This window comes from Falco cherrug, chromosome 3, assembly GCF_023634085.1.
Source record: "Falco cherrug isolate bFalChe1 chromosome 3, bFalChe1.pri, whole genome shotgun sequence".
NCBI classification, from domain to species: domain Eukaryota; kingdom Metazoa; phylum Chordata; class Aves; order Falconiformes; family Falconidae; genus Falco; species Falco cherrug.
The window spans coordinates 118,038,096-118,108,011 of NC_073699.1; the positions used below are offsets into that span (position 1 = coordinate 118,038,096).

The 69,916-nt window shown below is 49.9% G+C and overlaps 3 protein-coding genes across 9 annotated transcripts in view; 1 reads left to right on the forward strand and 2 right to left on the reverse strand.

Annotated features, from left to right (window-relative positions):
• Positions 1-578: 578 nt before the first annotated feature.
• NFYC (nuclear transcription factor Y subunit gamma) lies at positions 579-37,708 on the reverse strand. 7 transcript variants are annotated; one of them, XM_055705207.1, is made up of 11 exons: positions 37,535-37,708; positions 21,034-21,138; positions 19,101-19,213; positions 15,266-15,337; positions 13,651-13,764; positions 11,187-11,282; positions 7,063-7,236; positions 6,586-6,744; positions 2,819-2,926; positions 2,011-2,070; positions 579-1,478 (listed from the first exon to the last, which is right to left on the reverse strand). In XM_055705207.1, the coding sequence occupies exons 3-11, from the start codon at positions 19,203-19,205 to the stop codon at positions 1,359-1,361; spliced, it is 1,008 nt and encodes a 335-aa protein (XP_055561182.1). In that variant the 5' UTR covers positions 19,206-19,213; positions 21,034-21,138; positions 37,535-37,708; the 3' UTR covers positions 579-1,358. The 7 variants fall into 7 exon arrangements, with proteins under 7 accessions (XP_055561182.1, XP_055561179.1, XP_055561183.1 ...); XM_055705204.1 differs by having other exon boundaries at positions 21,034-21,218; XM_055705208.1 differs by lacking the exon at positions 37,535-37,708 and adding an exon at positions 33,483-33,640.
• Positions 37,709-52,676: 14,968 nt separating this feature from the next.
• RIMS3 (regulating synaptic membrane exocytosis 3) lies at positions 52,677-58,377 on the forward strand. Its single transcript, XM_014281796.3, has 6 exons — positions 52,677-54,106; positions 55,554-55,695; positions 55,825-55,937; positions 57,583-57,684; positions 57,802-57,941; positions 58,165-58,377. The coding sequence occupies exons 1-6, from the start codon at positions 53,887-53,889 to the stop codon at positions 58,375-58,377; spliced, it is 930 nt and encodes a 309-aa protein (XP_014137271.1). The 5' UTR covers positions 52,677-53,886.
• Positions 58,378-66,804: 8,427 nt separating this feature from the next.
• The window catches only part of SMAP2 (small ArfGAP2), a 19,242-nt gene continuing 16,130 nt past the window's right edge, over positions 66,805-69,916 (reverse strand). The window contains exons 6-10 of the mRNA XM_055705201.1: positions 69,793-69,874; positions 69,197-69,297; positions 68,914-69,079; positions 68,330-68,652; positions 66,805-67,943 (exon numbers count right to left, since the gene is read on the reverse strand). Of these exons, the coding sequence (XP_055561176.1) occupies positions 67,818-67,943; positions 68,330-68,652; positions 68,914-69,079; positions 69,197-69,297; positions 69,793-69,874 (798 nt within the window). The 3' untranslated portion in view covers positions 66,805-67,817. The remainder of the gene's footprint in view (positions 67,944-68,329; positions 68,653-68,913; positions 69,080-69,196; positions 69,298-69,792; positions 69,875-69,916) is intronic.

Below are 69,916 nucleotides of genomic sequence, written 5' to 3' on the forward strand. Positions count from 1 at the left end.
ATGGCCAAGCCTCTCCTCGTTGCAAAACCGCGGCAAACGCCACGTTCCTGCCAGCGCAAAGCAAGTGCCAGCGCTGGCCCCGGCGCTGTCTCCCAGCTCTGCCAAGCACTGCACAAAGGCACGGAGCCTCTCCTGGACAAAACGCCAACTATGTCAGACGGCTCGACGTTGGATGCACAAAGGTTCTGTTACAAACTTGCACCCCACTTTTAGCCAAGCCCTAAACCGGGCTTAACACTGCCGGGATCCCTGCGGCGTGTTGCATTAAACCTGACCTCTGGAGTTTGCTCAAACCTGCCCCAAACTCCTCCTGGCCGATTCAGCTGGACATCACGTGGAAGCTGCAGGTACCCACTGTACAGGTACCCACCGCTGAAGGGCTGTGCTCTGTGGAATTAATCCCTGTAGGACATCTTAACCACCCGTGTCACCCGATCCTTGTCCACCCCCTTCTCCAGGCCACCCTTACACCCTGGCGCTAGTTTCACTACTTCAGGTGTACTATTCTCCAGGGATTCAGGACGCTCCTTGCTTGGCAGGTTGACACCAGGCACTGGATCTCAAAGAAAGCACACACATTATCTTAAAAAGGAAATTTATTTCACTTTATGAAGCTTATATTACATGCATTGCCTGAAGCTAGTACAACAGTTAACAGCAGGGCTGGGTTTTGTCCAGACTTCCATTAGTGTTTCTGGAATAAACCAGGCCAAATTAAAGAATCTTTTGCCCTTAGAAAATACAGTCATGATACAAGGAATGTTTTTTTTTGTTTTCACTTTAATTACTCCTCCCCTACTCCCTGCCCTCAAGCTGCATACAGCCAATGCTTACCAAAAAAGGAGGCAGGAGAGGAAAATCTAACACACACATGCCCCCCATACACCCCTACCTAACAAACCACTGAGATGGGAGGACTGAATCTAGCTCTATTCAGAGGAAAAATTACAAACAGAATACCAGGAATAAAGCTCTTACAACAAACCAGATGCAGCACCCTTCAATAATTGTACTAGGTAAAAATATTTTACATGTTGTTCAATGAGATGCTACAACTTCCTTTTGATTAGTTCTCTTTCAGCTTTATGGGTCTGAATAGGCAGCTGAATATACCGAAATCTTGATTTCTAAAAATAAAAATAAAAATATTGCATTATTGTCAGTGTCTGTTGGATATTCTCTCATACCCACCAGAGGAAGGTGTATAGTGCACCAGAGATTGCAGCCTACTATAGGCTTAATATCAAGTACAGATACACAGAAGCAGATGTATTCATCAGACCAGGTTGGTATGGCAAGCGTCAAGCTGGTACGTGTTCGCTTCCACGCAGAGGGAAGACTCGCTACAACGTCCCTGTTCAGTCTCCTGTCACTTGTGTGGCTTGGCCATCTGAGGTTTGGTTGGTGGACTGAATGAACATGGGCTGGGTGATGTCCTGGCCTGCAGGCATGGTCACTTGCTGGATCTGATAAAGTTGCTGGCAGAGACAGGGGAAAGAAACAACTGTCAGTTCTCATCGCAGCCAGCACCAGCTCCCTCTGAGCGCAACGCTGTGCATTAACCCAGAAGTTCAGTGGCAGCATTAACAGCAACTCGCAGGTCAGAGTAAAATCTGCCGTGTCCACCCCCCCGCCAAAAAAACCACCCAGACCACAAATTGCCTCTGGACATTTGCAGTAAATCCTAACAAAGTTACGGGTTTCTGATGCCCAGATGGAGCTCAGGCTACTTACACAGCCATCAATAACTAGATGTTAAGACCTTTATTCCTCAACAGGGAGTGCAGAGTGCAGGGGACTGGACTAATTTGGAGCAAAGGCAGCAGAACACAAAGAATCCACCTGAATTAAGATTGGCACAGCATTCACTTGTTCTGCTCCCGGGTTTGCTAGCAGAAGAGGGGGCTTTATTGTGAGAAGCCAATTTTCCAGAACACGCAAGCCTTCAGGCCAGTCCTTCCAGTCCTTGACTTCAAGGGGACGCAGCACCACCGAACCCCAAGCTCTTACCTGCCCGTCTGTGAACTGGCTGAACTGCTGCTGCCCTTGCTGGACTTCTGTCTGCGTTATCTAGAAGGATAAGAGAAGGATGGTCACTGCCAGCACTTCGCAGAGGGTCAGAACCCCACTAACAACATTCTGCTGCTGCCTTTCAAGAGCTTTTACACTCTTTCAAGCTTCATTATCCCACCACGTGGTAAGACATGGCTTATGCCGCCAGCCCGCAGCCATGCTGGTGCTAACCGTGAGTCAAGAACAAAGGACATGGGGTTCAGTTGTTCCAAACCAAACACAAGCCTGTCCTCTCTGACTTTTCACGAGGAGAAGGCGGCCTCCAGGATCACAGAAAAGCAGCAGCCTTCCTATCCTCTGAAGGCAGAGAAGAATCCCTTAGCGACCAGTCTCAACAAGAACATGAGACAACCTGCTGGCAGCAACGCTGGTCTTGATGTTTCACCTCTGCAATAGCTTTCCTGAGAGGTTGCACGGCTGCTCCTCCCTCACCCAGCCAGAAGGAGCAGAAGTAAAGAGAAGGTTGATGAACCGAAGTTTTACCTGCAATCAGCTCAGAAGCAGCATGGGCTTTATACAGTGACACACACACACACGCGTACATATATGCATGCACCTTTCATGTATAGGTAAAGGAGGCTTCCGCTATGCTCCTTGCTTTATTATTCCGATGAAAGCAACAGGAAGAAAAGAAATGCAGGAATCCTAGCCCAAGAGTTGGTAAATTCGACTGGAATTTGCAGTTTCAGGAGCTAGGGAACAACACTTTACCGGTTCATGTCGGCCCTGCTGTTATAGTGCATACCTGCTGTGCATTGGTTGCAAGCGTCTGGATCTGCCCCTGGACTACCTGGGTGCCTGACACAGGTTGGGCTAAGCGGATATACTGCAGCTGGCCAGCATTCAACTGAACCTGGAGACAAGTGGAGGGGGCAGGGAAAGAAAATTAAACAGGTAACTGTGTAACCTGAAACACACAAACTTGCCTTCTTTATTTCCATAACCGAAGCCGGAGTAATAGATGACACCGGGAAGCTTCAGTTGATTCACAGTTTAGATGAGTAACTACCACAGACCCTGCCAAAGCAAGAATGAAGTCCACAGAACTCCTGTAGGTTCTTGAAGTAAAACCCCGAGGAAGCACAACATTACTCCTTTCTCCAGAACGGGAGTGGTCAGTTAGTAGCTAAAGCGTATTAATTGCTAAATTTCAGAGAGCTTTGAGAATGCTTATTTTTCCGTTTGGTTACAAGCATCAAGTTACTACTTTGATCTATCATTTCACATAAAGAAAATTGTTACGAGCTAGCCACACGTAACGACACTGCCATTAGAGCGTGCCAAAAAATATTAAAGAATATATGGGAAATTTTCACATAAATAAAGCCGGCAGAGATGGCAAAACCCAAGGATATATTTGGAGGCTTACAGTGCAACTCTCTGCCAATATATGTCAACCCCCACCTGGCAAAGGCCGAAAATTAAATATAATTATATTTATATAAATAAATAAATTTATATAAATAAAAGGTCAATACTTCTGTGTATAACATTGAAATGTAAATTTATTTTGTACAGCCTTGAGCTTGCAAGGTTAGATGCTTGGGGGTGTGGGATATGAAGACAACGTCACCATCGTAACCTGCGATGCAAACAGCTAATACTGCTAATACACACCCCAGAAGCAATAAAAAGGTCACAGTATGATTGATACTACTGCTGAATTTTTTCATTATGTGTTATTTAACTTTAGACCATTTAGATTCACCGTCTTAAGGTTAATTATATACAAAAAATGTTTCTGAGTTTTCCTCTTTTTCAAAAGGGGAAAGAAGGACATAGAAAACACTTTAAAAACTGCTCGCTGACACAGGTTCAAGTGCCTAGAACATGGTTTTGGCATCTACACAAACGCTGCTGACTTCACCAGCTGTGTCTATAAGCTCCAATATTATTTCAAGAGCAAATAAACTCCACATGAGCATAAACATTTCAATAAAGAATTTGTTTCTGCACCGAGATCTGCCGACAGATCACGTTTTCCATGCTGGGGGCTGCCTGCTTAGATTGCAACTACACTACTAACTGAATAGGCCAAAGCGATTTAGAAAGAGCGGTCTTCCAGAAATGAGAGTAAGCTCCAAAGAACCTGCCTAATGAAGTCCAGCTAAGACACAGATTAAATTTAACACGGAATTAATGTGGGCAAATGAGTGATTACCATTTAATTGATGTATATGCTTCCAATTTTTCTCCATTTATAAAAATGTAAGTCGGCTTTCCACAGGTCCTAGAGCAAATGGTAAATCGCAGCAGAGAAGTACACGCAGTATCAGGAGCACGTGGAAAACCAGCAGAGCACATTAGTAAGATTTTTTCAACACTCCTGCAATCGCCAGAGGCACTACCAGTTTCGTGAGAGTGTTTCCAACTGTCACATTTGTGTTATGAAAGATTCCTCGCTGAACCCTAACAAATACCAGAGTGAAAAGGAACTACCAGAAGACAGCACTAACCATACCAAGAGAAAAAAGAAACTCAAGGTGAAAAATAAGAAAAGCACAGCAGAAAGAAGAGCAGAACGGACAACAGCACTGAAGACGACAAAGGACTGCAATTCTGTGAAACCAAAAAGTGCTTTCCAGGTTACAGCACTAAAAAGCTCTCGCAGCAAGCTCCATGTTCTATTTTACTTTGCTTGCTGAAAATGAGCAAGGGGAAAGATGCTTCCTTCAGCACAAACTGTGACTCTTCAGCATGCTGTGATTAAGAATCCACTTAATTACAGTCAGAACGGTATCTCTGCTAGGTAGAGAAGTGCAAGTTGTGAGTATTTCATTAAAGCACTGCTCCTAAGTTGCTCTGTTTTGTGGTCTTACAATTATGAGAGACTCAAGTGCTCCCAAAAGCTAAAGATGTCACTCTGGCACTTGGCAGTTTCCATCTCACATCTGCAGCACAAGAAGTTTCTGAGGACCAGTCACAACTACCTGTTCTTAGATGCTCCCAGGCAAGAGGAAGGTAGAAGCATATGCTTGGCCAAAACCAGACGCTAATTAAAAAGTCTCCAGTCTCACATTCCTAGAACACGAGACCACTTGCAACAGGATCAACCTACGTGGAGAACAGTCGCTTTCTGCAGAAGGTTATGGCCTCCTCACAGCTACTTGATAAAGAATTCTTTCTCCTAGCAAATCTCCAAGCCCCCTCCTTGTAGGGAGTTACAGCACTCACTGGAGACAACTGGAAAACAAGTCTGAGCTGTTCTTTTATTGCTGCGCCAAAGGAGGATGCTGCAACATTCAGTACTGTTGCAATGGATTCACTGAGGCTGGAGGTGGAGATCTCCTTCCAAAATGCTTTGAAGAACAAGTATCTTGCAGAGACTTTCATAATGAAAGGCAGAAGAAAAAAAAAAAAAAAAAGTAAAAGAAAGGTACTGGAGAATGCACAGAAGAAAAAAGTTTGTTTGTAGTAGACCACCATATCTGGCAAGCAATTAACTTCCTTTCTGACCAACACCTTAAGCCAAGCAGTTAGGAAGCAGCTGAAGACTTAAGAGATGAAAAGAATTTGGAAGCGAGTTGGAAAAATCTGGCAGCACCCACAATTCAAACCTTTCTCAAGATGCTGTGTCAAAGCATGAACATTTGCCAGAGGTACAGGGGGGAAACTTAGCAAATCTTGAAAAGTGAAACTTGTGTGAAAGATCAGTTTTGCCACAGCTGTGGGTGCAGTTCTTAATAACTGAAATCAAAGACAAAGTGAAATACTTGTCTTGGTCACTTGGTCTGACCTTTGGGTTGCTGGTTAAGTACACAGAACTGGACAGACAGATTCTTTTTCTTTTCTTTAAGAGGTGTGAAATTTTCCAGATGGGAACCAAAAGACCCAACTTTGTTGTGATCCTAAGTCACAGAGTCGGGGCGGGGGGGGGGGGGGGGGGGGGGGGGGGAACCGTGACATTTTTTTGCCCCACATGTTTACCTAGGACACGTGCCAGGATGTTACTGCTGATGCTGGGTACTCAAAATCCCATTCTTAAGGCCACAGCAGGTCTACACTGACGTGAAAGCAAGAAGATTATTTTCTGGTTCTGCAAAACCATTCCTCCAACCAGCTCGAAGTATTTTGCAGAAATACTTCTTATAACATGAAAGTTTATTAATAACTCACAGATGGCACCTTTCCCACTCAGACTGCCAGGTCATGACTTCAGATTGCAGAGGCAAAACCAAGTAAAGGCAAAAGAAGTTAATTATGCTTTATTGAAACCATGCTGAAGTAAAGAACTAAGGTTTATCCAGGAAATATTTTATTTATTGCTTCCTAAGTCTTTCACTCAGGGGAAGGTGTTGGGGGTGGGCAATCAGTCTGCACTAGATGGGTTAGATTTATTTCCCCCTTTGTGTCACACCTGGTTAGTTTTTCTCTCTAAGTGCACGAAACACACCACTCAATCCAAAACCTCCTCTTACAGTTAAAAAAGCATACATATACAGTCTCATGCCAGAACACCAGTGGAGAGTTTGCTCACAAGACTGTTGCACATTTCTACTGGCAAAATCTTACCGGTATTTGCTGGATTTCTCCTGTATTGGTGATGATCTGCTGCATGACTTGCATGGTCTGCCCAGTTCCACTCTGAGCCTGCTGGGTCTGTCCTTGCGGCTGAGCCTGCACTATCTGGACCTGCTGGCCTTCTCCAACCTGCATCGTCACAGGGGTGGTCTGCAATCAAAACGGGGATAAGGACGAAGCAAGGACTGAACACAGGGGAAACAGCCACAAGACACAGACACTGTAATAGACAGACTGCTTCCCAGACCCACTGTTACTTGCTGATGCTTAAACCACCACGAAGGGAACCCAGGACCTAGATAACCCTTGTTACTAAGGCATCTGAACACCTGGTCGTGACCAGAAAACACTTTTCTATGTTGTTATAGACTGTTCTGAGCAGTGAGAACAGGATGTCACAATATACGGGCAAGCAGAGGGTTTCACTGGCTCCACTGAACTGCAAAACCAACGCTGCTCATCCCTCACCTGCCCTTGCTGAGGCTGGGCGATGATGATCTGTCCTGGCTGGATGGTAGTTGTAGACGTGGTGGTCTGTTGGCCTTGCTGTTGGCCCTGAACCTGCACTGCAGCAGGCTGCTGAGCCAGCGTGAAATAATACTGGACGGGCTCCGCTGGGGTCACAGCCTGACGCACCTCCTCCTGCAGCACAGGTAAGAGACAGGTAAACGGGGAGGGAACAGATCAACATCCCCCCCATAAGCATGCTCCATGGGAAAGGATCTTTAAACTGTTACAAATGAGGTATTAACTAAGTAAACCTGAAATGATAAATCAAAAAGAGTTTCCTCATTTATTCAGCTATATAGAAATCAAAACCATTTCTAATACCTTATGTATAATAATGTAGTCACCCATTGCATTACGAGAAGCAAATGGATAAAATTCCCGTAGGTGAAATCTACGCAACTCCTCATCAGTAAATTCCATCCTCACCGGTTATCTTAACACGGAGTGAATTGCAAATGCACCAGGAAGACTTACAAAGCCTCATCTGTCAACAAAACCCTCTCCGTGGCCCAGGTGCCCAAAATGAATCTCAGTCTAGCTCCAATGTTAAACCCCTGGGAATAAAAGTCATGGATTTGACGCATACTGTCATGCCTTTATTTATTTCTCTAAATCCAGCTTTTCCAGAACGGTAACAATTTCATCTTGTGTCATGGCTTAACAGCCTGACTCTGCTGGTAGCAGGAATAACTCTACAGCGTGAAGAAACAAAAGGCTCTGCTCTAGCTCACTGTCAGAAGCACAGGCTGTAACACTGCTGTTCTCTTTTATCTAAGCAAGTCTTTAGGAGAGAAAAGCCCCTTATGATTAACGATATTTTAGGCAAAGAAGTAGATTTTATGAGATTATGTTAAGTGGCAAGCCGTTAACGCTCAAGAATCAAAATTCCCCAGTTCTCTAGAGGAGCAGTTGGATCTTGCACTTTATGGAAGACGCAGCTCACCAGACGTTCACTCCATGGCAGAAGGCGTAAACAATCCTCTCCCAGCCACCTCGAGTTCACAGCTGAGAGTGTAGGATGTTTACACGTGCTACAACATGGTAGATTCTCACTTACATGAGTCTGTCTGCTTGACTCCCCTGCATTAAATGTGACTTGCTCACAGATTACCTTCAGTATATCCAACTGGATAGGAAAAGAAGAATTCACATTAAACGAGATCAACATATGCTGTCTAAATGAGCATCAGGCTTGAGTAAATGAGCCCGTTCGCTTAGATGCTAGTCTCTCGGATGGACAGCAGCTAAGGAAGAGGCTTACTATTGGGAGGTTCCTCAATAGCCTACCAGAAAATTGCCCCCCCAAAGATTAAGCTGTTCACAGTTGGCTGTAATCAAGAAGCAACTTCTAAGCCTGGCTCTCAGAGCAAACATTAGCACTATCCCACGGTACTGCAAACCACTGCAATCAAACACTGCCTACATATGGTAGTTCACTGATTATTCCCACTCACTTCATCAAATCCTTTGGGGGCAGGATTAATAACAAATTTAAAATATATATTCAACAGGGCATGGCTCCTGTCAACCACAAAACTGCATGCATAGAAGAGCTGTGGCTGTTGCTATAAAGCCCCATCTTCAGATACATTATTTCTAGAGCATTCTAAGCCTCAAATCCTAGCTGAATCCTGAAACAATTAAGGCAACTGAGTACTTCTGTAAGTATCTGTTCCAGGTTAAGTTGCATTCGCTACAGGCAAAAATGGTTTTAAATCCAAATCTGCTTGAACGATGTTATACCACATCACTTGCCATCTTTTATTTTCAAGCCATGGCATTAGTTACCAGAGCAACATAACAGTCATAGTTTCGTTCCCAGCTCTTCCACGGAATGAACGCTAACTTGTCAAACAGTCTTTTCTGTGGTAGAGATAAAACACAGATTGTAACCCAGGCCAAAAAGCGCCGGCTGTCAGCCCGTAGGCAGCCACTTTTCAACACCGTTGTATTTTCCACTGCAGAGTCCTAACCTGCATTTGTACCGCGCAGCTCTTTCTCCATTAAACTTCTCTTGCCCTGAGAAGTTATTTCTAGTGATTCAGCAGTTTTCACAGGCAGCGGATGTACCAGCGTGAGACAGATCTCTAAAGCCTGTTTCAAACCAAACCCCAACAGGGTTCCACTGCTGATGCTGTGCAATGCAAAAGACACAGCTCTGGCGCGATCTATCATCACGACACGTTAATCTGGCAACCTATACGCTTCTAACACGCTACTAAAACACTTTGGGTGTTCGTTTGATTATAGAACTTGAATGTTCTGTAATCAGAACATTCTGATGCGAAACAAAAGTCTCCGGCAAGGAAAAGATATGGGCAATGTTCTCCCTCCCAAACATGGAGTACTACTAAAAATAGGACTACAGAGCAGAATAACTGAATGAGGCACCTAAAGGAGAAAGAACTGAGTTTGCAATGCCAGAATTAACCTGTGTTACTCCAGGCTGCAGCCAGCTTACTCAGCTGAATAAACTGAACGTGGGTTTTCTTTCCCCCAGTTAAGCAAAGCACCGAGAGCGGCTGTGCAGGCTGCGACTTTGTCTTTTTCTTTAATACCCAACTAACGATCTTTGGATAAATTGCCTCTGCCGCACTGCTGCAGGGATAAAGCGGGGAACTCGGTGAAGGAGCTGTGCCATGCTCCTACGTGTGACGCTCACTACATGTACAGAAGACAAGAGTTGCCAGCACACATGTAATGAAGCCTTGGGATGCTACTAATTATAACCGCAGCTGACTGCGGCAGCGGAATGGACTCTCCTGCACATATTGTGGCACAGAAAGGTATTCTCCTCATTTACCAGAGTCACGCTGCTTCTGGAAATCAGAACATGAGGTTAAACTCAACTCAGGACATCATCATGAAGGGTGAAGTTTCCTCCCTTTGGCCATCACTTCAGTAGCACAAGGACTTCATGACAAGAAGTAAACCAGCAACTCCCAAAATCCAAGTCCCCAGTGGAAACGCTGGTCTCTACACTCAGAGCAGGTATCTTTTTGCATGTTATCCAGAATTTATATTGGAATACAAAAAAACACATCAAAGAAAAAATTCCAAGTAAAGCATTTGCCAGAAAGATGTTTTACAGCACGCCAGCCTCTCCAGTAGCACTCGCTAGAGAAGCTATTTTAACCTTGGGTTTTTTTCAAAGGCTAACTACATTGCAAACCTTCAACAGGATCAGAAAGCCAGTTGAAGGAATTATTAGAACATTTTTTTGAATTTTTGCATTTACTGTTCAGAAGAAATTGCTCCAGTTGAGTGCTGGGCAGCGATTCCAGGAGTTGCTGAACAAGGTGCAGCACTGTCCAGACGGAGCCGTTCCCTAGGAGAGGTGTACTGATGCTAGCCCAACCATCTAATCAGACAACTTGTAACGAAGAGAGACGTGTAATAACTGAACTGGTGAACTTTCAGGAGCAGAACACCAAGCTTTCAGGAGGAGATGAATTACATCTACCAGGAGCTGTTTCTTTGTACATTTGAAGTGGCAAGATTGAGCTTCAACCCCACCTCACTGCATTTTCAGCATCGCCTCAAACCTGGAGGGAAACAAGGGCTTTGTAAAACACAAGGGCCCCGAAGTTTCAGAGATCTTACACTCAGATGACCGCAGCAGCCTCCTGCTGTAAACATCCGACTGAAAGCTCCTTCTAGCACCTTACAGCTTCCAGTCAAGGATGTTTACAGTAGCAACGACTGCCCCAAAGGATGCAGGAGGTGGTACTTTAGGCGAAGAAGCCTGTTTCTCCCTTTACAAGCCAAAGGATGAGGACTCAGCACACTCCCACATTTTTTTAACACTGGCAACATCTGGCATCAGAACTAGTTAGTAGTTTTTGTCACTTAAGTAAAACCCCAAGTCAGCCTTCTGTAAACTTCCACTCAAGCTCTATTTCCATAAAATGATTAAGAATGATGAACCTGAAAACTACCGTAAACAAATATGTCAAGGAGAGAGGCACAAACCTCATGTTTAAATCTGATTCAGTATTCCTTTATCAACTCCCTTTTAATTAAGAGACTGAAATCACACCCAGGAAAGGACAGACAACAAGGCAATCATTTTTGTGTCTCACCTGCCGCTTTGGAGGTTTCAGTTCATCTCTTGGAACAATATCGATAAGAAAATCAAATTGATCAAACTTTGTAATTGCCATGGCAATGTCATTCCTCTATAACAACAAAGAGAGAAAACCATTCTTCAGAAGTCTGTTTTGTCACTGGATAAATCAAGTTAGAGCTTTTTAATCGAGTCCAGGGAGGGTGTCTTCTCCAGATCCCAAGCGGTCAAGCCAGGTGGTGGCAAACCCTTCTGTTTCAGTCCCAACACTGTCCTGTGCTGCGCGCGGCCTTTGAGATGTGCAGTAAGAAGGTGCTTATCAAACTCAGGCTTTTACACTCATCGACTCACCCACCAGGCCTAATCAGGCTCTCCACAACAGCGCTGCTGTAAATTCACTACAGAGGGCTCACGACAACCGCCATAAGCCTTTTAGCACGTTAAAATGGGGAATTCATCCCAAAATAATTTAAAAATCCCAAAGATATCTGAAAAGAAACTTGGCAGAAAGACCACGATGAGTGCTCCATGTATTAGTAGCAACACATATGCAGAATCCATTGAGTTGGGGATGGGATTAAAAAAAAATAAAAAGAAAAAAAAGTATCACAGGATCTTATGCAGGGCAGGGGAATCCCAAGAGGTGTTGAGAGAACAAGCTTCAGCATGTGGAAGGGCAAAATGGTTAAAAGAAAGCATGAAGATTAAAACATATACTCAGCAAACTGGCCAAACATGTATCAGAAAAAGGATGTGCAAGAGCCAACGAGCTTCAATGGAAAACTGGCAAGGTAAGTTACAGCTTGTAACTTTACTTTTATACCTTGCCTGAAAAAGAAATCTAAAGGATAGCATTAGGTCAAAGCATTAAAGACCTGAACAAACAGTTACCCAGCAATAAGTCATCACTTAAATGTATTTGCTTAAGATGCGAATCAACCCCCAAGATAAAAAAGCTGAATTTCTTAATAAAAAAAAAGGGGGGGGGGAAGTACTCTGTCATTTTTAAATTCTTGCAAGCCATCTTAAAAAGCAGGGCTCATCAAGAAGCTATTAAATGTCTCATTCTCATTAGCTGAAAATAAATTTGTAAAGCATATATATATATATGAACAAGATTTCAGACAAAGATGCCTACACTGCCTAATGAGTAGGTAAAATTTAAAAGACTATCAAATCTCTCATTTCAGGCTAGTTGACATTTCTAAACCTTGTGCTGTCCTGGCATTTAATGGCCAAACAACAATCAAAAAAAAGCATGAGAGACATTTCTTTTGTTCTGCAGGCAGCCTATATTATAAAAGTATCTTCAGCAGGAAGAAAACTTTTACTGAGCAGATGTATCTCATATTTCATTCTTCATGCTGAAGATTGGGTTCAATCCAATTTCCTCAGGAATAAACTTCCCTAAGTCAGACCGCTCCAGTCGAAATTTTCATCCCCAATACTCACTACGCACAGACTGCATTTCTCCAGCTGCACTGCCCATGCGGAGAGCAGCTGTTCCAGGATGGCAGCTGTGGTGGAAGGCAAGGCAGTCAGAAAGAAAACCCGAGCGACATCAAGGTCTTACACATTAGGACCAGGATTTAAGTGTGATCCTGAAATAAACGGATCCATCCAAGCTTGAAAACTGTTAACAGGACGTGCCTGAGCTGTCACTTGTACTGCAGAAGCATCTTGTTCATTGAATGTGCATCAGATACACCCTTCTCTCAGTAACTGCACTGAACCCGGGGTTAAGGGAATAGCATTCGTGCAATTTAGTGGGGACCGAGTGGCTGGATGCCCACTCAATAGGGCAGCTTTGGATTGAGGTCAGACATGTCTCCTTGCTGCTACAGCAATCTCTGCACCACAGAACAGGAGAGCTGACACGGTCTTAAATATCACAATCTCTCACCTCTGATCCGAGGGCCTGAACTGGTGGTTATTATAGTCTCAGGTAGTTCTGGTCAACATAAAAAGACTAAAAGTGAATGCCTTTTGTCTTATTCCCTCCCATAAAAGACCCTAAAGAGTTACAGTTTCCTCTTGAACCACTAAAAAATTACTATTCCTGAACAGAAGAAACAGTAATCTGTTCTGGAGGAGGGTATTTTTGTTTTCATCTCTACACATAAATTGACACAAACTAACATCTACAAGCTTACATTAGAACTACTACTGAAAAACAAATCAGCCAGAAGCCCAACAGCTACAGCTATCCTGAGCCGTTGCAGCAGGTTACAATTAGTTGAAAGCTGCAGCTTTGATTTTTTGGGCTTTGTTGTTGTTTGGTTCTTCTTTTAAAAACAAATTAAGACAAAAAAGCATTTCAGTTGCACAGTTACACTGCCTGCTGTGCTTTGTACAGGGGTTTGTAGTGATAAACACAGGTACTAAGTTACTGTCTACAAAACATGCCTCATATTATGGAAACAAGGAGTTGGAAACAGTTTGCGAAGCAGCTGAAGGGTAGGTAGGAGCAGCTCCGTTACCTGCAGAGTCCTGCGCTTGTTATCTTCTGTGTGTATCCATGCTCGCAAAGTCAATTCTGTTATGAATATCTGAGCTGCCTTGGCGAACAACACAGGAGCTTCTGCACTAATCATCTGCAATTACATTGAAATTTTATATATATATATATATATATTTATTTATTTTTTTTTTAAAGTTTACCATTAGTATCCTAATACCGCAGAGTGGTAGTCAAGAGTAACTTTATCACGTTAGTCAAAGCTGAATGCTTGCACTGTTTCAGCAGGGAAATTCCCACATCAGAGTATCTATGGGTCTGATGGTCCAAAGAGTTATCAGCCTCACGTTAAACGCAGCATTAGGAGTATTGAACATCTAAAATTTGTCTTGAAAGCCATGATTAGTCAGATGCAATTTCATATCGTGCTGGACGATGGCAGGCCACTAAATGGCATCAGGGCACGGTCACCAAGAGGGTGTCAACCAGCAGCTTCTGCTGGCAGTGCTTGGCATGTGTATAAATCATTTGGAAACTGAAGAGGACAGACTGATGGCTCATTTTAAAGCCTGGCCCTTACTTTATAGTTATAGCATCAATATAATTTGAAATGAACACTGAAATTACAAAGGAGGTTTGGAAGTCTGAGTAAAGACTCTGCCTCACCAAATTTTTTCTCCTTAAAAAGCATCTAACTCAAGTTTTACTCAAATTAAGCAGTTTTATTATTAGCTAGCTTAACAGTAACGCTTACTCAATAGTACAGCTTTCTTACTAAATGATGTTGCAGGCAGGCCAGAGACTTCCTCCCTCCCTGCCCTAAAAAAAAATCTCATCTTTCCCATCATCATCAAAAATTTGGCACAGACACTGAACTGGGACCTCAGAAGCCTGGGTTGGTCCCCTCCCCAGGCTGAATGAATAGCTCCCTTGTGTTGGAAGGCAACACACACCTTGTTCGGCATCTCATTTAAATGGTAAAGGTTGCCGTAACTGAAGGATGGTGGCACATTGAGAAAAACAAGAAGAAAGTGCAAACCATTCCCTTTGCTCTTAGGAGTTAAGTGTCTTGACAGTTTTCCAGCTTAAAAAAAACAAGAGTCAAACCCTGCTGGTGATTCCCTTTCCTTCCTTTCATGTCAGTAAGTTTTAATTAGTCAGTTCACGTGTTACCATCATCAGTCACATGTTTAGCTCAAATACTGGTATCAAAGCCATGTTATCCACCTAAATTACTGGGGTTTTTTTCCAAAAAAACTTGAAACAGTGCAGCACACATTGAAGTGGTATCACCCTACAGTTTTGTGAAAGGAAAAGTCGAGAGAAACAGGAGGAAACATGAGAAAAGACAGTTAAGACCTGGAAAAACCAGGAAATCCCCAGAATTATACAGTAGGCTGGTATTTACCAGGAGAAAGCAAAACTGCACAAGTCTTCAAAGGTCCCAAGTGATGTTGCTTTCCCAGCTCAGTTTAATTATACAAGGCCAGTTAATATTGCTTTCAAGGTGACCATTAAAATATGCTTTAGAAACAATAATAAATAATGGTAACAAGTAGTAATGAATTGCAAGGAATTATAGCTACAATACCCACCAAAAGGATCATAAATACTTAAAAAAAATCCCGTGAGCGTACCTTCACATCTTCATCTAGTTTCATTATCTTCTTAATACGAGCCAAAGGGAGTTCTTGAACTCTGAAGTCTTTCTGCAGAGAAATTCACATTTGAGACTCTTTACTGATACTTAACTGAAAACAAAGGTAAGATAAGAAATGTTAAAAGGAGCCTGTGTCATCTAGACCTGCCTAAAATTAGATTGACAAAAATGACTTATTTTCTTTGAGGTATGGCAGCCTCTCTCCAGGCCTGAGAACTTTCATCTGCTTTTCCATACTTTATGCTGATATAATTCTACTTAAATCTTCTGTCAGACACTTGTATCTACTATTTCACCTCAAAGCTAGAAGTCATTCTGCAGAACAGAATGTTTCTAATGTTATACATTTCTGCATCTATTTATATTTGAAGCAACTAATTCAATTAGGTGTCTCGGGACCCAGAAACCGTTTGAATTACAAAAAGATACAAGAGAAAATGAAGGCAAAGAGGAGTTATGTGGGGCCACAGGATGAAATTTTGTTTGCTTTATTTGTACTTTCCTGTTGTCCAATACCAATTTTGGTGTTAAAAACCTTGCAAGAATCTTGTTAAAAAAAAAAAAATATATAAAATCTCTCCCATTCCTGTGTTATGGATTTCTCACTATTTTCCAGCACAGAGAAGTGCTGACTCAAAATGGTGTAATGATGGTTTAGGAGACAGAGAGGGAGCGCTGTCATTGTACTGAATCATCCTGCTCTGCTCAGCTGTTTGCACGTACCCAAGCCACCACCGAGCTAATATCTGCTCATACTAGAAGGCACCAACGTGTCCCTTGGAGAGATCCTCTGCAGAGAGCTCCTGGGGTTAGGGAAACTGCCAAGCTTCACTATAAACTGTGCTTTCCCTTCTCTCAAGGTATAGAGAGGAATAAAACAAAATAAATTAAAAAAAAAACAAACCCAAACCCCCAGTGTGCTGCTACCAGGAGCTGCTTGAAACAGGGAGAAGGGCTGAGGCTACGTAACATTGCATCAGGAATGCAGCAGCCCTGCCCACAAAGGACTTAAAAAACCACCACCAACACCCCAAAACTTTCCTTCTCACAAGAATGTTTTAGAAAATAAAAGGAAAGTCATTCCTCTAGGGAAGAAAGCACCGCGAGACATGTTAGTGAAACAAAAGAGGGGAAAAATGCTGATAATTCTGTTTTCTATTGAAGCAAAATACAGAGGTTGTGCGTGGTCCAGCCAGCGCTCCAGCAGGGGGCATTTTATTTAATGTATATATAAAAAGTTTATTTATATACATTATTTTATAGGCATATGTACTGAAAAGGCATTCTGTGCCCTTATTCTGGAGAGAAATGTGAATGCGGTGCTCCTGGTAATATGCTGTAAATCAGAACTAATTTGGGGGGTGTGGGGGGTCCTTGCAAGGAGTGCCGAGGGCTGCTGCGTCCTGCTGATGAACACTGTGTTTTGGAAAGATTTTGGGCAACGAGAGAAGAGGGCAGCCAGGGCTGGGACCTGTGCTTGAACACACAATATGCTCAGGGTGACATTTTCAACCAGTAACCGCCGCCATGTAAACAAGTTAAGGGGTTGCTAGGGCATGGAAAAATATTCCAAAGGTATTTTTAAGCAGCCTTTTTTTCTGTTTTTTGTTGTTTTTTGGGTTTTTTTTCCATTTTTTTTAATTTTGGGGTTTTTTGGTTTGGTTTTTTTTTGTTTTTTTTAAGCTCTTTGCTTTTTAAAGAGCCTCGTGAGCTTTGAGCAAGCCTCAAAGAAAAATGAGGACAAAATTTCTAATTTGTGAAACTCGTAACAGTCTTAAGTACATTAACTCCTATGAAGAGCAGAACTGCAAGTAGACATGCATAGATACAATGCTATTAAAATCTTTAGAGAAAAGAGACAGTGGGAGAAATTAGAAAAAATGAAAGCTTCTTTATTCCTTTAAGGCAGACAAGCAAACGTCACATAAATCAAAATTAATACGCAAGTACCACGGTGAAGGGAAGCATGACCACTACTGGCTACCACCCAGCAGAACAAACTTGAGACACCAATTCTTCATCTTTTCTTTTTTCCAAATTAGGTCTCAATGTTTTCACAGGCCTCTTCTAACTCATTGTGGAGCTGAAAGGCAAGTTTCAGCCTAGTCCTGTTTCCTATTTCTCCAAAGCTAGGCTACAGTCGTCTGTTACATCAGGCAGAGAGCAGGGAGCTCTGGTTTGTTCTTCTAAAGCAACTCCTTTGGGTTGCCCCCCACTGCCCCCCGAATTTTAGCGACCAGCAGCACACGGCAAACACAAAACCAGGCAGAGAGTGCCCTGAAAAGCAGACAACCAAAGCAGCTTTCCACCAAACAGCTGCCCTGACCTCCACTATGCCGTACATGCACATGCAGATGAGCTTTACATCCATGGGAGCACTTTCAATAAGACGCACAATAAATTCCAGGGTTTGATTACGCAGGGGACAACTACACAGGAATGTTTTGCAGTTATCCCTTTTCCTTTCCAACTCCCCTTCGCTGTCCTCAGTTAAATTTTCAATGACTTACTAGCTTGCAATGCAATAAATAGATTCATACGACAGTTAAAAATTAAGCTGCCCATACTTGATAAGCTGCATAATAAACCCCTTTCATGTGGAGATGAAGACAAACTACAGCTCTTGAACACAAGAATTCACTGTGCTGAAAGAGGAAAGTAATTAATTCTGGTTATGCATACAAATTTCTACATCTGTTTCTTTAATCAACTATCTGCACACAGGCTGAAAAAAGAAGCTTATCTTCAGACTAGTGGATTGGGGTTTTCACTTTGAACAGCCCGTCTTCAACTGGAGTTCTTTTGTTTTCAGTTACATTAAAAGCACAGGAGTATGCTTTCAGGACCACTGTATCACAGTCATCTATCAATCTCTCTTGAAAAGTCATTTTTATTATATGCCCTTGTTCTCAGGCACATCTCTTTTGGGGATGGAAAAAAATAGAAGCTACTTAGTCCAATTCTTATCCTCAGCCTATACAGGATTTTTTTTAATCAAATGGCTTTAAATTAATAAAGCATGTGATAACAATGCACTTGGCATTCAAGAGATTTTCAAAATTTCAGGCTTGTCAGAGGAGATGGTTCTGGAAGAGGGCATCATAGTTCTACACAAAAGTCTAAACCCAAAAATTCATTCACAAACTTGTAACTGTCTGCCAATAGCCAGGTGTTTGAATTTATGAAGGGGTGAAAAGACTACGTTGTATTTTGAAGAGTAACATCTCCGGGGCACGCTGATGCAGCCTGCCCTTTGGTGGGGATAAGGGTTCCCTCACATGCTGGTCACACATGTTATATTACAGAATCTGCACAGAAGTTAACCAGCCCCTGTAGTATAATGTGAGGTATGTTCTCAAATCCCTCAATCTCCTCTTACCTACAACAGCACATGGCAGCTACACTGGTACCTGCAACTATTTTACAATCACTTCCCTTTCCCCCCCCAACAAACAGGTAATTCCACAGGAATTCTCTAGAAAGCAGCCACGGTCATCATTTAGCCTGTTAAAAGAACCTTTGAATCAACTTTGTTGTCTCGTTTAGCCCAGAAAGAGCTGGCGGTATGACTGTTACATCTCACGACACTAATTAGCTGCATTCTGTTTATACCTCCAGTTCTGCCAGTTGTAGCCAACAGTCAAAAGCCTGGCTGAACGGTTTATTTATCATTCAGCAATTAAGGCTGCCTTGCAGTGTGTAAACAGCCAACTCTGCTGTATCCCATAAGCAGCAGCAGTATGGGCAAGCCGAGGTTTATCTTGCTACCAGACATCACCATCAGAAATGACACAACCGCTGGGGACACTCACCACCGTGAGGTTGCGTATCTCCTCCATGACTCGTGGCCAGAAGGACTGGAGGCTTTGCTGGGCATCGCTGTTGCTAGCTGTGCCGAAGCCACCATCCGTGGACATTCTGGTAGCTGGGAGAAACAAAAACACGTGTTAGCAACTAGGGATGGCAGGAGTCAAAAGGCTCCCGGAGATTCTCTCCAAGTCCCAGGAATACACAGGAAGGGGCCAGCCTGGCTTATCGCTCTGGAAAACTGTCAAAATAAGATATGCCAGTCCAGGTCTCACGGCAACAGTGCAGAGAGACTCAAACCCCCTGGAATTGGTTGTGTTTTGTTTTTTTATTTTATTTATTTTTCCAGAGATTGAAAAAGAACATAAAAAAAAAATCAAAACAAAAGTAGTCCTTATTTCCCTATTAGTGCTTTGCCTTTTCACAAGGAATTACAAGACATAACTGATGCCCCGTCACAGCTTGCATTCCAGTGCACATTCACTATAAAATCTTTTAAAATCTTTTTTTTTTTTCTTGCTTCTAACAGCCAACAACAATGCGGGATGTGGCAGTAAACCCGCCTCAAGTTGAAACCAGAATGTCAATCTCAGCTTGATATTGTTTCTAAATGTGTAACAAAACGGTTGCTTCTGTACCTATTTGAAAGGTGTCAAGTTCTGTGGCTTTACACTTTTTAAAAAAACCTCTTCTCCTTGGGTATAATCAAAAGAGAAATTAACAGTCTGTACAATACAGAATGTCAAAAGCACCAAGTACGATTTACAATGCAAATCTTTTAATTGAAACAATTTTTAAAAAGCCTCAAGGTTGTCACTTAGTGTTCTGCAACTGCAGGATGTTAAGCAAGTCTGGCTACGATTAAATTTACACTGGACGTTGCCTGTGCATTAAGACTGGTATCTTTGCAAAGGGCTTTATGGGAGGTACCAGTCGTCACCAGGAACTTATGTAGGGAAAACAAAGGGACAGTAACGGGGTTCAGGCTTTCCCCTATAACCACACCGTGCTGCAGTGAAGATGGTGAAGAGGTCAGGACAAGCAGCATTGATTAACCTCATCCTTGGGTGACCGAGACTGTGCCAGCCCACGTGGCACTGTCTGGGGGTATTTCAAGTTCCAGCTTGACACAGTTCTTCCCCCTCCCTGAACTCCTAGATCAAATTGTGCCTTTTTGATGACAAAGTCTTAAGACAGCTCTAGTTAATATTAAAATGAAGTCAGATGCCCAACTTGGGAAACCTTTGGAACACCAAGACCTGCCTTGCTGGCTTCCTCCGTGTGACAGGAGTGCGTGGGGCTCTGGCAGGATTCCCAATAGGGATCACAGCTTGGAAGGATGGGGCAGACGGGCCAAAAGCACACGCAGGACCTGCCGAGATACAACCTGACAGGACAGGACCGGTGCTTCCCGTGCGCTGAAAGCATCTTGGTGGATGCCGGAAGAGTCACTGCTCACTTCTCAAGCGAGCAGAGCGGAGGAAGCCAGCAAGTTACCGACATTAAACGCTTACAGGGTCACCCAGAGCATCTTTGAAGTTTCCATGAATGACACGCACACACCATGCACAAACAGTAAGTCTCTGTGCCTCTCGTAATGCGCAGCAAGAAAGGGTGCAGCATCTTCTATAGGGAAAGATCTCAAGATAGGCACAGATGTTTGTATGTTGCTGTGTAACAGAGAATAGACACAAGGATCGATTTAGCTCCAAGACAGACAGGCACAATGCCCGCTTGCTTTGATCTGCCATGTAAAGGTTTATTTCAGCCCTTCAAGCCGAAGGGAAGCACAGCAACGCTGTACGACGCACCAAAATACCGATGGGAGGCAGCGGGCAATTGCCGGTAATTTCAAGATCTACTACTCCAAAGCAATGACGATCCATAAAATCTTATTAACAGATCAAAGAGATGAATGTCAGACAATTAGTTCGTTACCTCCTGCAGCCTACGCTTCCCAAGGCAGACTCTGTGACAGTTGTATTTTTCTTTCATCAACCTGAGAAGAGGACACAGGAGGCGTGGGAAGAGCCGAAGGGGATTCTGACAGGGGATGAAAGAGGAGGTCAGAAGATTGTATTTTCAGTCTCAAAGCAAGACAGGAAGAACTCCAGGTAAGGAACCTATGGAAATAAGTGACTGACAAGTTACTTGATAACTCTTCAACAACTATTCGCATTATAATACTATCTGCCTACAAACTGAGATATTTCAAGTACTTGTAAGAAAATACACAGGGATAAATATTCTAATGAGAGCGTTAAAACTGGCAGTTTATTCTCCCCCCCCGCCCTCCCCTTGATCTGCATTGTTAAATGTAGACAAAAAATAGTTCAGGCACATAAATAAAAGCTAATCCTTGAAATCTGCTCTGTACTGGCAGTATTTCAACGCTAACACTAGACGGGGTCTTTTCTGCAACCGAGGTGCAATTCATCTTGAAGACAAGCCAAAACACTTTTCAAGGCTTTATTTAAAATCATAAATTACTTGCATTCAACCCACTTAAATGCTGTAATGGAATATAATGCTCTACATAACCCCAAGAAACAACAGGTTAAAAAAACCCCACACAAAAAACAAACAGAAAAAAGCTAATGGAGCAAAAAGGAAGAAAATTCCACCACCGCCGCTTTACCTCCTCCTACTGCATGTAAAAGCAAATTTCTCGCATTAAATATATGCCCCTGGGGTACTCATCCAGATTTCAGGAAGAGCTAGAAATGGTTTATTCCAGTCAATCTATAATTTAAAAAGTCCTGTCGATGAACACAAAAATTTTCCGATCTTCAAGGTAAACACAGGACTGATTTCAGCACGCAAAACGAACAGCCTGATGCTTAACCCAAGGGACAACTGCCACTTTAAATGACTGTTTAGGATAATTGTTAGGAAATTGAGTAAGAGTAGAAACGAATCACCAACAGGCTGATTTTCTGAAAAACTTACAGAATGAAATCACTTTAAACTCTGAAATAAAAGCCTAAGCAGGTTAAAACTGCTCAGAACGTTACTACAGTAATTTCTTTCCATTAAAATATAGATAGATGAGTGGTGGCGAAGGTACTTGCGAGCATTAGGGGAGAATTCTGAGGAAAAGAGAAAAACTGAAACCGTCACGCAAACCTACAGCGTTGGCTCTGTCAGACAACTTTACTAATGAAACCATTCCTGCACAATTAGGTAAGTTCCTTCACCCAAGGCGAAGCTGTGTTCTCTTCTTTTAAGAATGCCTCACAGGATTAGTGCCAACAAAAAAAAAATCCAAAGCACACAACAGAAGATAAGCCCACCAAAGCTAACAGGGAGGCAGCTCCTCTAATTTCACAGTATCAGCATCTAAACCTGTTTGTCTTTTTTGATATGCAGCTTGCAGGGAAATTTTAGAGCCTCATTATACTTCATCCTTCCTCCTCTAAAGGTTTCCTCCTCCACAACTCTGTGCAGAAGGGGAGAGGTGCTCTGAAGACCCCCCAGGTCCCTGTCCTGCACTCTGGTAACGCAGGGTATGGTCTCTCAGAGGTTTTAAGAGTAAACTGGCTACTCTGACCCGGTTTTGCTGCTGAATAATAGAAGTTACAAGTCCACCTCCCGTGCCACCTGATTGCCACAAAGCATAACCATAACCAGAGAGAACTTGCCAACTCCAGCAGTGCTGCGTCTCCATGCAGAAGCTGGGCAAGTACCTTGCAAGCTTGACACGCTTCTGCCCCGCACAGCGCTCACTTAACCGAAAGCAGTCATCTCACCGGCTGAAAAGCAAAACGGGGTGCTACGCTGAGCTCGGCTCCGCTGAGCTACCAGCCCGAGTCCCGGGAGCCTGCAACCTAAAACTCCATCTGTGCAGAGATGCCCTTGCGGAGGGATCTAGACGATGAGGTTCACGCACACACAAAACACAGTGACAACATGGACACGTTACTGGAATGAGATACAAGCAAGCAAATAACCAACCACCCCCACTCCCCCCCCAGAAAACAAACCCATACAGAGCAAGAACTAAGAGCGTAGCAACAGGGGAGACTGGGATACACCACCTTCACGACAGCCAACCAGTCCACACAGCCTGGAATATGCTCCGTAACAGCAAAGATTTTGTTTCCACACTAAGGGGAAAAAGAAACTGATGGCCAAAAAGCTGAGGCTTACACATAAAGTGCCCCGAGGTGATTACAGAGCAGATTAGCAAGCACATCTCAAGAACTAGACATCAAGACTTTGCAATTAGAGCTTTTCTGCTCACCGGAGCGGAACACCTTTTACAAACATTAAACTTATAAACTCCTGTGGCAGCTGACAAACGTTTAAGAGCTCCACTTCACAGGAGCACAAAGCAAGCATGAAGACACCTCTGGTGTCTGCGGTTGGTTTTTTTTGTTTGTTTGTTTTGTTGCTTTGTTTTTTGGTTTGGTTGGTTGGTTGTTTTTTGTTTTGTTTTTTTTTTCTTTTTAAACCAATGCTAGTTTGCGCTCCTTCTTTAATGCCGTGGGAAGGGGGAAGCAGTTTCACCCTGGATGCCTATGATCTGCACGCTTGAGCAAGAACCTGCTATTGAAAACACAAGCTACAGTATAATCACAAATAAAGCTAAGATCTCTGATCTTGCAATTCCACCTGGAGCAGGTATCCAAGAGCTCTTCAGCTGCAAAACCAACGGCCAGGAACAGCCCACCAGACCCAGCAGAGCAGCAGCTGCCAGCCACAGCCACGGGACATTCCCAGGCATTGCCAGCACCGCTTGCCAAGTGAGCTTGGGAACCGGAGGACAACCTCCCCGGCCGACGAGGCTCATGTCACAGCTTCTGATGTGCCTACTTTTAAATTATTCCCAAGCTGGCCTTGACTAAGAAGTCAACCAAACGAAATCAGCTGGGTGGAGAGCAGATCTAAATGAAATTTATCCAAATATCTGAAGGGATATGCAAACGGTGAATACCAGAGGGAAGTACTGAAAAGCCTCGAGGCTCTCGATGGAGGAGACAGTAACTCAGCAACATCGTCAAGTACCACAGACCCTGGTGATATCAGAAATGTCAGGTTCTTTGCATATAGTACAGTCACATTCCCATGACTTACGTTATGGGAAAGAGCCCGTTTTATGCAATGTTGTATTACATGGCAGAAGAATCATATTCCATCCAAGCGCCTTAAAAAGACGGCTAAATCCAAAGTAAGATGGAGGCTTAAAAAGAAACGAGAGAGACAGAAGCTCAGGCAAACGTTTTGCCTCAACATCCTTAGATTATAGCTACAAAAAAGGATAACACGCAAATATTTCTGAAAACTGCCACTGCAAAAACAGATCCCCGACAGATTCCACCACCATACAAATACAGACTTACCACCTCCACACCGACAGCTTAGAAGGCTCCCACCCCCCCAAAAAAACCCTGCACAACTCTTTTTGAGATGCTGTTGTTTTACAACATCGGCTATCCCACAAAACTCACAAGTTAATTATTAGGAAGTAGTGTTACAGAAAAGGAGAAAATAAGCAATGCAGTTCCTCTTTTTCGTTAAAAAAAAAAATAAAATACTTAAAAATCCACCATCTTTACCAGCAAAGAATAAAAACCAATGCCACGGCACTTAGCAAAAACCCTGGAAGTCTGAAGAATTAAAAATAGATCCCTAAAGCTGAAAAGCTAATATTTAGAATAAATACTAATCCTGGCATTGTATCTGTGATACTCCCAGTCTGATGCACTAATTCTCAAAAATGTAGCGTTCTGTTTTGGGAGCCTGTCCCTTGATTTAAAAGTAAAATGTGCAGAGCCGCACTTGCATATCTAAAGAATGAGCTCTGTGTAGCAGCAAGCGCCAGACACCTGATCCTGCCAGAATCAGAAGGAACAATCTAGCAACCAAGAACTAGTTTCACAAGAAGAATAAATACGCTTTTAAATGAATTTAGTAATGCATTTCTTTAAAGGCAAGCAAAGGACGAGTCTTCCACGTATGAGAGGAAGCCACATACCTGCACCCCTTCCGAGATGCTGCTCTCATTACCTCAATTAGAACAATCTGCGGTATCAGAATATCACATGCAGAATATACAGCCTGAAGTGGACTATGACAGCAATCGTTGGTCTCAGCAGCAATCACGACGGCTGAAGGCACACTGAGAGGTTGTCTCTGTGCAGCAGATCAACGGCACTTGTTTTGCATGACATCATGCCCTGTGCTATCTTACTTAAAAACAAACGTTGGAGAAGTCATGTTAATGGTCTAAAATTGCTTCCACAGAGATACCATGCCTCAATTCACCATACATTTTCTCTGCTTCAAGATCTACTCAAGTCAACAGAGATAATTTCAGCCAAGCCGCCTTTCATGAAATTAAGATCAAATTTATTTCCATTACAGTCCAAACTACATGTTCACTAGACAGAGGCCAAGCAGCACAAGCGCACAACGTGGCTGGAAATACACAGGTGCCACAACCACAGCCGTGAATTACTTTTACTTGCTTTGGGGGGCAGCAGTGGTGGTATAAAAATAGTTCTTAATCGTGTTTGAGATCAGTGGTTTCTTCTTCTACCTTAATATTCAGGCCTTGCCCGCTCAGTTACGTAAAATTTTTAAGCCAATAATGCAATTCAGAAACTTGAGTCATGCTGGCAGTTGTGTTGGCACTGTGAACAGCTATTTCTTCCAAACCAATGCCACGGACTTTGTGTTGTCTCTGTTTTCCGCACCTCCTGTTCCCCACAGCTCTAGCTTTGATCAGGAAAGCGGTACGAGCTCTTCAGGCTGGCGGAGGGAACTTGCCCCACTTCTGACAATGAGAGCACACGAAGAAGGCCACCGGGAACACAGGGGTATGTGGGCACACAACTAGTGCATCACCCTCTACAGAAGGTTTCCTAGCCATTGAAACGAGGCACCGCAGTTACAAAGTCCCATCAAAACCGTACACAAACCCCACATCTCCGACCTGAGTTGCCACCAGTGGCAAAAGCTGAACAAACCGAGACCGAAATCTCGCTACAGAGGGCTAAAAAAACATAAAAGATGTTGCCACAGCGTGGCACAAAGCACTACAACAGACAGAAGCACGAAGATTTATGCCTCGTCTTGCCAAAGCAAAAGGAAAGACACAAGCCGTAGCATGCAAGGATCTGGGGTTACGACACATGAGCCTTGAACGATTCCATGAGAAAAACCAGTGAATGCGCACGCTGGGAATGGGGCTTGGAGAGAGCCGGGCTGGCATGTGCTGCCATCGCTACGTATGCCAAACGCCTTCTGAAGGAGGAGTCGCTTCAACGTACACATCCAGTTGAGACTCATTTCCAGTTTTGGTATGTCCACAAGACAGCACAGAAAAGGCTTTGCCTATATAACATCACCCGAACAAGTGCTGGGGGGGGAGGCGGGGGAACACCACATTTAAAGGGATTTACACAACGGGGTTTTTTGGGACACACGATCAGCTTTGAACAAACCCTAATACTCAACATCATCATAGAAAGGAAGCAGGAACACTTTAAAGATAAAATGTAATTCACTATATAATCCATAGCATTACATACACAGCAGAATTATTTCAGCACATCACACCAGTAATGATGTTGTTGTTATTAAAACATAAAAACTTCTATCATTATGTACAGGCACAAATTATGAAAAAAGTTACAGCTAAGCCATACGCCAAAGTCAGAAATCTCAGACTTTAACACTAGATTTATTTATCTCAAAGATACAGGAATTCTCTTCCATTTCTATAAAACTGCTATAAAATCTAATGCAGCCTTTAAAGGTAGCAATAATCACAAACTCAGGAAAGCCTGAAGTTCTGCTCTTGATGAAAACACAACCTTGCAGCTTTTTGAAAACAATTTCAAGAGGCTTGCAGTAAAACCAACATAATTCAAAACACCAGTGCTTCCTCCCAGTGCACTATTATAAGAAACTTTTGCAATTCCTCAGTTTTATTTTTATCTGTTCCCTCTCGCAGTATTACACACACAACCCTCCAAGCATATAGCTGGCACCGTAAGTGGTCGATTTCAGCTGATGGGAGAATCACTCTAGGCTGTTGGATAAGGTGCGTACTTGCAGATTTCTCTTGTTCGATAAAATTAAAATTGAACATAATAGGCTAGTTAAATGCTGCACTAAGTTACCTACGGGGGCTATTGAGTACTTATTGCTAAAGATTTTTAAGAGAATGCTGCGAAACGGTGTTTAAATTGAGTTGATCTTGCCTTAGGGCAGAAAAAAACAAACAAGATGACCTCTTCAGGTGCCTTCTAGCTCTTTTTTCTACAAATACTTAGCAGTAGATTATTCTATCTTCAAAGCACTGTTTGAACATTAGCTCCCTAATACCTCTAATGCATTATTCTGTTTTCATTCATGCGAAGCACGGCATTTGATTTAAACCCCAACCAGTTACAAAGCCAGAGAGGGAGATCTGGATTACCACTTCCACCAACACAGACAACTCGTTAAACCAGCGCCGTTCAGTTTCAGCAGCTAGGAGGGCCAAATCCGCTTTGCACCACTCCCACTGCTGATCTGCTGCTGAGAGCACTGCAATCCATGCTTGGCTGGATCACATGCAGGCATGCCTCCTACTCTCCCCCTTCTCCACCCCAGTACCTACGGCAGGAATTCTGCTCCTCCCCGGAGAGTCGGCAGCTGGGTTTTGGCAGGCTGGGGGAAAGAGCTGCCTCTCCACCACCCACTCAAGAGAAAAAAAAGAGAGCGAGCAACAGAGCTGATCCCGGCTTTTCTGGCGGGGAGGTGGCAGGGCCAGAGTAACCACCCCGACTTTGTTCATGCAAAGCCAAATGGGCCAGATAACCTTCCCGATAGGGAGTTTGTTATGAAGTTACAGCCCTGATCCTGCAGGTTGCTGCATCAAAACAAGCCCGTACCTTTCAGTGGGCGCTGAGCTGGGAACGGCCTCGCAGGAAGACACGTGCTACACGCTCAGCAGGAACGAGAACCGTGTCTCCAGCGCTGCTCCAGCTGCATGGGGAAGGAAGAGCATATCCTACAGCACAGACAATGCACAGCACAGTGTTTTACTGAACACACACACACAAGCACCCAGAGAAACCATGTCGAGTTTCTTATCTTAATACAGAAGACGGCGTGACCTAGCAGTTAGAGGCAATTGCTGGTGCAGACAATGGTATGCTGCAGCCTTCTGCAGGCGGATTGACAGTTGGCTTTACTCCTTCAGGAGGAAAAAAAATAAAAAAAATAAAATCAGGCCTAATGCCTGCTTTTACAGAAGTATTGAGTTTCTATTTGCAATGCACTAAGTACCTAACAGCACTGCTAAAAGTCCTCTGGTCCAGCAGCAGTCCACATCAATTTTTGCACAGAAAAACTAAAGATATACACAGTCTAGACTTAACTCTGGGCAGGGTTTGGAGAGCACACCTACAGCTAAAGGCTGGGATCAGAAAGCCACCAGGAGCACAGCACAGCATCAGAAACCATGCTACAGAATCAAGACGTGACCTCCCCACAGTGTGGCACCAAGTCAAAAATGAGGCTGCAAATATTAGACCACCACAAAAAATAGCACAGGACCAATTTTTTTCTTGAAAGGTAAAGCAAACAAAATGGTCTGAATTTCTGTTTCTACTGGTTATTTTACTTTCCTTTCTTCTTTGAATGAAACAGCACAAGGGTCACGTTTGATATTCGGTGTTTCAACAGTTAAACACGATGAAATAGTGGCTCTTTGCAGTGCCATTTTGGCTGGCAAGCACACAGAGTAAGAAGCAGAGGAAGAAAATTCCCAGACAAGTAACAAGTGTCTAAAATGAATCGTGCTGCCTCTCCAGCTCCTAAATCAAACACCCAGCAGAAATGGAAAAGCTCTTTTAAGTAAAGCATGTTCAAGTTCGTCAAGTCTACTTCACACGATAAAACAGTTGGCACATACCAAAACAATACTGCATGTCCCGTACTTCACCTTATAAACTTTAATCTCCACCAACTTGGCATAAAATTGGTATTAGGTATTGCAGCTTTATAAATGTAAAAGAAATTACAAGCTACACACCTCACAACTTATCTCCCAGTACTGGTATACACGTGTTTTACTCCTTAATAACAAGAAAAAAACACAATAAAACAAACTCACCTTAACAAAATTACATGGTCTCAGTCCTGAATAGTTGCGTGCTTACACTTTTATAGGGAAAAAAAATAATTTAAAAATTTAGCGAGAAATATTAAGGCAGTGCCTTGCTCTCAGAGGCAGGAGGCATCTCACCCAGACTTGTACCATGTGGGAATGGAATGCCACAACTGCAGTGACATCAGGTAGTCACAAAACAAAAGGATTGTCACACACCCTGAACGTATACAATACAGCATATGGTATATTAATAATTCAAACATGAAATCCAACAGAAATATTTTCAGGCCCACAGGCACTATTTTGGCATCAGCAGTGTTAACCAAGTGATAGGCTTCACCGGTTCAGAAAGGGTTTCAAATATTTCAAGATCCAACGATAGTTTTCAGCTTCAGTGGTACCTATTGGGTACCTGTCACCACGCAGGCACCCATCGCAGAGACCACCTCGGACCGCTGCCCCCGAGAGCTCACAAAAGCAAGAGGGGTCTGACCTGCCTTTGGGTTGGTTTGCCCATTTCTTTTATTTTGTATTTTAGGCAGCAGCAGTTCTGATCACGCAACGTACATAGATCCTGCTCTGGAGCACAAGCAGGAGGAAAATGCCTGTTAACACAGTACGGACTAAACAGACATTCAGCCTGGAGATTATTATTTTTTAAAATATTATTTCAGTTGATATTTTTTAATTAGTTAGAAATAATTCTGCATTAAATTAAGAGTTTCTTTTATATAGAAGTCCTGCGAGTGTCCTCACGTTCTCTCATCTTTCTGACAGCCAACTGGCTGAAAAAGCTAAATTGGGTGCTTGCTATTAACCTCCTGGTTACACTGGGACCCAGGCAGCAGCTGGAGCAGACAGCCGTCATATGATGATCCTGCGCTACACAGATGCTGCAGCACATTTAGGGCAAAGTTATGCTTTTAATTCTAATGCAGCCTTAAGTGTGGTGTGTCTCTTTGCTCTTCTGCTGCATTTTTAGCCTCGACCACCACTGTGCTGCTGGAGAGGGAAGAGGGGAAGGCAGAAAGAAGGATTCAAACTAAAGCAGGGCGGCAGCACATACAGTCTAGAAACCCATGAGTGATCAATATGAGGTATTCACAAGAACTTGTGAGGTTTTAGAGCAGAGTGAAAGGCCGTACCAGTCTATAACTGGGCATGTCTTCTGCGAACTTTGTTATCCTGGGTTGGCAAATCAAATAAACGTGCTGCTTTTAGGGGGTTCTCGGGTTATTTTTCTATAGGGACTACTGTAATAACCAATGTTCCTATTACTTTCTTCACTCCCTTAAGCTAATCTTACTCAAGTTAAATTATGAAATGTCATCTTGCGAAAGTATTATTATTTTCATAAATATCTTCATAAAACTATAAGTCTTTTGCCTCCTGAGATCAGCAGATCTTACTTGAATGAGGCCCAACCTGTACTGCTCCACAGGCAGACATGATGGACTACATCAAACCTGCCTTTTTTTTTCTTTAATTTATTTTTTAAAACTGATCCTGTGTTATAAACAAGCAAATTGTAACCTTCTGGGTCACTTTCATTGACTGAAGAAAAGACAAGTGAAAGCAACCTGTTTTGATTTATCAGGCAGTGACCAAACAGCAGAGCAAGTTATAAACAGACAATAGAAGAAAATCCCCACAATGAGATCGCAGCATGTAGAAAATACTCAGTTTTTGAGAACAAACCAAAAAAAAATTCCTGTAACTCCTGGGAAGCTTTGGCACGTATCCTGAAGTTTGATCTTGCTCTTGGTGCCCCTTGTAACAGTTGCTATATTTTTTGACCCTCTGAAATAGAAGGTAAATTGCCTTCTTTATCAAAAGATAGTAATTAAAAGAGTTTAAGTTAGCAACCATAAAAATTTAAATCGCTTACAACATGGGCAGATTGGTAAACCCTGAAATTAAGAAACCGCTTCATGTGCCAACACTATTAAAATACAGATGTCACGCTACATTATATAAATGCAAGATTACTAGTCCGATTAAAAAAAAAAAAACAACAAAAGCACACACAAAACAACACACCAACCAACCAAATACAGTGGCTCGAAAGGTGACCTCCTGCGGGCATCACCATCCTCCCAGCCAGGTGCACATGTATCCTCTTCCTCCTCCTCCCAGCCACCAAGGTGTTCAACCCAGGGACCACAGTTTCCCACGATAAAACTTGTTCTTCATGCCTTCGCTACTTGTGCTGCCCGTTCAGTTAGTACAAAAAACAAGCATGAAGTCCCTTAAACAAAAAGATGGGCCTGTCTTCTGAGCCTGCATTCCCAGCAGGTAAAACTACCAGGAAAGCCCAGGAAACACACAACTAACTTCTCTCAGTGGTGTAAAATGGGATCCAAGGACCTTCCTTTCCCTCACAGTGCTGCAAGAAAAAGTCAGGAACCGGTGTAATTTGCTAATAATAAACCCTTTACAGTGCTACCAAAATCTTTATGTTTTTTCCTGCTGCTCTTGACCTGCTTTCTAGACCAAGCAGCACCTATTCTTACACGGCTTCAAGCTCTTGCAAGCTTCAGCAATGAAACATGACAAACATTGGGTATAACGAACATTTCTGCAGTATTTCTTATTTCATTGTAGCTGCAGATTCCCTCGCGTTCTGCCACCCCTTAACAGCACACAGCAGCTGAATATACCCTAATTTCAAAGCAAAAATCTTAACAAGTCTCATTTTTGCTTAAAGATGCTAACAATGACCTTCACGCTCACAGTAAATCTCCCGATTCTGGCCAACAGCCTGCTACAGAAGTTACTGCAATTCCACTAACGTACCGGAGCAGCCACCATTATTAACAGATGACTTACGATGACGTTTCTCATTCTGCCCCCCCCCCTTCTCAGACAGAAACTAGTATGCCATGCCAGGGGCCACAGGAAGTTGAATAAGCTTTGCCTTATAAGCTTTAGCACAAGGTGATGCTATTCACCAGTCTTAATTTAAATTAAAATACCCAAAATAATACTCAAAGGCTGTAACAATTCAAAGACCATTCAGGTTGAAGTTCAACCCCACGACTCGGTCCTTTGTTAGCAGCTGACACCGACGTGCAGATCAGGTTCACGTGCCAGGGCCCATTTTTCTAACATCCCTACAAAAATAAGTTGCACACTGTAATTACCTCTAATTTTCAAAACAGGGCTTTGAAGGTCAATTAGCAACGGGGAAAACAACAACAATAAAAAAAGGGAAAAGCAGGACTGAGGACACTGGAGCTATGTTACCCAGTTCATCCCCGGGAAGGCAAGGACGCCAACAGCACCATTTAGCATCTCTCCATAGGAGCGGAGCAGAAGGAATGCCTGCAATGTGCTTTGCCTCCTTGCCGAAAACTAACTTTAATTCTGATCTACAAACTATTCTCCATGTCAACTGGGAATAGTTTTCATTTTTCTACTTTGATTCTTTTTTTTTTTTTTTTTTTTTTTTTTTTGTTGCAGTCCAAAGTGCCATCAACAAACTTTGCCCTTCATTCTGGAAACTGGGAGCAGTGGTATTTCAAGGTCACTCGTGCTAGTGAAGGCAGGCCTAGCTCCGGCAACTTTCCCTGCGGCACGGCACGGCCGGTGGCAGCCGTACGGAAGCCCAGCCGGGACTCGGGGTGTCACCGGGCCAGCCCCGAAAGCCCTTGAGGCTGGAAAACTTGGAAGCTAAGCGGTACCGTCACCCCGTTCCTCTGCCTGTCACCGCCGGGCTGCGGGGCTCCGATGACCTTCAGTGCTTATTCACAAATAAAAAGGAAAACAAAGGGCTGCTGATACTTGGCTGGAGTTGGGCTGGGGGTTTGGGGGTGATGGGGGTGCCGCTGTCCCCCTACCCCCCCGCCTCAAGGAGCCACGTTCTGCCCGGTGCTCACTCTCAGCAGCCGGGCAGCCCCCGCCAAGGGCAGCCGGGGGAGACCCCCCCACCCGCGGGTCGGCGGCAGCCCCGGGAGCGGGCTGTGTGTGTGTGGGGAGGCGCTGCCATTTTCTCCCCCTCCCAGCGCCGGTTACCGGCCCCGGCGCGGCCCTGCGGGCAGGGCGCGGCCCCGCGCTGCCCCCAGCCATGCCCGCCTGCCCCGGGGGGCTCAGCCCCGGGCCCCAACCACCGCCCCCGCTCCGCCCCACCGCCTCCCCCTCCTCCTGCCGCACAAGGCCGGTCACCTCGAGGCCGGGCGGGCAGCCCCCCGCCGCCAGGGCCTGCTCCCCCGCCACGGGGCCGCGCCGCGGCCGTCCCCCGCCCCAGTCAGCGCGGCTCCGACCGCCGCGAGCAACTTACCGGGCCGCGGCCACCACAGGCCCTGCCCGCCAGCCACAGGGAGGCTGCGGCGGGGATGCGGCGGCCCCCGGGCCTCCCCGCCATCCCTTTGTCTTTGAGCTGACCCCTGCCTGTCGGGACTCCGCGTCCCCGCCGGACCGGGCCGCCGGCCCCTTTAACAGCCGCCGCTCAGCCTACCCTGCTGCGCCCGGCCGGCCCGCCCCGCCCGCGCCTATTGGCTGCGCGCCGCCGGGGGAGGGCGCGGCCCCGCGCCTCCATTGGCTGCCGCCGGCAGCGCAACCTCGCCGGCCACTTCCTGCTTTAAAGTTACCTTGAGAGGCGGCGCAGGGGTCAGAGCGGCGCCTCCGCCGCGCTCCCCGCCCGCGGCCCCTCCGCAGCGCGGCGGCCGGGCCCTCCCCGGCGGCTCCCATTGGCCGCGCAGCTCCAAGTCAAACAAGCGGAGGCTCGTGGGGCGGCCACCGATTGGCCCGCGCCGCTGTCACTCCAAGCAGCGCCCGCCGTACTGCACACGCCGCCGGCGGGGCACCGGGTGCTCAGGGAGCCGCGACCGGGCCGCACCGGCACACGGCGGGGGGGTGCACGTCCAGCACCGGTGGCCCACTGCGGGCCCGGGCCGGGGCCCCCCGCTGCCTGTCGAGGGCCGTTCTCCCCGCGGCGGTGCGGAGGGCAGGCCCGAGCCGCCACCGGGAGGTTCCCGCTAAGAGAAAGCGGGCCCCGCCGCAGAACGGAGCGCGGAGGTCCCCGAGCGGGCAGCGGGACTGAGCCACGGGACGTCAAAGCCAAAGGGGCTGCAGCCCGTGGGACTGGGGGCACTGTGTGGCAGGGCTGTTACAGGCCTGTTCCCGGTGGAGGGTTCACAGCCACCGGGAGCCGCGGGTAACGGCTGGTCCGGTGGCACTTCCCACCTCTGAGCCACCGAGAACACATACACAGCACATAGCGGCCTGGATCACATGCATGCTCTGGTGCCTATGGGAGACTGAAAAAATAATCCGGGGGGGGGGGCGGAAATCAATCAAAGCCTGCTTTTCAGACAGATAAAGCCCCTGGTTTAGCAGGTGGCTGCCCAAAAAGACACCCTCCTGGTGCAGAGCCCGACCCCTCTCCCTAGGGCTGAATGCCTCCGACAATCCTCCTCGAAGGATGCTCTGGGAAGCGATGCAAGCACTGGCAGAGCTTTCCCCTCTTGGCCATACGCTGGAGATTTCCCCCTTTGCGGCTTCAGCCCCGCACACAACATCCCACCAGCCTCGCTCTGCCCACACCACAGTTCTCAGAGCCTCCAAGAACGTTTCTGTAGCTCTTGGATGGGACTGAAAGATGGGAACGGGGTGTTTATGAAGCACAGATGATATTTTAACCTCTACAGACCCATCACTTCCAGCAAGTTACCAATATCTGAACAGATTTCAAGCCGTGTTCCAAGATACAATTTACTGCTTGAAAATAATGTGCTTACAGGATTATATAGAGCAGCAGAGGAAAAAATATTACAAAGCACAGCCAACGCTTCGCTAACCCTGCAGATTAAATTAGTTTGAATCAGATAGCAAGGAGAGATTAATTTAAAAATAGACCTTCCTGGTGATTTATTAAATATAATTGCTTAAAACACATCTTAGAAAAAATAGTAATACTTAGCAATGCTTTGTTCTCTTCCTGTGTCATTCCTCAGATAAAAGCAAGGGCCTCTGAGCTGCGGTATGCTTACTATTAGAGGTATGCAAGGTACTTTCAGGCGGCATGCAAAACAAACCTAGAACAGTCCACCGCCTTTCCTGCAGAGAAGAGGAATGCCTGGCTGGTATTTCGAGTAGTAACAACTGCCCAAACACATTCCCATGCGCCTTCTCACATCATGATGCGACCCAGTCCCCTACGGAGCAAGAGCCCCTCTCCTGCACACAGGTAGGACCCAGCGTGGCCACAGGAACAGCTAATGCTCTCACAGCATTTAATAATTCTTCATGATCGTGAAGAAAAACAAATTAATTCTTGGAAGCCCTACACTAAAGGGTTTATTTCAATCACTGCAGCTGTTCTTGCTCTGAAATCACACGGGGCAGTTGAGCTAACACTGAGAAACTGCCAAAATCCCACTTGAAAGACTTAACTACAAAGCCACTGGGAAGACACAGGGAGAAAGGAATGCTCTTAACCCAGGAACTGTCATCTGTTGCTGCATTCTACAAGTTGCAGCATTTCTGAGAATGCCTTGCTGCACATTATTCACGTATGGCATGAGAACGTACACTGGCAAACACCAGTTATCTTTATAAAGTACAAAATAATGAGAGGGAACAGGTTGGCCGTACAGGATAAATGATGGGCTCAAGGTTACCCTGCCATCCCGCAGCAACCTGAGAACCAGCGGGATTGCATTTGATTCCCACTCCTCACTTAGAGCAAACAGCTATCTGTCCTCTGCAGGGCTTTCAAGGCACCACTTTTTGCTTTGACCAAGAACTCTGTGTTCATCCAAAAATGTGTCTAAATCTTCCACTCGGTGTGATCACAGTGGCCCCTGTGTGAGCCGGCATCTCAAACAAGCCCCTTTAACAGTGACACAAAACACAGCATGGTTATGACGGAGCACGCGATGCCAGATGTGACACTACATCAGGTTCCACCACAACAAGCAATGCCTAAGGGACAGTACTGGTAGGCTGGTACCAGAGCACAGCTCAACTGAAGACAAACACTGATTCTGCAGGAGCAGCTTAGTCCAAAAACGTAACCTAATTAAATAAGGACATGGTTAAGCCTAAGAAAAGGCACACAATGTTGCCAAGGGCAACAGCAGCAAACGATGTTTGATGACCCAGGAGGTCTATTTTCTGAATGCAGGACTAAGAGTTAACCACATGCTTGCAGGCTGTTTGCTCTGCATCACAAGTGAAGCCAGTTAAGACTTTCCTTTTAATTGCCTGTACTCAGACAGCTGTTGAGACACACAAGTAGTTATTCATTAGTACGTGGAGAATACTTTACTCAACGAGACAAGTGTCTCAAAAGGCGATATGAAGTCACGTTCGAGAACTATCGAGCATTATTACTTCTTCTTCTGTCAGCAACCCGAAGCCTACCAGAGCTCCAGGTTCTAGAGCCAGCCCTGGGACATGGCTCAGTCAACATGAAGCATAAGCCAGCCCTGCCACCAAAGGGCTGTCCTGCCGCCCCACCTGTCCTGTGCCCACCACTCAGCCCTGCTGCCCCCAACACCCGCACAGCTAATGATGCGGCTGGAGAATGAACTGACCTGAATGAAATCCAACCCAGCCAGAAAGAATTAGCTTCTGTCCATGCCATACTCATACTGCTTTTAACACACGGTGCTTTACTGGTTACTGGGGGGCATTTCCTTCATTTTCTCAGTTCAGGAAAAAGCAGCATCTAAGGAGACCGTATTTATGTGCAGATATTCTCATAGTGCTCTGTGCCCGGGGGTTTCGAGCAGAGGTTAGACAATCCCTCAGATATTTACCAGAGACCCACTGCTTATCATCCCGCCGCTCTCCCCACCCAGCGTCGGGGCCACGCTCTGGATAAGCGTCCTTAAGGCTTTCGGAGCAAAGCAAAAGCCCCAGACACCGATAAAATACGGCATCACCAGCACGTGAAACCGACCTCTCCCGCAGCACACCCCCTGCCGGGACCCGGCAGGCCGGGCCCGCCCCCACCCCCGCCGCTGGCTGCCCGGGAGGGCCCCGCATCCTGCCCTGCAGCTCCTGCAGTGCCGGGCCCGGCCAGGCCCCGTCCCCCCATCTCCGCGGCCGAGCCCCGAGCCCGCCCCTCCCCCACCCCGGGCTGCGCGGGGAAACGGTTCGGTTTCCTGGCTTCTCCCCGGTCCGCTCCTCGTGACCCAATCAGCGCGCAGCCCCTTCCGCCCGCCTCCCCCGGCATGGGCCAATGAGCGGGCGCGGTGCGTCTCCGCCAATCGCAGCGCGGCCGTTTGCGGGGGAGAAGGGGGGAACCCCTCAGGCCGCCCCCGCCCCGCGCCCCCTCACGGGCCGCCGCCGCCGCCTCCCCCCGCCGCCCTCCCGCGCACTCACCGGGGCGGCCGGCGCCGCGACCTCCGCCTCCTCCGCCCGGCGGCCGCGCTGCCTCCGGCCCGGTTGGCGGGAGGCGGGAAGGAGGGGGAGGGGGGCGGCCGGAGCACAGCGAGCGCCCAGCGGCCGAGAAACAAGATGGCGGTGGCTCCGTGAGGCGGCGGCGCGGGGCCCCACCCCTTTCCCCGGGCGGCCGCACTGCGCAGGCGCATGACCCGCGACTGATCTCGCGAGAGCTGCGCCGGGCAGGGGCGGGGCGGGCCGCGGCCGGCGCGGGTGAGGCCGCAGCGGGCGGGGGGTCCGGGCAGGCCGCAGCGGTGGCCTGGGCTTCGGCGTGAGGGACCCGCGGCTGCCGGCCTGTGCCTCGGGGCTGCGCCAGGCCTCGGGGTGCGGCAGGGGCTGGCCCAGGTCTTCCCCGGCCTAGGCCTGTGCGGGCCCGGGCGCCAGCGGGGCCTGTGGGGGCAGGCGTGGGGCAGTGCCCTGGGCAGGGGGCCCGCTGCCTCGCTCCCGGGGTCTCCCCTGAGGTGTTGAAGGAAGCCGTCGCTGTTGCTTATTGCCTCTGAAGCCCTGGCTCTCCCCCGACAGCCCCCTGCAGCACGGGGATCATAGCCCGAGGGCTCTCCCAGGACCCCTGGGGTGACGGGTCAGAGCTCTGCATCCCACAGCCCTCGGTGGAGGAGCTGCTCCTCTTTTTAGCCTGTTGGCTCATCCAGGGAGGGTTCCAGCACAGCCTGTCATGGCCCTGAGAGCTGTCCAAATTAAACCTCAGTGAGCTGTCCAACACTCTTCACACAGGCCTCTGATCTATCATCACAGGATAACTTTTCTGCTACTATCCTACCCGAGCTGGAGCTGATTCAAGCAAAAGTCTGTGCTGCAGTTCAGCCAGCTATCTCATTTCCCAGGGACTGCTTTTCTGGCTCAGGGACATGTTACACTGAGGCGTGACTCATGCTGCTCCAGTATTTTTCCCATGAAAAAGTGCATCCTGAAAAGTGACTCCCATCTTTGCCTCCTTATTGTCTTCCTGGTGCCCAAATCGTTTGCATTCAGTTTACAACTAGAAAAAGGATTTGCCTGACAGGTGCTTTAAATGTGATTTGAGAAGGGAAAGGAAGGTTGGGCCCTGTGTGGCTACTGCACTTCCCCTCGCCCTTTCCATGGAGTTTCCAAAATTGGTGATGGCTGCTGGTGAAGTTTCTGATACAACGTTTTGCTGTGCAGGCTCTGCACCCTGTGCAAGAGAGGAGAAAATCCCTTCTGCGTCCTGTAAACACAGCGAGTTCAGATCAGTTCTTTCTGTTGTGTGACATTTGCCCAAATGTAGGAAATGGGACAAATTTCTGCATACACTGTGGTTTCAGAGCTTGGCTGCCCTGAAGACTGTTGGCACTGAAGTGGGAGATATCTTGCAGCAAATTCCTGCAGTTTTATTGAAAGTCTTGCAACTTGGTGATCTCAGGACACTTGCAAGGCAGCCAAGAGAAATAAAAGTCATGCTACAGTTGGTTGGGTTTGGTTTTTTTTTTTTAATTCTTACAATTTCTGAGCTAGCTTCCTTTTGTTGTAACGTTCAAGGGTGATGATACGTGATGGTATATGGCCCCTCTTCAAAATGACTCATTTATAAATCAATTAGCCGGCACTGCTGCTGACTTTACTGCCAGGCACAGCTGTCAAACCAGCCAGCTGTTTTTCCTGCCAGGGACCAGGCCCCACTCAAGGGGTTTCTGCACAATACTCTGCTCCTCCTCCAGCTGAATCCTTTTGTGTGCCGTCGCGCTGCGCCCGTGATGCTCCGTTTCCTCCCCACCTGCTCTGTCAGCAGCAATGGATGCATTGTCTGGAGCCGCTCAGCTTCCTCAAGAAGGATCGCAGCCATCTGCAAACACAGAGGTCTCTGTGTCAGCCTGAAACACGTAGAAGCCAAGACAAACAAGAAAGAAAGAGGGGGGGGAAAAAAAAGAAAAAGCTCTTTTCCACTCTTTGCTTTGTTGGTGCTTGCATAGATTTGTTCGTGGTTTGTCAAGTTGGTATTTAACCAACATCTGCTACCTTCTCAGCCAATTCCCTCCTGTGCCGGCAGTGGGACCCCGAGGAGCTGTGCTGCACTGCCTGCACCCCAGGGCCAGCTTTTGGAAAGGCTGAATTTGTTTGACACTTAGGAAGATTGTTTCTTAGAGCAGAGGTGACGCGCCTGGCCCTTCTCAGCTCAGCCCCCTGCCGTCCCTTGGGACTCCCATTACATCAGTCCTCTGGACTCATCCCAAATAAGCTGTTGCTTTGAGGCATAGAAAAGAAAAACCTGGATATAAATTATGCATGGACATGGACACACTGCCTTGTAGATTTGAGGGAAAAAAAAAAAAGAAAGAGGCAGTTTAGGGCCAGATTTTGGGTCCCGTTAATCCTGCAGGCCACCCTGTTGTGCCACATCTTTGTTCACACCTGATGCCAGGCTACAAACCAAGCTCCTAACCCAGCTCACAACTGCCACATCCCACCCGGTACATCTCCCAGTTGGGGACCATCTATATGATATTTAAGTATGTTTAAGTTCAGAGTATATGCCTGTACACATATTTTTGAAGACCCTGTAGAAAACATTGTCTTCTGCATTGAAAGAAAACCCCAGAAGGATAATTTGACATGAGAGAGATGATGATTTGGGTGCTGCCAAAGGATTCCTTGGGGGACCAAAAGACCTGAAGGACAATCTAGTGTCAGCCCCAGTGCTGTGAGTCATCAGCAACTTTTATACTCTAGTAGTTCGAGGTCTAAGCTCAGCTCCCAGAACAGCAAGGCGCTTTTACCTTTTCTGGCCCCAAATAACTGTCATGCTCTTCCTAGTTCTCCCAGCCCTCCATCCCCAGTGCAGAGATGACAGAAATGGGTAAAAAAACCCCAGGGTTATGAAATCTAGAAACCTTATGAGCTGCAGATGAGCCACTCTGAGCCGAGATGCTCAGCCCAGCTCTAACTGGGGACCCCATTCCCAGGTGAGTGCTTTCACCTTGCCAGCAGTGGGGAGAGGATGCAGCTCCCAGCTCAGAGCTGGGATTTGGTTCAGCTTGCTTGGTCCCGCTGCAGGAAAGTGGGTTTCCCGGTGCCTGCAGCATCCCAAGGAGTAGCAGATGGTGTGTTAGTGCCTCTTGCCTGGCTGGTGCCCAGCACAGATCAACCATGCTAGCTTTCCCAGCAGGATACTGGTGAGCACACATGACCCGATTGCTCCTTGCAGAACAGCGAAAGGAGATTTTACAGCATCTCAGCGTAGCTCCTTCTGCGAGAAGTGGGACATGGTGCAGGAACGAGAGAGCAAGCTGCAGAGCTGACACAGCACCGACAACCTCCCTGAGCCCCAGCAGCAACGTGCTCATCAATCTCCATGGGCAAAGGCCCCAGTGGTGCCAAGGGGACAAGCCCCTCGGCCCACCCGGGGTTGACCCCACAGCCTGGCTCTCTGGACAAGGACTAGCACCTGCCCAGGGCAGCATTATTTTGGAGAAGCCTCTGCAAAACACGCTGGGTCTATCTAGTCCCCAGCCCCAGGGCAGCTCCAGTCTCCCAGCATTTCTGCCCCTTCTTTGTGTTTTCTGTTGCCCATTACATCCACCTCTTGCCAGCACGAGCAGCAGCCATGCTACGGGCAGATGCCTGCCCAGCAGAGGCAGGGTAACGGCAGCACATGACACCCACGGGTTTTGCAAAATCCCAGGGTCACCCCTGCAGGGACAGCATGGTTTGGGGTGCCTACAGTGGCAGGGCTTGCAAAACCTCTTCCACGCTTTCCCTTAACCCAGAGCCAGCACGCTCATCCCTGTGCTGCATGCTGCCAATAGCCCCTGCAGTACCATAAAGTCAAGCTCCACGAATCCTCTTACGTGGGCTTTACCGGAGTAATCGCATTAAACCACCCCCTTTTCACTGGTGCAAAAACAAAATGTAAAGGAGACGGTGGTGAAGAGCCAGCAAACCAGAGAGCTGAGCTCCTTAACGAATTAAGAGACATCAGAGATAGGAGAGCCCTGATGGGATCCCAGTGCAAGACCAAGCCCAGGGCTTTTGTCCATCCCGCTCTGGGGAAGCGCTTCTCGGGGGACTTACCACAGGGGCTGTCAGTGTCACACACCCCTGGTCTCAAATGTGCAGGAACGAGCCATGGAGTCCCTGCCAGCGGGAGGTCAGCGAGGGATCCCAGAGCAACCTGCCAAGGGAAGCAGAAAACCGGAGCAGGTCAGAAAGTTTCCTACTAATCAAACTGAAAACTTTGTCATTATTATTTTATTATTGTCATGAAATGCCATGTTTTATCATTGAAATGTGGCAGTTGAAAAAAAAAGTTAGCAGAGGCTTTTCACTGCTGAGACACGTGTTTTCACTATCTCTTTCCCCAAAACAATGTGTTCCCAGGACTGACACTTTCCCCCGAAAGCTTGAAGTTTGCTTTGATGAAATAGCCTTCCCTACCGAGATATTTTCAGCTAGTTTTTCTAACTATTACTCATAAAGGCCCCCTCCAGACAACCTCTCTCCCTCCCTGAGTTTGTTTATATGCTTTGAATTCTGTTAGGAAACCATCTCCTTACTTCAGCGATGTTTTATCCAAGTTTCCATATTTAGTTCTTTCAACTATTCCTGCTCCTTAACCAGCTTTCCCGCAGCAACACCGGGACCCGCCACATCCCCGCTCTCCCCAGCATCCCCTTCCCCTCCAGCACCCACCGCAGGGGGAAATTTTTCCCCATCCTCCCTGCACTGATGGATGCCCATTGAGCATCGTACCCACCAGCCCACCCCAGGGATGCGGTCCCAAATTGCACCCAGACTCTGACCCGAGTACGAGGAACCTGGTGGAGGCTTTACCCCTGAGGGCTGGGTGGTTCCCTGCAGCCCAGGGTGCTGCCAGTGGCTCGGGGACCCCCAGCACTGCAAAGATGGGGAGCCCACCCACTGGGAAATCCAAGCCCAGTGCTATTTTAGGGAGGGACAGAGTTAAAGTCGGTGAAGGAGGGTTTCCTCCTGGCACGTGGCTCCATGTCAGCTGCGGTGCTCAGCCTGCAGAGGCAACGCAGGGAAAGCACTAGAGGAATTTAACATGAGTAAAAAGAGACGCTGCTTAGAGGAAAATTAGTGTTTGCATTCAGGGAGCCAAGGTGAGTCCAAGGGCAGTGCAGGAACCAGGGCTGCCTCTCCATTCAAACTTTCTCCTTCAGCAAGAACCAGGGCACAAGAAGTGCCCCCTCAGTCCTCGTTCCCCCTGGGAGGGCCACGTTTGCACCCGCCACCGAAAGGGATCATAGCCGGGAGGTTTACGTGTTCCCGAAGGAGCAGGCACCGCGGCCACCCAGGCTGAGCAGGGACCGGCTGGCAGCGCTTCAGGTCTGGCTGGAGGCTCCCGCAGTCCTGTGGGCAGCTCCGGGGGTCCGGCTGATGGGTGGGGGTTCCGGCTGGTGGCTTTTGGGGCCCGGCTGATGGGCATAGGGTCCAACTGGTGGCTTTTGGGGCCCAGCTGATGGGCGTAGGGTCCAACTGGTGGCTTTTGGGGCCCGGCTGATGGGCGTAGGGTCCAACTGGTGGCTTTTGGGGCCCGGCTGATGGGCGTAGGGTCCAACTGGTGGCTTTTGGGGTCCGGCTGATGGGTGTAGGGTCCAACTGGTGGCTTTTGGGGCCCGGCTGATGGGTGGAGGCTTTTGGGGCCCGGCTGATGGGTGGAGGGTCCAACTGGTGGCTTTTGGGGTCCGGCTGATGGGCGTAGGGTCCAACTGGAGGATTTTGGGGCCCGGCTGATGGGCGTAGGGTCCAACTGGTGGCTTTTGGGGCCCGGCTGATGGGCGTAGGGTCCAACTGGTGGCTTTTGGGGCCCGGCTGATGGGTGTAGGGTCCAACTGGTGGCTTTTGGGGCCCGGCTGATGGGTGTAGGGTCCAACTGGTGGCTTTTGGGGCCCGGCTGATGGGTGTAGGGTCCAACTGGTGGCTTTTGGGGCCCGGCTGATGGGTGTAGGGTCCAACTGGAGGCTTTTGGGGTCCGGCTGATGGGTGTAGGGTCCAACTGGTGGCTTTTGGGGTCCGGCTGATGGGTGTAGGGTCCAACTGGTGGCTTTTGGGGTCCGGCTGATGGGTGTAGGGTCCAACTGGAGGATTTTGGGGTCGGGCTGATGGGTGTAGGGTCCAACTGGAGGCTTTTGGGGTCCGGCTGATGGGTGTAGGGTCCAACTGGAGGATTTTGGGGTCGGGCTGATGGGTGTAGGGTCCAACTGGAGGCTTTTGGGGGCCGGCTGATGGGTGTAAGGTCCAGCTGGAATATCTTTGGGTTCAGCTGATGGTTGTAGGGTCCGGCTGGAGGCTCCTGGGGTCTAGTTGATGGGTGTAGGGCGTGGCTGGAATCTCTTTGGGTTCAATTGATGGTTATAAGGTCCAACTGGTGGCTTTTGGGGTCCAGTTGATGGGTGTAGGGTCCAGCTGGTGGCTTTTGGGGTCCAGCTGATGGGTGTAGGGTCCAGCTGGTGGCTTTTGGGGTCCAGCTGATGGGTGTAGGGTCCAGCTGGTGGTTTTTGGGGTCCAGCTGATGCGTGTAGGGTCCAGCTGGCTGGTGTCGGGTGCAGCCAGCAGCCCCTAGAATCCAGTTGCTGGGTGTAAGCTCTGGCCGGTGGCTGTTGGGGTCCAGCTGGCCGCTCTCAGCGTGCAGCCGCTAGGAGCGGGACGCAGCCGGCACCTCTCGGGGGGCCCCGGTGGGACCCTCGGGGGGATGCCGGCCCCTCTCCGCCGCAGCCCAGGCCGTCGGGGCCGGGCCCGGGGCTCCCCCGCCCGCCGCTCCCAGCAGCCCGCCGGGGCCGAGGGGAGGAGCGGGCACGGGCGGCGGCGGCGGCGGCAGCGGCGGTGAGTGCCCGCGGCGGCGGCGCGGGTGGGGCGCTCCCGGGCCACCGGGGCGGCGACCGCCTCGGTCCCCGCGGCCGGCGGCGGGGCCGCACCTGCCTCGGAGCATCCCCCGGCCGGCGGCAGGTGGGGGGGGCAGCGATTTTGGGGGTTGGCCGTCGCGGATGCGGTGCTGGGAAGGAGCGGGATGGGCGCTCCGGTAGCCCCGGGGAGGGCAGAGGGAGGAAGGAAGGGTCCCGACCCCCGGTGGGACAGCCTTGCTGCTCCCCCCGCACCCCACGGCTGCCTACGAGGTGTGCCTGGCACCCTGAAAACATACCCCAGGCTCCAAGCCGTGACGTGGACACCCCGAAAATGTCGCTGCACCGAAAGCGTGGGTGCTGCGGCCACGCTCGCCCCGTCCCCAGGGGGTCCCCAGCCGGGCGCTGCCGGGGCCGGTGTACCGGAGCCCTCCGCAGCTCGGGGCGATGGGCAGCGTTTCCCAGCCAGCGGCTGGGGAACGGGAGTGCTTTCCCGTGCCATCCATCATCCCCGCTGAAAGCCCGTTGACGTCAACCCCGTCCCGTGCACGCTGCTCCCCACCGCCGGGCAAACGGGGGTAGGGACCGGTGAAAGCCGGGGGTCGGGACCGGTGAAAGCCGGGGGTCCTGCCTCGGGAGGGCTTGCCTCAGGGCGTCATCCTTGAACCCAGCAGCCCACGTAACGCCGGCGCTCACCTCTCCCCGGGCTTCCCAGCGTCTCCAGCCTGCGCTTCGTACATTGCTTTGACTCTGCTCAATCCAGAGACCCTTCTGTGCTCTGTGGTGTTTCAGGCAGGTGCTGTGGCTGGTTCTGTAGGGAAATCTGTTAAAGAACTGGTAAGAAAGTGAAATAATGCCCCAGGATGGGCAAAGGCCCCTGCGCTGCTCCCTGCTTACTTTAACTCAGGTTACAGCGAGTGGGGAGAAGCCTGAGGGCAGCGTGGGCATTGCTTATTCCCCACAGCAGAGAAGCACCCAAATGCGCATGGCCCTGGCCAGCCACCACGTCTACTGAACTGCTGAGGAGCAGTGGCCACCCTGCACCTCAAAATGGTCCCGAGGGCCCCCACGTGGGGAGGCAAAGTTGCCCTCCCCAGGAGGTGGTGGCTGTGCCGGGCTCTGCGATGGCCAGTGCCCACTCCGGGGGGTCTGGGAAGCATAGTGAGGGGTCTTTCAAGGCTGAGCAAAACAATTAGCTCTGGGCTGAATTGCATCACTTGGTGCACAGGAAACATCCCGCGGGGCTTTGCTGCTTATTTCATTAGTGTGCTGAGAGCAGGAGCCTGCGGATCCCCTTAGGCCAGCAGCATGGGAACGGGCCTTGCTGCCAGGCACAGCAGCCTGGGGTCATCCCACTGCTGTGGGACGAGGGGCCACCTGCCCAAACCAGCCCTGGCATGGCTGACTGCATCGCACGGCCGCTTCCCCCAGCAGTCAAGTGACTGCTCCCACACTTCTCACCTCCAGCCCCGGTTTAGACGTGTGCCCATTTCTTTCTACATCAACACCTCTCGAAAGCCAGCCCTTTTGCTGTGCTTACACATCTCTCCTGAAGAGCAATGTACCTCCTCTGACATCCCTTTGTGAGGGCACGCTCCTGCTGCCTCCCACGTCCCAGCGCTCCACTCCGCAGGCATAGCACTGCTGGGCTCTCGCTTCGTCCCTGTCCTCGCAACACTGGTCGCAATGGTCTTTGTGGGATACAGACAAAGGATGAGATTGTGGCACCGGGCAAAAATCCCCACCAGCTTCACCCACACACCCCAGGTCTGTCCTCCTGCAGCTTCTCCTGCCCCTGGAGCTCAGCTGAGTCAGCCCGTGTGGACTGGGCATTCCATGGGCTCATGCCTGCTCTCGCTGCCGCACAGCCCTACGGGAAGCATCACATTGACGCAAGATGCAGTTTAAGGTTATGAAAATACCTAATTTTCCTGCTTATTAAAACCCAAGCCACACGGCACCATCTCCTTGCATCCATTTCGATGCACTTAAAATGTTTTGTCACAGCATCTCAAATAGCAGGGAAACAGGCTTATTTGATAATTATTTTGAAGAGATGTAGCACAGCACTGACAGCCCGACACTGACACACCGTGCCCGCTGCCTGCCAGGTTCAGGGGCTCCCCATCTGCCTTGGGATGCTGTGTTCAGCCGCGGAGGGATCATGGTAAGAGCCTCCCTGGGCTCCTTGTCCTTACTGCAGACAAAGCGGCTCTTGGACCTGGAGGTCTCTCAGCTTGCAAATAGCAAATTGCACCTATTTTAGTTGTTGGGTGGTGGGGTGATGCAAAAGCGTTTGGCCTCTGGGCACACTCATGCGTTGTCCCTCTCCCCACCCAAGGCATGTGGGCTCCAGTGAGCAGTGCCTTGCTGGGAGCAGCTGTTCCAGTGCCCCACTGGCTTGTCCCCCGGCTCTGCTGGGGACATGGGTGCTGATGCCAGTCCCAGGAGAGCTGCCCTGGCTTCCCACATCAGATCAGGCACAGACCGTGGCAGAGTGATGGGTGTTTGCCATGGGCAGTGCCAGGTTCCTGCCGTCTCTTGGCATCACTTTGGCTGACAGAAGTCTTCCCATGGCAAGCAGGTTTTCTGCTGATCCCTGAAGAAGCTTTGCTATAATAGTGCAGCCTTAGCATTTAAAAAGCAACTTTTTCTGCAAACAAGCCTGCTTACCCCCTGGCTCCTGCCGGGCTCCGGAGCAAGCTGGGACCCATGGGCTGGATGCTGTCAGGGGGCCACATTCACCATCCTGCTGCTGGACACAGAGCTGGAGGGGCCACAGGGTGGGTTTGGTCACCCATCCTGGGGCTGTGGGGTTGATGGCTTGGTCCTGGGGAGCCCAACATGGGGCTGTATCATTGTGTGGCTCTGCTGTGGGCAGGCTTAAGTGACACGGGGCAGAATGTGGTCAGTACTTTGATTTGAACCCAAGAGGACTTTAGAGCTCTTGGCCCATGTGGGATACAGAGTCCCTGAAAGGTAAAGCAGCATTTGCTAATGCAGAAAGGGGAGGGAAAGGGGGTGTTGTTGGGTGCTGGCCGCCAGTGGAAGGAAATCAGATGTTCTCTGCAAGAAGAGGAGCGCTAGTAGGAGCAGCAGAAAGCCAGAGCTGATAGCAGTCCTTCCCCTGGAGGAAGCAGCTCCATGAAATATTGATGGGATTCACACACAGCAGACGAGCTGTGTGAGCTGCATTGCAGAACTCGAAGCTGTGCAGCTGGGAAGGCAGCGGCTGCTGGGTAGGAAAAGCTCCTTTCCACAGCCCTTCCATGCTGGTGGAGATTGGTACCAACCCTGGCCCTGTCGTGGTGGTGCAGACCCTCAGTGCTCAAGCACCAGGCAAAGGTTTGGGGTCTGGGTGCCAGCGATGCCATCCCCAACCCATCCCTGGGGACACCAAAGGCCCTGGGCTGGTTTCGGACATCCCTGCTGTCTCCCCATGGAAGTGCCTCAGTTTTGGGGGCCACATGGCTGCAGCATCATGGTACCCAAGGTGGCTGCTGGCAGCGGCCACGTGCCTGCTCACGCATGTCCCCAGTGAGGTCCTGCTCCCTCCCAAGCTGCCTTGCATGACCAAAACCAGCACCAGGGTGCAGCCAACGCGGTGGCACTGAGCTCTGCCCTGCGGGAGCCTGGTCCAGGCAGCATGTCTGCAGGATGAGACCAGACCATCAGGGATGCCCTGGTGCTTGCCGCAGTGCCACGAGCCCTCGTCTGCCGGGCAGCTAACCCAGCAGGCTGGGCTTGGTAGGAGCTGGCTGTCCCCCAGCCGCAGTCCCGCCGAGTGGCTTTTGCTCCTCTGATTCTTTTATGTTGCCTAGGAAACGATAAGATTCAGCACAGATCTGATTTAACCGAGCAGCAGACGTCATGCAGGGACATGGGGGAAAGGGACGGTGTGGTCAGGGCGCTGGCCCTGGGATCCTGGCATCTCAGAGGGGGCTTAGCCCAAGATCTGGCCACCAGGCAGGGGCAGACACGGGTGCCCCCAGCTCCCGCAGCCATCCCCCCACCCAGTGAAAGATGAATGCGAGGAGGGTGCTGGAAGATGTCGTGTTCCTGCCTGTTCCTCTTGGAGATACTCTGTTCCCTGTCCCGGTGCTCCTGGATGGATCCCATCTGCCAGCAGCGCCACTTCTGCTGGAGCTGCGGCACCAGCCTGGCTGGAGGTGACACATGGTTTGTGAAGGGGATGGCGAGTAAATTTCCATGGCCGAGGTAATGGCATTTGGTCAGAGCCAGGACTGAGGAAGACACACGCTCCGGCATGGGACAGTCAGTTCCGTGTCACTGCTGCACTGGGGACCCCACGCAGGGCTGCAGCTCCAGTTCTCTCTTGCTCTGGGTCCCAGCGGTGCTCCCAGCCCGTCCCCATGCACGGGAGCAGCATGGCAGCAGGGAGAGGAGCACCTGCACCAGAAGTGCTGTTCAGACCTGAGCCACTGCCAGGCTTGAGGAATACCATCCCACTGCTTATCCCATAAGAGTGCGATGCATTGCTTGGGTTGCTGGAAGAGCTGGTCTCCGTGAAGCCATCACTCAACCCTTGGGGATGTCCTGAGGCCACAACACTGGCCACTGTCACCACATCTGGGCAGGGGACCGAGCTCTTCACCCACAAAACTACCACCAGCACTTCCCATCCAGATGGAAAACCTCTGGCTCTGCAGACAGACCGGGCTGCACGGTCTCCTTGGCAAAGCCCCGCACGCCAGGGCACTGCTCTGCCATCCCTCCCAGAGAGCAGCTCCGATGCTGGATGGGGTGGGTGAGCAGCTTTGGTGTTTTGTCCTCCTGCTCCCACCCAGATGCAGGCACCTGCATTTTGGAGAATCACCTGGACTGGAACAACACGGCAGGAGCATGCCATGGGATTTGCCCCATGGCCCTCCTCTTCTTCCTTCCAGGCACAAGCTTGCTAAACCTCACTCGTGCAGCAGCCAGGCCTTTTTCCCGGTGCATGGGAAGGGGCTGGCATGAGCTGGAGCATCCTCATACAGCATCCCTCAGCACAGCCCTGGCTCAGCCCCATCCAAACTTCTCTAAGCTCCACTTTTCCTACAAATGGAGCACATTTGGAATCATTCTTTAATTTCAAGGTTTCTGTTTCCCGTGGAGATTGTGCAGGAGGATTAATGCTGTGCCTGCAGCAAGTTTCAGCCAGACTATAACTTCCATACCCTGCCCGAGCCACGAGATGCTTAACTCCAGTAGCTGGAGTTAACTTGCAAGTTCTCAGCTCATGTGCACTGAATTATACCTCTTGCTGGGCAATTAAATTTATATAAGCCTATCAAACCTGAAGCAATTAATTAGAATTAAGTACTTTTAGGGGAAATATGTCCTTGCCTTATTTCCTAATAAAAGGAGGAATATGTGCTTGCAAGCTGTGCTGCTGTGGCTTGCCCCAGAACATTGTGCCTTGCTCAGGACTGGCAGGGCCTCATAGCGGCAGCTCTAGCAAGTTTCCTTTCCCCCAAACCGCTGATTTTAGGGCCTACCTGCTCCAGATGTCAGCAGCATTTCAGTGCTTCCCCTCCAGGCTGGAAGCAACCCCACTGCAGGGGGCCAGGAACTGCAGGGGCACCCAGGAGCAAGAGGACCTGTGGCCCCACTGCCAGGGCTTTCCAACCTAGGAAATTCCCTAGGGATACCCACACTGAGGTCTTTGAGGGAGCAGATGGTCCCTAAAATCCCTCTGCCTCTTTCCCCACAAAGGCAGCATCCCAGCCAGCCCCACCATGCTCATTTATCACCACCCTCCTCTTTTCACCTGTGTCAGGGACCCATCCCCACCTGTGTGGGGTCCCTCCTGGGCTCCTCCCTCCTTCCCCAGAGCCTTTGCCAAAGCACCCGATTTTTTCCATCAATATTTTGCCCCTCATTTCTATTTCGGTGGGATATTTGAGGCCAGCGCTCCCTCAAAGCCCCAGACAGTCCTTTGCTATGTGCAGACCCTGGCACTGTCTGGTCACTGGGATGCACCAGCCGTGGGGCTGTAGAGCCCCATCTGCTCCCTGGGGTCACCTGCAACCCCAACCTTCCGTGCCGCCTTGCATCCCGCTTTTCCCCGATCTATCGTCCCCCGGCAGACCCGTGACACCCGGCTGGGGGGATCCAGCAGGATCATCAGGCACCCAAAGCCTGGCAGAGGGATGCCCCCAGCATCACTGAGGTGCATCCCACCGTGCTGGACCGCTCTGCCCCTGCTTGGGGCTGGGAGGAGAACTGGGTCAGCGATGTAACCATGGAGATGCTGAAGGAGATGCTGAAGCAGCGTCGGCACAGCCCCACTCTCCAGAGCCCTTTAAAGATTAACCAGACCCGTCACCCTCCATCTCCAGCCGGGGATGGGGCTGGGGGGCTGAGCCTTCTCGGCGGGCAGAGCGGGGTGGGCGCTGCCCAGTCCTCCTCCACCTGCACAGGACGGTAAGATACCTCCGTCTCCTCTTTTCCTTTGGGGTGCCATGTGCGGGGAGGGCAGGGCTCAGCCCAGGCAGCCGTAGCAGAGATCGAAATGCAACAGGGAAGCTGTTTTCTTGCTGGTGGTGCTTGTCTGCGTGTTGTGCATCAGCATCAGGGGCTGGCTGCGTGTCCACCAAGCAGCGGAGCAGCCGGGGGGATGCTACAGCCATGACACCTCTCCCAGCTGCTCAGCCGGTGCCCGCTGGCTCCGTGCGTCCCGCAGCCATCCCAGCCCGGTGGCAAAACGGGGCTGGCTTGCTGGAGAACTTCTCGGCACTCGCGGTGGTTGTTGTCGTTGCAGTGTGACAGCGGTAAGCGCTGGTGGGGGCTGCGGGCGCTGCCCCCCACCCCACGGCTCGGGGACGTGCTTCCATGGCAGGGAAGGAGGGGGCTTGCATGCGATCCAGCCGCTGCTGGAGTGTCGCGGTTGTTTGCTCTGGGAATCCAGGTGTTTTGCAGTATAGAAAATAGATGAAATGCAGAGTGGGAGGTGCAGGGAAACCTGGTGCCATTCCCTGAATCCCCCACCCACTGCTGGGGAACGGGAGCTGGGGGCAGAGGCAGCATCAGGGCCGTCTGTGCCTGCCGAGGATGCTGTCGTGGTGTTGAGGCCGCCTCGGCTGTGGGAGCTGTGGGCGCTGTGGGCTCTGGTGCTTGGGCACGCTCTCCGGCCAAGCTGCTCTCAGCAGCGAGCGCTGGGCACCTCCCTGATCGCCCTGTTTGGCACCCGCTCTCCACAGAGGCCAGAAGCAGATTGTGAAAAGGGATAAGGGGTGAAATTACAGGCAGGGTAAAGAAAATCCTTCCTTTGGGCTGAGGAGCGTGCGCTCCGCTTCTTTTGCGGTGGATTATCTTTATGTGTGTTGCATTGGAAATGATCCCATTAGCGCGGTGCTCTCCTGATCTAATTTGCTTCCACCAGAGCCGGGTGCTCTCTGGGTGACTGAAGCATCGAGCGGGGAAAACAGCAGCCAGGAGCCTGGTGTGTTTTCCCGGCTGTACAAATAACGGGGCTCGGCTGTGGCACAGCTTTTCTTGCCCGTAACGCTGTGTAGAGAGGCCCGAGCTGGGTGCTGTGCCCAGCTGAGCCCTCGTGCAAAGGGATGTGTGTTTGTTTAGGCACAGTCTAACGTCAGGTTTGCAGGTGGGGAAACTGAGGCATGGGGAACGGGAGCGGCGTGCAACAGAGGGGGCCTTGGGGAAGTGGTTGGGGAGGCGGTTGGGATCCATTACTTGTGGCAGGCGCTTCCTAAAAGAAAACCTGGCCCCTGCAAGCAGCTGCAGCGGGTTTGGAGCTTGGAGGGTGCCTGGAGAGTGGCAAGTGGCGTTCAGAAAATGCTCATCCCTAAGGTCCCAAAGGATCCCAAAGCTCGGCACCGACCCCACTCTCGAGCAGATGCCAGTATAGGACAAGTGCTGCTGGCTGCTCTCGCCTGTCTCAGCTTGTGAATTTGGCATCATTTGTCACCGGCACATGGCTCTGCCGGGGTGGCTCTGGAGCCGGTGCTCACCCCATGCCCACAGCTTTATCCAAGGGGCTTGGGCCTTCGTGCAACTGTTTGTTCAGCAGCAAAGGCGAAAAAATCCCTTGTGCATGTGTGTGCACGAGGGGAAGCATGTGCTACGGTCGTGCTGCACCCCAAATGTTGCTGAATGCACGTGGCCATGCCGGGGTCCTGCGCAGGGATGAGCGTGGCTGGGTGTGAGGAGTGGGGGTGAAAGCAGTGGGTCACCACACGCTCGCCCGAGGGAGCCAGGGGCAGAGCAGGGGAGGAAAACACCAGCCAGAAGGGAAACATGGGACGGCTGCTGCTCTCTGGGAGCTCAATAATGATATTAATGACTAATCACCCACTTGCCCCTGTTTGCATCCCTTCTGTAATTGATAAATCAATTCAGTTCAGCAGCGCTGGAGCCAAGCCCGTGGCTCCTGTTGGGTCCCAGGCCAACTGTGTCCCTGCAAAACTCCCTCCCCTGATGGCAACAGGCAGCAGAAGCCCCCCCCTTGCCCCACTCCCCTCTTCCCAGCCATAACTTATCCTCTACTTTTGCAGCCATCTCTCTCCCTTGAAAGAGAAATATTTTTCCAGGCGCTGCCTCCATCCATTATCATAAAGTGGCTTCACTTGGCCTGGAGTTAATAATTCACCTTTCCTTGGAAGATGGATGCTCCCATCCCGCTGGAGTTTAAATATTCATGGGGAAGGGAAGGCAGCAACCGCTGTGCTGTGCGGGAGGTCTGGCAGCCACATCACAGCCTCTGCCACCAGCAAGCACCCCGGTCCCCAGCACCCTGGCACCCCGGCACCCTGGTCCCTGGCACCCCGGCACCCCGGGAACCTCAGCACATCTGCAGGATCCCTCTGAGCACCGTCTGCTGCCAAGGCTTCGTGGTGGACCCCAGCAGCAGCCCGGTGTGGTTTGGTGGGCCGGGGCAGGATCCGGCCCCCGTGGCAGTCAGCTATCTCGGGGTGGAGCAGAGGCACACGCGGAGCAGCACGTAGGGATGCTGCAGCCTCTCGGAGGAGGAGACCCACGGGAGGAACTTTGCTGGTTGTAATTTTGGACACCTTCAGCAGGGGTGGATGGGGCCGTACCTAAGCCTTGGGGTCCCCTTCTCCCAAGCCAGGCAGGTTGGGGACACACAGAGCCCTCTGCCCACCGGTGGGTCTCTCTCAGAGCTCGGGCTGGCAGGGCCCACGCCATGACTCAGCTGCACGGGGGTCCTGCACCCCTTCTCTCACCGCAGCCTGTGCCAACTCCTGCCCACACTGGTGGGGAAAAATGGTCCCGATGGGTTGTGCCGCCCGAATTTCATGGTTTGTAAGTGCCTTGGGGGACTGTCCATCCCTGTGGGGCTGCTCTGGGTGTGGCTGCAGTGCCGTGGCCAGTGGCACTGCCCAGCGTGGCTGGCCTTGACGCATCCCCTGCCTCCCCCCTGCAGCTGATCCCACCCAGCAGAGCCGGGGCCGGCGAGCGCGTGAGCGGCTGACCATGTTCAACGGGGATGCCAGCTCCTCGGCGGCCAGGAATGTCGTCCGTAGCTCCAGCATCAGCGGTGAGATGTACAACATCGAGAAGAGTGCGCGGGGCAGCGCCGACTCTGTCACCATCACTGCCAGCAAGAAGAGGCGCTCCAGCCTGGGTGCGAAGATGGTGGCCATCGTGGGATTGTCCCAGTGGAGCAAGAGCACGCTGCAGCTCAACCAGACCGGTGAGCCCCCCCGGTGCTGCCAGCCCCCCCAGCTCACCCCTTTGCTTTTAGGAGAGGTGCACGCTCCCGGCTGCCCAAAGCAATGCTCTAGCCACCCGTGTCTGATGAAAACACCTACAAAAGCCCATTGTCAATACCCCCCACCCCCACCCCGGCACACTGGTGCTTCTCCAGGTGCCAAAACCATTTGCAGACCAGAGGTGGGGACATTGCTGGAGCTCTGCCTGCCTGGGGGGTCTGCCCTCGGTGTGTCTCCCCCCAAAGTAACGGCCAGTCCTGGCTGCAGAGCTGCGGGCACGGAGGGAACTTGGAGAAAGGACTTGTCAAACGGTCTGGCTCTGGGAAATATTTAAATGCTTAAAATAGCTTTTTAAAGGGCGGGGGAAGCAAAAAGCTCATTTTAGTGCAGGCTTTTTCTCTAGTTATTGCTTTTTTATTCTAGTTCACGTTGGCATTTTGTGATTTGGGAAAAGTTAATTTGGAGCCCTCCAGCCCTGTGCATCTGAGGTGTTTCTGAAGGGGCGTAATTATCCCCAAAAGCCAAGCAAAAAGTGCCGGAGCCAGGCAGAACCACACCTGGGGATGGCAGGATCAGGACCCTCCTGGCTGCCAATGCAGCATCCATGCCGGGGCGGGGGGCTGCCAGGCTCGAGGGAATGCTTCCACTGAGGCAGCCCTGAATTAGCAGGACAAACCTGACTCCCCAGGAGCATCCGTGGCGCGGTGCTGACACACACATGCTCACGTGGCCGGAGCAGGGCTGCCGGTGATGCCAGGGCTGCTGGTGATGCCAGGGGTGGATGCTCATGCCACACTCCTCCTTCTGCCATCTGCCCCCACCTGGGACACGTGGCGGTGGGGATGGTGTAACTGCGTGGAGAAAGGGAGACATCAGTCCATGTTGGGGCTGTGCCCGCTTGTGGCACTGGGGGTGCCTGTCCCCTGTGGTGTGGGAACATTGGTATGTGTCGACAGTGCCCTGGGGATTTTGGAGGCTGGGATGTGGCTCTGCAGCAGCATGGGCCAGGCAGTGGGCTGGGATGGTGTCAGCATTTGTGAGCTGAGTCTTGCAGGTCTCAGCATGTGGGAGACGGCTGAAGGTGCAGGTGGGGCTCTCAGCCATGCAAGGGCATGATGGCATCAGTGCTGAGCGAGGGCTGCAGGGGGCTGGGGCTGGGACACAGGGCAGGGGTGCGGGCATCCCATGGCTCTCCAGCACAGTGTGTGTGGCACTGGGATACGTGCCCGTGCAGGGTCCTGCAGGGCTCCATCCCCAGGGAAAGGTTGCCCGATGAATAACGTACCGAAGGAAGGCAGGGAGCAGCACGTGGGAAGGCTCTGGCCATGCACAGCGCCCTGGCTCTTCTGTCTGGTTTGGTGCCTGTCCCATGGGAGGGTCTGGGGGCAGCGAGCGCTTCCCAGGCTCACCCCCTGTCTCGTCTTCCAGAGGGGGGCCCCAAAAAGCTGCGCAGCAACATCCGGAGGAGCACGGAGACCGGCATTGCGGTGGAGATGAGGACCAGGGTCACCCGGCAAGGCAGCCGGGAGTCCACCGATGGCAGCACCAACAGCAACAGCTCTGACGGCACGTAAGGCACCGTGGTGGGACGGGAGCTGGGGCTGGGCACCTTCCGCATGCTCCCGGGGGATCTCCCTTGAGACCCGGCAGCCCGATGCTCCATAAAAGCCCTTTGCTGTCTCTGTTCTCCCCGGCACAGGTTCATCTTCCCCACGACCCGGCTGGGTGCCGAGAGCCAATTCAGCGACTTTCTCGACGGGCTGGGGCCAGGCCAGCTGGTGGGGCGGCAGACACTGGCCACCCCACCGATGGGTGAGTGCCCGGGGAGCTGGGTGCCATCTCCAGCCCCACAGAGCGAGCGCTGTGCGTGCCTGGCGTGGGGCTGGGCACTGCGGAAGGATGCTCCAGCCAGAGGGAAGGGGCTGTGGGGTGGAAGGGGGCTGCGTGCTCCTCCCCAGGGCACTGGCTTCGGGCGGCAGGCTCCATCCTGCCAGTGTCCCTTGTGCTGAGCACGTGCCGGCTCGGTGCACGGTTTGCAGATGCTCTGGCCTTCCCCTGCTGCTCCCGCTGCCGCCTGCGCGATGGGAGGGAATGTCCCGTGCAGGGCTTGGGGCAGGACACCCGTGGGGGGAAGCAGCAGCTCTGCCTTTTCCCGAGGCCTCTCCTGCCCCTCTGCTGTGCACCAGCTCCTCCCAGCATCCCGCTGAGAGACGAGACCCAACAAAACGGCGTTTTGGTCCGGTTTTCCCTTTTAAATCCAAAATGCCTTTAGAAAATCATGCTTTTTTCCAGCCAGCAGCAGCGTGTCCGCAGCTGTGCCCAGGGCACACCAAGGTGATTGCCTGGTGTCCCGCTAAGGGGCCGGAGCTGCCGGCAATGGGGAGAGCTGCCCCAGGGGGGGACACAGGAACCAGGGCCCCCCAGTTCCTGCAGCACAGGGACCCACTGGCCCCACATAAGCTCCCGGTAGGAGGGAAGGGAAGGGGAAAGGGGGCAGTTGGACCCCTCTGGGTTTGCCCATCTGTCCTGGGAGGGGACACCACCCGCTCCCCCTGGGGCGAGGTCCTGCCATGCCGAATCCCTATGGATCCTGCCATCCCCCCCCCCCCCATGGCATCAGCTTGTTCCTTGCACAGCCCCCAGCATTGGCCCCCGTTTGCTGTTGAAATGCCAAGTGTGTTTTGAGAACATCCAGGTTTGTTTTGCTTCTATTAAACCCCGCTGGGATGTCAGGTGGCCCCTTCCCCCCGCCCCCCACTCCCCCCCCGGGGCCACAAGGCCACAAGTGACAGGGACCCACCGGCCAAGGGACATAGGTACGTAGGAGCAGGACAGCGTAAGTGCGAGAACAGCTTCACACCAAGCTCCAGAGGTGCCCCGCCACGTTTTCTCCCTCTGCAGGGAGTGGGGGAGACCCTGGTGAAGCACCCCAGGGAGATGGGGCTGGTGGGTGCTGGCCCTGGTGGGGTGCTCAGCCACTGACCTCCTGCCCCAGCCTCTCCTGCTCTTGTCAGGGTCTCGCCTGTCACCCCCCGGCTGAGGGCATCGCCTGACCAAGGCACAGCCCCGGTTAATCCCAGCCCCTTTTCCCATCACGAGGGAAAAAATCCTCCTGCAAGGGTGCTGTGGGATGGAGCTGGCAGGGAGGAGGAAGGTTCTCACCTGGTTCTCTCCTCGCTGCTCAGATCCAGATGCCTCCACATCACCTTGGCTTTGTCCTTCCTCTAAAGTCCCAATAAATCACGCACCAGGTGGCAGGATGCTCAGTGTGCTGGGCGAGCGTGGGGAGCGGGCAGCAGCGTGGGAGTGCCGGGGCTGCCAGCCCTGGAGGTGACATCTCCCACCTGCTTTTTGGCAGCACCAAAAGGGAGAGCTGGTGAGGATGCAGGGCTGCGGCCACCCCTGGGGGGAGGTGGCTGTCAGGGAGGGTGCTGAGCACGTCTCATCCCTCATCTAGGTGATGTCCATGTCGGCATGGCTGACCGGAACGGGCAGCTGGAGGTGGAGGTGATCCAGGCGAGGGGACTTATTCCAAAGATGGGCTCCAAGTCCATCCCTGGTAGGTGGCTGGGGAGGGAGGGGGCTGGGGATGGAGGGGGAGCGATGGGGCCAGGCGCCGTGCTGGGACTGTCACAGGAGCCTGCTCCAAGTGCTTCTCACCCGTTTCCCAACGCAGCCACCTATGTGAAAGTTTACCTGTTGGAAAACGGCATCTGCCTGGCCAAGAAGAAGACCAAGGTGGTGAAGAAAACCTGCGACCCGTCGTACCAGCAGCCTCTGCTCTTTGAGGAGAGCCCCCAGGGCAAAGTCCTGCAGGTGACACACTCCCCGCACGAATATCTGGGGACAGGGAGGGATTAGGGGAGCATGGACAGGGCACCGAGACGCAGCATCCTCACTGCTGTCCCTCAGACCGCAGGCTCCCTACCCCAATGGTGGCAAGGTCCTTCTGGCCAGGCACGCTGGGTTCGCCGAGTTTTCCCCAAAACTCCCACCTGGAGAGCGGGGCAGCTCCCCTAACGCCTTCTCTGCCCTGCAGGTGATTGTCTGGGGAGATTACGGGCGCATGGACCATAAGTGCTTCATGGGGATGGCCCAGATCATCCTGGAGGAGCTCGATCTCTCCAGCGCAGTCACGGGCTGGTACAAACTCTTCCCCACCTCCTCGCTGGCCGACTCCAGCATCGGACCTCTAACGCGCCGCCTCTCCCAGTCCTCCCTGGAGAGCTCCACCAGTCCCTCCTGCCCGTAGGCAGTGGGTCGGTGGGAGAGGCTGGGAGGGGAAAGGAGACGTCCTGACCTACCAAAACTGTTAGTGGATAGCTGTAAATATCCTGTCTTTCCCCCACCCCCTCCCTTTTTTTTATTTTTTATTTTTTTTTTAAATCTCCTTCCCAAAACAAACCTGCTCTCCACGCTCCTCCCCAAGCACGCATCCCGGTGCGCAGAGGGGGATGTCGGAGAGGGAGCGAGGGCCGTGTGTTTTGAGGCAGGGGGAAGGAGAAGCAAAAAAACCCCACCACCCCACAACCCACCCCCCTCCCCATGAGGCAGACCGAGGGCTGCGAATGCCGACCGATCCCGAGACTGTTACCGCACCTCGTCCCAGCACCCCGTCGGAAAGGAATCGAAGCGACGCGTTTCTCTCCTGACCACCCGGTGAGAGCATCTCGGTCCGATTCATGCAGCGCCGCTGCCAGCAGTGTGTCGACGAGGTTTCTTTTCCTTTGATTTCATTTCCTTGCCTCTGAGGAAACGGTAGCTTTTTCAAAGAAAAAAAAACAAAAAACAAACCTCAGAAAAAATCCAACTCAGCACTATTATATTTTTTTTTTCCGAGGAATGTAGCATCTTCTATTATGTAGCTTGCCACGTGCTAACAACACACTCACTCTCTGCAATATCGAAGAGACTCCGGATTGTCCGGAAACATCTGCCAGTCACTTCCCATTTGTCCGTTTTCTGAACTGAGCAAGCACTTCTGGTGGCCATTTTTCTTTTTTTTTTTTTTTTTTTTTTTTTTTTCGGTAGCATGTAGCCTGTGACCAGTGACATTGCCAAAGCAAGAGAGAACAGAAAAAGGCGTACTCACCTCACCCACGCATACGCTGGTCTTATCCTCGTGTTTCACCACTGACCGTGGTCTTGCACGGCCAAAGCAAGACCCAAAATACAAACTCTGTGATGCCTCACGTGAAAATTCAAGTCAGGAGAAGGTGACCTGACGGAGCAGGAATACCGTGATGCTGGTTGATCGTCTGCCTTCCAGCCCCTTCCTCCCACCAGGGCCAGCTCAAGGGCTGGGATGCTCTCCTCGGGTCTGGGATGCTCTCCTCGATACCTGAATTTCAAGTAGGAGCAGAGGGTTTGCCAGACCCCGCGGCAGGACGCGCCTTTCTCCAACTCTCGACTTGTTGGTACGCTACAGGGGAACATCTCAAAAGCATCTTCTGCTGATCTGGAATTCGGGTGACTGAGAGGTTGCGAACAAAGGACTAGATGCTTTGAATTTATTATCAGGATGAGTGTTTTGGGATTTTTGTTTGTATGTTTTGTTTGTTTGTTTTTAAAGCAGCATTTTGGTTCCCTCCGAGGGACCAGTTCTTGTAGCAAAACCGAGAATCACGGAAGCTTTTTTTGAAGGTGCCTAATGAAATTTGCTGAAAATACTCAGGGGAGACACCACTAGAAACTCTGGTTTCTTCATAAAATATACTTAACTAAATGACTGTCCTGAAGGATCATTTTCCAAAAGAGAGGAAAAAAAAAAAAAACAAAACCAAAACCAAACCAACACACCAAAAGATGAGCAGTCTTGAGACTGGAAGAGGACAAAAGGTTAATGGGGAATTTTTACCAACCAGATGGCTCTGACCTTCAGTCTTTAACAGAAATCAACCCACAGCACAGTTGGGATTTTTTTTACTATTATTTATTGGCAAAGCAGAGAATTTCCCAATGCACAGAGCACAACAAAACCAACCTGTGATTCTCCTGGGATGCCAGGAAGGAGGAACCAGCTCAAACCTGTTGCCACAATGGAACAAAACCAACTGCAAAGGAAAATGTTGCGATGAAGCCGTCCCCTCCCCAAACCCAACCCCGGGGTGGGGGTCAGCAAAACTCCACCACTTGGCAGCAGGTTCACCCGACGTTGCCACAATTTTGGCGATGTTGTGTCAAGGCATTTGAGCTGCTGTTGTGGACTTTGGATCTTTACCAAATCCGAATCACAGCAGATCTCTCAGAAGAGAGCAGGCTGGCTGCTGCTGACGGGGGGATGGAGAGGGGTCTCCTTCAGGACCCCAACTCCCGCCTTGTACAGGATTAAATCCTTGTCTCCTAAAGCAGCAAGTGCTCATGTGAGCGATATGTGCCGATTTCCAAGGATGTGCTGAACGGCGACGTACAGGACTGTGGGATGCGCTAACAGTCTCAAGTGGTTTGAGGAAGCAAACTCGGTGCCCTGACTACTGAAACGGGAATAAACAATGGTTTGAACATGATGTTCCTTCCAGAGCACGAAGCAGTTATATGAGGACAACGATGTCTGGATGAGGCTAAACTTTCTCTGCCCCGGCGTGCCAGATTATTGAATATGCGTGAGGAAAGGCATCTTAAGTGGAAAAGCTTTCTGCTCCTTTAAGCTAACATTATTTACTTTTGCTTTACCAACTCTGTTTCAATGGAAAAATGAAAAATCTGCCTGTGGGGCACAATAATCATGTCCACAGGGAAGTGACATAGCAGTGTGGGCAGAGCAGGGAGCTCTGCGGGTATTTTCTGCTGGCTGGTGCGGATGCAGCATCCCACCCCCTTCCCCTTCCAGCACGGAGCTCGCTGGCTGTAAATTTCTCCAGCGAGTCGCAGAGCTTTACTGCTCCCCTTCTCCACGAGCTTTTCTGGAGAGAGAACAGACAGGAATGAAGAGCAGCAGGAACGCTGGGATAGCCAGGCGCGCACCCACAGCAGCAGGCGCCTGAGGTCTAGCGAAAGGCTCCCTAGTTCTGTGCCAGTTGAACAACCTGCCCTTGGTGGCACGTGGAAAATCCAGAGGAAAACACTATCATCTGGAAGGCACAGCTGGGTACTCCAGAGAACGGGGAAAACTCCAATATTTTGGCTTATTTTTTTACCACCGATAGACGGAGGCTGCACTGGAGGATAACCGCGTAGCTGACATCAGAACAAAGGGTACCCCGGTTCTTTTGCCGTGGCACGTTCTCGGTGGTGGCAATGTGATGGGCTTGTGGGAACGGGTCCTCCTGCTCGCTGAGAGCCCAGCAAGGTGGAGCCACCCTGCTGGCGACTTGGAATGAGTGTCACTTGCTCACTAGCCTCACTGAAATCCATCAAGACCTTAACTTCTTCACTGTCAGCACCGCGCCTCCAGTCCCCCCTGGGGAGCTGCTGCTCCATTCTCCAGGGAAGCATCTGGAGCAGGATCCACCTTACACTAGTGTGGAAAAACTAAACTGGGAGAAGAGACCGAAGCGTGCCATGTGTACATTGCATCGTTAGCTCCTTCTCATCTCTTAATCCACGAGACCACGTGTCAGACGTTTTCCCTCCACCAAAAAGAATAAAAGACACCCAGTTGCTTCCTACACACGACACACCAGAAAACCCACAAGCTTCTGGACTCCAGGGTTTTTTTCTGGGGGAATGTTTTATTGCAAAGGGCATTTTTTTTAATGTACTATATGATTTGCAAAAGGTGGCTGCACTGATTAGGTATTACGCATTAGATTCTCTCCTCCACCTTCCATCGTGAAGGGAAATTCAACCCATTGGACCTTCTAGATATTTTCCCCTAGAATGAATAATTAATATTAAACCAAATCAGCTTTGCAGCCCGTTTTATACCCAGCACTCCCAGCAGTAAGGAACAAGTTGCATGCAGCACCCACCTGAGACACAGAAGACCCTACTGTAGCACAGCTGACAGTAGATGCTGGTGTCAGAATCAAGGCACCCTACCCGAGTGATGGATTTTGCCAAAACAGCCTTGAAATGATACTTAAACATCCCCTAAATGCTAGTTAAAAAAAAAAAAAAAAAAAAAAGTCACAGCCACGCAGTGAAGCATGGAAAACACTACACGTTTTCAGGCCCAGGTCTGTTATCCCTGGGTTTTCTACAAGCCTGGAATGGGCTTTGCTTGCCAAAGTTGAGCGAAAATTCTCTAGGGCGCCAGAAGGTGGACCAGGCTTCTGGGCTCGATCAGAAATTAGCTCCTGTTTCATCAACGTTATAGCACGTTGAAAGCACAGGGAGAAGATGCTTAGACATAGCTTTCCTGAAATCCAGTGAGATACAGAACCAATTACCTAGCCAGCAAAAAGAGAACTAAACCTATTAAGTGGCTTTGGACAATGCCACAGAGCAACTGAGCTGGTGGGAAACATTCCCTCCACGGCCACCTTTTCCAGCTCTTCAAACCTCTTCTCCAGCACCAGTTACGGATGTAGCGCTCTATTGCAAATACGAGACCAGAAATTCCTACAGGAGTCGGATCAGGATTCCCTGTGCTGACAGGGAATCGCTTCTGTTCACTGTCTTACACGACTGCTCTAGCAGCGACGAGACCTGAGAAGTCAAGCCTGTATTTGTACACTTTAACACTTTTAAATACCTTGGCTTAAGTGGGCTTGCAAACACTCCACAGCGTTGAGTACGGTTTAAGAGTCTTTACTGATGCAAGAATATTTAGAAAAACAGTACCAGTGATGTTTTTTCAGGCATAAAGAGCCCGCCACCTTCTATTTTCTTCCAGTTCACTCAGACACTTTCCCAGATTGATGTGAAACGCTCGGACAACGCACATCTGCAAACCTCCTCAAAGGTGTGTGTTTGGGTACCGATTTGGAAAATAACTGCATTTTAAAGGTCAAGGAACAGTGTGCAGGCACCGTTCTTGATGGCTGAATTCAAAGTCTAAACGTGTTTTGCATCACAGATGGAAAAAAAAAAAAAGCTATTAAGAGATGGCTCTGCTTTCCTTTGGGCTTTCATGCCTCCAGACAGATCTGGAAAATCACCTGCAGTAAAAACAAGGTTTGCACCCTGTGATGTGCCAAAGGCATGACAGCCCCTTCCAGTGTTTCTCTAGCAAAGCTCTTTCAACTGGAAGTCTTCCTTCTACTTCATGTTCACAAGCATAGAAACCACCCCAACCCTCGGCTGGTTGTTAGAGGTGCAAGAATAATGTTGATGAGCTAAAAAAGAAGGTGGAAAGGCCGCCGAAAAGACTTCCTATGGAAAAAGAAGTGTCTGCAATAAGCATGGCTGGAGCTGGAGGGGTAGCGATGTGCTGTGCGTTAGACGAAACGGACTCAGTGAGCAGCCGGGACAATAAAGCTCACCTTAACCCAGCTGGTCCGTATTTGGGGAAGATGGAGGTTTTAAAAGTAGACTTGGAAAAAATGTACAGTAAAGGGCCTAAGTGTTTGTCTTGCTGTCTGAATAACCGCCACACTGTTTAACCCTCATCATCTGCCTTGGGCACAGACACCAGAGCGGAGCCCAGCAGCATCCAGGAACTCAGGAGAAAGCAGCTTGGTTTAGAGCTGCCCCCGAGACCCAAGAGCTGGTGTGACCACTGTGCCTGGAGCTCCGATTATCGGTATACCTCATTCTTTCTTTCTTCCCCCACTCCCCCCCACCCCCACCCCGCTTTTTTTTTTTTTTTTTTTTTTTTTTTTAAGAACCAGAGCTTTGTGCACTCTTCTCACATTCAGGTTATTTTTTGTTCTAACTGTGCGATGAAGAGCAATTACACGGGGTGTGCATTTACCACCTGCTCCCATGCTGGCTCCTGCCAGCCCAACCTCTGCTTCGTTTAGCACTTGCACTATTAATTGCTGAGCTAAAGGGCAAGGGAAGCAAGGGGCCAGGGTGCTTCTCTGGAGGGAGGGATGATGTGGCTGGACAGTAGGTACCCCCCCCTTTCATCCATCCTGTTACAAAACGTGTAGATAAACAGCGCTCCCAAGGCTGCCCCTTTGCCTTCGGTGGTGGTCGCAGTCCTGCTCGCCCCGCAAAGGGCCGGCGAGGAGGTGAGCATCTCACATGGGACTCACTGAGGACCGCGCTGCTGCTCTTGGAAGGGCACTAAACCCTCACGAAAGCTTTTGCCTGTAGCACGGATGGAGCGGGAGCCTCCGCAGGAGGTCGAAAGGGCGTCCCTCCAGCTGGAGGGCACGTATGGACCAGCGACCCCAGTCCCCAACAGGATCGCTGCCTGTATATATCTGCTAGATCCCAGTGCTCGCTAAAAAAAGAAAAAAAAAAGAAAAAAAAAAAAAAGAACTTTGTCCTAACGCTTGTGATGAGAACCGTGAAGCAATGCCTGATGTCAGGGGGCCTCCGGACGGAGCAGCGCTCCCCTCCTTGTACCCAGCTGGCCAGGGATGCCTCGTGAACGTTAGCACTTTGAAGTTGGTGGCCTTGTTTTTTTTAAAAGGGCTTGATCTTTTCATGCAGTTAAACCTGATTAATCTTCCCCATCATGTTGTCGTACTCCCCACCTCAAAATTAAGCTATGAGCAAGCACCTGGACTGTTTAAGATATTATCCAGGACTTGAGAATCTGTCATTAATCTCAGAAGTTTATGCCTCAAACGTAAAAACATATACATCTTAGTAACAACACTTAGTAAAGTAGCAGCTCCAAGTCTTAACTGAAGTTTGTCCTTGAATTTGATTACAAACAACACCAAGGGAAAAAAAACCCAACAAAACTAAACCTACATAAGCACACAGAGAAAAGCACCAATGAATTTTTCAGCAGCACCTAAACGGAAGCATTTGTCCTATCAAAAAAACCCCAAATATCAGAATTTATACTCCCAAACAAGACACACGAGGGATTTTAACTATACCTTACAAATCTTTAAACGCAGCCTATGCCTTTTAAATTGCATCAGCCCTCGAAAAATTATGAGGGAGCATAAAAGGGTCCAAGATATTTAAAGGTATAAGGTGATGAGAGATGCACCCAGAACAACTCAGCCAGCCACTTTTAACCATAGCCCTTCTCCAGACAGATGCTTCAGAAGGCTGAAACGAGTATCTTGACAGAGGTGCATCATACAAAAGCAATACAGCAAGCAAGGACACAGAATTCTATGCTACTTCACATTTCCCACCCTGAAGTCCCCAACAAGTTGCATTGAAAAGAATTCCCTAAACCGAGAGGGTCCCATTAGATTGGGAAGTTGCCGGAACTCCACGAGTTAATTGCTACTACAAGCCCAGCCTTCCATCTCTAATGAAAAAGGTAGCAAGTATCTCACCGTTTGAGTGGCACATGTCAACCTGACGCCTTTCTGTGTGCACCCGTTACCTACGGGGAAAAGGAGAGTTAGGTGCAGAACTCGTGCAGGACCACCACGCTCACCCCGGGGAGCTCCATGCTCCTGGAAGCCAGGATGTAATTGCATTAGTGAACACGTTTGGCTGCCTTCACCAGCCCACGCTTACGTTGTGATAAACTTTGCTTTGATGACAGATTCATAAGTTTAACAAACCCCACCTTAAAATCAAAGCGGCAGAGGGGTGAACTAGGGGGGTCCTTTAAGCCCCAGTTCCATGTTCAAGACAAGGGGATGGGCTTGTGATAGATACTTGAGAATGGTAATATTTAAAAAAAAAAGCAAATGGCAATTTTATACCTGTGTTATGTGATGTTTTATATGTGTGTGGTCTTTCTTAATGTAAAACTCTTGTATTTTTGTGGTTTATATGCAGCAGGACTGATGGCTGTGAGGGTGCACGCTATTTTGTAAAATATTCTTAGCCAGTTTTCCCAAGGAGGAAAAAAACTGAATTACTCACATTTTCATTGGCTTGTACCTGCATGTACAGTATTGGGGCAGCAAGTGAAGATGATTAAAGCCAGCTTGAAAACTTTTTCCTGTGCTTGAGTTGAGCTTCTCAACACACCCAGCCTAAAACCATGTGTAGCTTAAAAAAAAAAAGCCAACCCTCCCCATGCCAAACAGATATGCTGGGGAAGAAGGGAGGAGAATGAAACCCTCTTTTTCTGAAAAGAGCAGGTTTGGACTTGAGGAAAGAAATACCATCATCAATATGCAAGTGGAGCACCATCCGAGCAAGGCTCACGCAAACAGCTGAGCCCTCTCCCCTGCAGCTGCACACAGCCACCCACAAGCCGAAGGAAAACTGGCCTCTGTGTCTGTCCCTTCGGTGACTCCTAACCGCCCCCCCCAAGCCTTTCCTGTTCTCACTGTTACCACTTTTCGTTAAAGCTTAACATTTACCTTTTTGGATCGGCCTCGGTCAGGTTTTGTTGGACACGAGTGTGAAGCTGCAGCCCTAATAATTGAAGTTAATAATTGAAGTCATCCCCGCAGCCCGAGCTGCAGGAATGCTGCGTTTACCCACCCCCCTAAGCTGTGAGTCTCTCTTGTATATAAAAGTGTCAACTGACCTGATTCTGCCTCTGCTGAGCCTGGTTCTTTGCATGCTGATAGTCCTTCGCTTTCAGGCAAACACTGTTCTCACCTGACATTTGGGACGCAGCCCTGCTACAAAGCAGATGGAGTAGGTCTGATTTGGATGAAAGGCTCCAAAAAGGCACCTGAAGTGAACAACTCGCACCCGTGACAGTGTTTAACACAATCTGTTACGCTGTTTAAAAACAAGAGAAGTCAGCTGAGGTTTCACTGCAATATTTTATTTGGGAATTTACATATACACAGGATAAAGTAGACCACAGAAGTCTTGACTTCTTGCTCACGCCGATGAGTTTAAGCAGTTGTGTTCTACTGAAGATGTGAAAAGAAATCTGACCCACCCACTTCTTATGCCTAGAATTCAAATGTCAAAAGCTAGCCAGGAAGATGTACCAGGATTACACAGGAACAAAACAAAAAAAACCATGAAAAAAGTATAAATTAGGATGCCATAGTCATTTTAAAATTGTAATAAAACTTGCAGTGGGCTCTCAGCCCCTTGATAAGTTAACTCTCAGTTAGATTGTTAAAAGTTAAATACATCAATACCACATATTAGACAGAAAAGCCACTCTGAAGTGCAAGTTTCACATTCCAAACACCTTGCCCCCACACTGTGCGAGAATCCTGCTTGCTCACGGGGGGAGGGAGAGGGGTCTTCAAAATGACTTTGGTTCCAATGAGGGTTGGCGAGCCAAGCACAGCGAGGCCTCAGCTCCGGAGAACTCCACTCAAGGGAGGAGGTAGCAAGGCTTGCTTGCCCCTGGGCTTGGGTTAAAATCCAGTTCCTCAGCACCAAACAAGGTTTTCACCCCTCTGCTAACCAAACCCCCTACTAATACTAGAGTTTAAGTGATTTTTAAACAGCCTGATGCCACAGGCAGTATTAAGTACGGCTTTCCCAACTCGCTCAGTCACACCTCTGCTAAGATACCCAGCAGGACACCAAGTGCTACCCAGAAGCATTAGTGGAGGTTTGTGCAAGGAGGGGGTCCACCCCAGAAGAGTGCATTGACTGTGCTAAATACAGGGGAGCTCACGTTCTGATGACTTGAGGTTTTCACCGTGTCTGACAGTGAAAAGGCAGAGATGGGTCTCGGGGATGGAAGGAGGTTCAGGCTGGGCAGCCAGCCAGAAAGAAAAAGCCCTGAATGTCTCATGGAGCAGTTTTGAAGAACAGAACAGAAGGCAAAAATGGTCACAACGCAAGGGATCATTTCCACATCTGAGTGCTGAGGGACTGATTGCTTCCCTGGGCACCTCCTCCACCCATTGACTGTCCATATCCCATCACGCCGTTAGCTCCATAGAAGTTCATCCCAGCCATCTGCTGGGTCATCTGCAAAGGGGAGAGGAGGGAAGTCAAGGCTACGTCGAGGACACCGCCAGCCCACAGCAGAGGCAAAACTCACGATCCCCACCACATCCCAGGCTTAAGCAGGTTCTTTAGAAGGGTTATCGTGAAGCCACTGGCTCCTCAGGTGCATGCTCAGCTGAGGAAGTTTTCACTTCAGCTAACGTTGCCCTGATGTTTGTTCTCCACCAAGCACCAAGACCTCTGACCAAGTCACCCCTTGGTGATCCTTCGGTTTGCCTGTGGCATCAGCAGAACCTCACCCAGCCCCAGGAGCCAGGCTGTGGAATCACTGAAATCTCCAGGTAACAGGGTTGGATTAGTCACATGTGCCTCCCCCACCCTCGGGTCACCAGCAGATGACACCTCACCTGAGCGATGTTCCACTGAAGCTGCTGTGCTGGCTGCACACCATAGACTGGTTGGGGAACTGCTGCCATGCCAGCCACGTAGCCAGCCTGCTGCGCTGCCATCATCCCATTGGGGACACCGATGACAGCAGCCTGCACGTTACCCACGTATCCAGCTGGTATGGCCATGGGAGTCACCATCCCGGCAGCTCCAGGCTGGGCCATCATTCCCACCGATGGTGCCATCATGCTTCCCATCATGCTGCTGGAGGGGGCTACTCCTGGAAAGCTAGGATACGCCGCTGCGGGATAAGCCATCTGAGCTGGGGCCATGAACATGGCTCCTGGAAAAAGGCAGAGAAGCAATGAAGGCAAGAACTGCTACACTCATTGCCAGGGGCTGAAATGCCAACCTTTAACTCTGGGACTATCACAACATTCTCTTGGTCCCGAAACATCCAGACTAAGCTGCTTATTATGCGACTCACCAGTTCTCAAGAAGGACCACCTACATTCCCACTTCTCCGCTTGTCAGCTACCAGGACACCCCACCCACTCCGAATTAGTGCGCTGCCAGTCAGCAGCTCTATTCTGAGAGCTGTTACCTTGCGCAGGCAGCTGAGGTGTCTGAGAGCCGTACAAGGAGAGGATAGAGTCCTTAGAGAGTTGCTTCTTCCCCGCTTCCTCTCCTTTGCCTCCTGGCTCAGGGAAGAGATTCAGGTTTTCGGGAACAGAACCAGCACTTCCAGATGTTGGCATAGAGCCAGTGACCTGAGACAGAGGCAGCACAAGTGCAACAGCTGCACTCAGCACTAGGGGAAGACACAGATCATCATCTCATTCCAGCATCTAACGAGGCTTTGTCGAGCACTGTTATTCCCTCCTTACCTTCCTGGAGTCGGAGTTTGATCCCACCGATGCAAAAAGATCAAGATCCTTCTCCAGGCTGCTAGGCCGGCCGTTTGTAACCGTGGTTGTCACAGGAGCATCTGGGAGAAACAAAGCCGCGATGGATGCTCACCCAGATGGCCTCAGGCTGAGGGGCAGCCTCCCTGCCAACATGCCACTCAACCCAGTGACCTGACCCCTAACCTGCTGCAGCCACACACTGCCAGCTCTTTGCTCATCCTGCTGGTGCTGAGAAGGAACTGGCTGGGGACCAAGAAGCGTACTGCGCCACAACTGCCCTGTTAACCTCAGAGCAGCTGGGAGCCATGCTGTCTGGAGACCACCACAGCCGCTCCTGTAACGCTACAGGCGCAATCACTGCACCAGCATAAAGGAAAACATAAGGAAAACTTTCTGCTGCAGTGTCAAGCACCATGCTCGAGTTGCACTGGAGTAATTAAGCAAAATGCTCTACGGCTCCTATCAGTTATTCTTCACCTGAGATGGAAAATAAGTACTAAGAGCTCATCAAATTCACAAGCTCAAAGATGGACAGGGTCAGGGTAACAGTGTGGTGAGGCTGGAAAGGCTCTTACCAAGTCCCAGCAAGTCCATTACTGGTTCGGTAGATTTAGGGGAACTTTTTCTAGACTGCTGCGTTTCTTCTTTCTTTTGAGGCTAGGGAAAAAAGAACATCAGAAGCCTTGCTCAAATTCTGAT

Bases quoted from the DNA above. Each gene is read 5' to 3' on its own strand.
- NFYC (XM_055705205.1), bottom strand. From the start codon at position 19,205: ATGTCCACGGATGGTGGCTTCGGCACAGCTAGCAACAGCGATGCCCAG. The intron at 13,765-15,265 runs GTACGCTCACGG...ATGTAATTGCAG, and splicing joins AACTAGATGAAGATGTGAAG to ATGATTAGTGCAGAAGCTCC. The intron at 2,927-6,585 runs GTAAGATTTTGC...ACTTGTCTCCAG, and splicing joins GAGAAATCCAGCAAATACCG to GTTCAGTTGAATGCTGGCCA.
- RIMS3 (XM_014281796.3), top strand. From the start codon at position 53,887: ATGTTCAACGGGGATGCCAGCTCCTCGGCGGCCAGGAATGTCGTCCGT. The intron at 54,107-55,553 runs GTGAGCCCCCCC...CTCGTCTTCCAG, and splicing joins GCTGCAGCTCAACCAGACCG to AGGGGGGCCCCAAAAAGCTG. The intron at 55,696-55,824 runs GTAAGGCACCGT...TCCCCGGCACAG, and splicing joins AGCAACAGCTCTGACGGCAC to GTTCATCTTCCCCACGACCC.